General features: G+C 39.4%; 5 protein-coding genes and 1 pseudogene across 9 annotated transcripts; 4 read left to right on the forward strand and 2 right to left on the reverse strand.

Annotated features, from left to right (window-relative positions):
* The first annotated feature begins 15,926 nt into the window (after positions 1-15,926).
* On the forward strand, positions 15,927-25,623 carry LOC105059700 (uncharacterized). 5 transcript variants are annotated; one of them, XM_019855287.3, is made up of 5 exons: positions 15,927-16,093; positions 16,172-16,327; positions 24,073-24,803; positions 24,889-24,972; positions 25,188-25,623. In XM_019855287.3, exons 3-5 carry the CDS (start codon positions 24,101-24,103, stop codon positions 25,301-25,303), a joined length of 903 nt encoding a protein of 300 aa, XP_019710846.1. In that variant the 5' UTR covers positions 15,927-16,093; positions 16,172-16,327; positions 24,073-24,100; the 3' UTR covers positions 25,304-25,623. The 5 variants fall into 5 exon arrangements, 4 of the variants coding, with proteins under 4 accessions (XP_019710846.1, XP_010941420.1, XP_073106254.1 ...); XM_073250153.1 differs by lacking the exon at positions 16,172-16,327 and having other exon boundaries at positions 15,928-16,093; positions 25,192-25,623; XR_834318.4 differs by lacking the exon at positions 16,172-16,327 and having other exon boundaries at positions 15,929-16,093; positions 24,889-25,045.
* On the forward strand, positions 16,345-19,468 carry LOC105059733 (6-phosphogluconate dehydrogenase, decarboxylating 3, chloroplastic-like). The gene has a single exon (XM_073250154.1). The coding sequence runs from the start codon at positions 18,127-18,129 to the stop codon at positions 18,658-18,660; it is 534 nt and encodes a 177-aa protein (XP_073106255.1). The 5' UTR covers positions 16,345-18,126; the 3' UTR covers positions 18,661-19,468.
* A 1,704-nt stretch (positions 25,624-27,327) lies between the features above and the next one.
* LOC105059701 (catalase isozyme B) lies at positions 27,328-32,708 on the forward strand. Its single transcript, XM_010943120.4, has 8 exons — positions 27,328-27,485; positions 27,795-27,891; positions 29,357-29,634; positions 30,332-31,108; positions 31,226-31,315; positions 31,795-31,862; positions 31,971-32,064; positions 32,274-32,708. Exons 1-8 carry the CDS (start codon positions 27,471-27,473, stop codon positions 32,331-32,333), a joined length of 1,479 nt encoding a protein of 492 aa, XP_010941422.1. The 5' UTR covers positions 27,328-27,470; the 3' UTR covers positions 32,334-32,708.
* Positions 32,709-34,394: 1,686 nt separating this feature from the next.
* Positions 34,395-38,187, reverse strand: LOC105059702 (probable serine/threonine-protein kinase PIX13). The gene is made up of 6 exons (XM_010943121.4): positions 37,994-38,187; positions 37,056-37,405; positions 36,438-36,573; positions 35,687-35,829; positions 35,483-35,606; positions 34,395-35,073 (listed from the first exon to the last, which is right to left on the reverse strand). Exons 1-6 carry the CDS (start codon positions 38,058-38,060, stop codon positions 34,613-34,615), a joined length of 1,281 nt encoding a protein of 426 aa, XP_010941423.1. The 5' UTR covers positions 38,061-38,187; the 3' UTR covers positions 34,395-34,612.
* Positions 38,188-45,084: 6,897 nt separating this feature from the next.
* Positions 45,085-50,771, reverse strand: LOC105059703 (probable serine/threonine-protein kinase PBL21; annotated as a pseudogene).
* Positions 50,772-58,793: 8,022 nt separating this feature from the next.
* Positions 58,794-61,005, forward strand: LOC105059734 (glycosyltransferase family 92 protein RCOM_0530710). Its single transcript, XM_010943147.4, has one exon. It carries the CDS (start codon positions 58,905-58,907, stop codon positions 60,609-60,611), a length of 1,707 nt encoding a protein of 568 aa, XP_010941449.3. The 5' UTR covers positions 58,794-58,904; the 3' UTR covers positions 60,612-61,005.
* The last annotated feature ends 10,733 nt before the right edge of the window (positions 61,006-71,738 follow it).

Raw genomic sequence — 71,738 nt, forward strand, 5'->3', positions numbered from 1 at the left:
GGGTTAACTATTGTTGGGTGCCTTAGGCGTTAATGCTGCAGACGGAAGTCATCTGCTGTAAAAGTCCGAACGGAAACTTTCTGTTGAAAAAATTCAGCTGGAGTCTGATTGCTAGAGAAGTCCATCTGAAATTTATCTGATGTAGAAGCTTGTTTGAAGACTGTCCGCTGGAGAGGTCCGGTTGCATGAGGAATCCGACAGAAGGTCGATCGATAGCGAAATTCGGAAGGTGCTATAGAAGGTTGACCGAGAGAAGAGTCCGGAAGGCGTTGTGGAAGTTCATCCATTGGAGGAGTCTGGAGGACACTGTGGAAGGTCGACCGCTGGAGGAGTCAATTCTGTTGTAGAAGTTCGGATGGAGTCCGATTCTTATAGGAGTCCAGAAGGAGGCCGCTTACTGTAGAAGCTCGGATGGAGACCGATTGCCGTAGAAGCTCGGATAGAGATCGCTTATTGTAGAAGCTCGGATGGAGACCGATTGCCGTGGAAGCCCGGATGGACACCACTTATTGTAGAAGCTCGGACGAAGTCTGCTTACTGTAGAAACTCGGATGAAGTCCGCTTGCAATAGAAGTTCGGACGAAATTCGCTTACTGTAGAAGCTCGGATGAAATTCGAAAAGTGGTCGATCATTGTAGAAACTTGAATGGAGTCTGGTTACTGTAGAAGTCCTGCTGCTAAAGAAGTCCGGACATTGACAAAGTCCGAAAAAGCTCGGAGTAAAGTCGATCGTGACAGGAGGAAGTCTGGAAGAGATTCGAAGAGTATTTGATCACTGTAGAAAATCGGCTGATAGTGAAGCCCAGAGAGTATTTGGAGCAGTCCGATAGACAACTGAAGGAGCTCATTATTGGAGAAGTCCGGAGGGTACGATAGGAGTTCGTCCGTTGGAGGAATCTGGAGGACACTGTGGAAGGTCAACTGCTGGAGGAGCCCGGATGGTACTGTGGAAGCTCGGACGGCCGGGGAAAGTTCAGAAAGATGCCGCACAAGGTCGAAAGTCGGAAGAGTCCTGGGAGGGTTGGCCTCTTACGAACTTCGGTTGGGGTTATTTTATACCCAACACCAGTCCCTCTACTTCCGAGTTCGGGTTTCGAATGAAGGAAGTACAGAAAAAATTTTACAGCTGAAGTTGCCCTCATTGATTTTCGTACTCGATTGTTTTCAGATGTTTTGGCGTTTGGCGCGTCGATGCTGGAGTCTTTTCAAATCGAGGCAATCCGAAAAGATTTTTTTGGAATTTTCATTGGAGTGTCGCTCCAGGTATGGCGCAATGATGATTCTGTCAGTCGTCAGCCATCTGCCACGACGAGTGAGATACGCAGCGGTTGTAGATCGGCCAAAGGAGATCTGCAATTATTATTGTGCCGGACCCTGAGGTCTATTTAAACCCATCCCTCTCCTTCAGGGGTTTCACCTTGCCTGAGATTTTTCTTCGATCCCCTCTTCTTCTCCGAGAGCTTCGTCCTCCTCCAGCATCTCTCTCGATCTTAGGCACCCTTCAGGTCAACCTCCATCGCCTTCGCTGCCCTCCTGCACCTCTCGAACCAGCCTAGGTTAGTTTCGGAACTCTTCTTTTTCTTGCTGTTCCTCCATTTTTCCTCCTCTGCATTCCATCCGTTCGGTTTCTCCGCGAGCGCCTTGTTTCCTATTTTTCTCAATTTTTTTTGAATTTTTTGGAGTTTTCATTTGATTCAAAATGTCCTCCAACACTTCCTCCTCTGACAGTTCTAGAAGTTCATCAGAGCCCAAAAAAATAATCCTCCCAGCCGAAGTTCGTAAGAGGCCAACCCTCCCAGGACTCTTTCGGCTTTCGATCTTGTGCGGCATCTTTCTGAACTCCCCTGGCTGTCCGAGCTTTCACAGTACCATCAAGACTCCTCCAGTAGTTGACCTTCCACAGTGTCCTCTAGATTCCTCCAACAGACGAACTCCTATTGTACCCTCTGGACTTCTCCAATAATGAGCTCCTTCAGTCATCTATCAGACTGCTCCAAATGCTCTCTGGGCTTCACTATCAGCCGATTTTCTACAGTGATCGACTACTCTCCGAATCTCTTCCAGACTTCCTCCTGTCACAATCGACTTTACTCCGAGCTTCTTCCGAACTTCGTCAATGTCCAGGCTTCTCCAACAGCAGGACTTCTACAGTAACTAGACTCCATCCAAGTTTCTACAGTGGTCGACCGCTTTTCGAATTTCATCCGAGCTTCTACAGTAAGCGAATTCCATCCAAACTTCTATTGCAAGCGGACTTCATCCGAGTTTCTACGGTAAGCGGACTTCGTCCAAGCTTCTACAATAAGCGATCTCCATCTAGGCTTCCACTGCAACCGGTCTCCATCCGAGCTTCTACAATAAGCGGTCTCCATCCGGGCTTCCACGGCAATCGGTCTCCATCCGAGCTTCTACAGTAAGCGGCCTCCTTCCGGACTCCTACAAGAACCGGACTCCGTCCGAACTTCTACAATAGAATTGACCCCTCCAGCGGTCGACCTTCCATAGTATCCTCCAGACTCCTCCAACGGACGAACTTCCACAACGCCTTCCGGACTCTCCTCTCGGTCAATCTTCTATAGCACCTTCCGAATTTTGCTATCGGTCGATCTTCTGTCGGATTCCTCATGCAACCAGACCTCTCCAGCGGATAGTCTTCAGACAAGCTTCTATATCAGATAAATTCCAGAGGGACTTTTCTAGCAATCGGACTCCAGCCAGATTTTTCTAACAGAAAGTTTCCGTCCGGGCTTCTACAGCAGATGACTTCCGCCTGCAGCATTAACGCCTAAGGCACCCAACAACAGTTAACCCGTCAGCAACCTCGAAAACATCCGAGCTTCTCTTAGATTGCTGAGACAGAGAGCTATTTCGCTCCACCAGACATCCCAACCGAGCTTCAGTCGTCCGGCCTGAACTCTCCGGCAAGTCGTGACAACGGACACCACTCCATTCTCTATAACAAACTCCACATGGCCCCACTACTCTCCGACAAGTCGCGATAACGGACACCACTACTCTCCGTAACAAACTCCGCGTGGCCCCGAATGGCCCACTATCAGGCAATTACGAACGTCGCTATCAATCGGTTACACTCTCCCGTCTATAAAAGAGACCCCCCATATATGTTCTCCTCTAAGCTCTAAGCACTATCTTTAAACTTTGCTAAAATTCCATTCGAGTGCTCCATTTTTGTTGAAGCAGAGTACTGACTTGAGCATCGGAGGGTCTTACCGGAGCACCCCCAACTCTGATTTAGACTTTCCTTGTAGGTCCCGGCGGCGATCGTGATCTCCTCGACTCCAGCTTCTCCGACATCGGCGAAATTCTGCACCAACAGAATTGGCGCTAGAAGGAGGGTCTGTGTCTTCACAGGATCCTTGTTCTTCAAGGAGTACTCAACGGGACTATCTCCGATCATCTTCTTCGACATCTTCTTCTTCTTCTCCGACCAGATCCCAAACTGATGCCTCTCTGAAAGGCATCCATCAGGCGATCTACGGCCTCCATGGCCAGATCTCAGCAAGATCCACCAGCTCCGGCCTTGTCTCCAGTTTTCCAGGCTCTCCCTCCTCCGGCAACGACAGTCGGCATGGAGCAGTTCGACCTGCTGGTTCAGCAAGTCAGGGGCCTCATTGAAGCAGTGCAGACCATGCAGCAGCAGCAGCAGCAGCCGCAGACATCTGTGCGGTTGGAAAGAGCATCGTCGGAGTTTCCAAATTCGACGATTGGGCGGTCCACTTGGGCCAGTCACCCTGTATTCTCCGAAAAGGAGAAGCAGAGGATGGAGAGCCCTCTGTCTGATCATGATTCCACCCCCGGAGGGTCCCTACCTCCGTTCTGTCAGAAGATCCTCGAGATTCGCGATCAAGAGGATCTCCTGGATCAAAGATTCCAAGAGATGAATCGACGGATCAAAGAGCTCCGTCATGCTCCCCCTGCTTACGGTGAAGATATCTGTACTGATCCTCTTTTTTCTCAAAGGATTATGCAGGAACCGATCCCATCGAACTTCAAGTTCCTCCAATTTGAGAGCTACGATGGGATCTCGGATCCGGTTGACCGCTTGGAGGCTTTTCGGACAATGATGCTGCTCCATGACATGCCATACGCCATCCTGTGCCGAGCTTTCCCATCTACCTTGAACGGAGCAGCAAGAAATTGGTACTCGACATTGAAGTCGGGTACTATCTTCTCCTTTGATCAAATAAGCCACCAGTTTGCGGCTCATTTCATCAGCAGCCGACATCCTCGGAGAGGTTCGGAGTCCCTCATCAACATCAAGCAAAAGGAGGGAGAATCCGTCCGAACTTATGTCAACCGTTTTAACGCCTCCACATTAGATGTCCGAAACTTGGACCAATCAGTTGCAATGGCCGTCCTGAAGAGCGATCTTCAAAAGAATGACCTTCTATTTTTTCTGAAAAAGAAGTATTCCAGGGACTTCGCTGATTTGCTGACTCGGGCCGAAGGATATACCCGAGCAGAGAAAGCCTTCAAGCTGAAGGATGAGAAGGCCGCGAAGGAGCGGTAGGCGGGTGACTCTAACGAGCCCGCAGCTGAAAAAGGGCCGAGTGAAGCTCGACCACATTCTTGAACTCCACCCAGACACAAGCATGTTCGAACTCCCCTCCGAGCTTGTAGGCAGAGAAGCTCGGACCGTAGAGTTCGACAGAGCTCTCTCCCAGAAAGATTCCACAGCTACGTCCCTCTCAATGCTCCAAAAAGTCAAGTGCTGATGGAGATCATGGAGCAGCTGCCAAGGTCGAAAAAGTTGCGCACACACTTCGAAAAGTGCAACCCTAACAAGTTTTGCCTCTATCATCGTGACCACGGCCACGACACGGAGGAGTGTATTCAGCTCCGAGATGAGATCGAGGAGCTCATCAGATGAGGTCGGCTCAACAGATTCTTCCGACGCCGGCATGAAGGTAGGAAAGATCGACCGAGAGCCCTACCACAACCAGAGCCGCCAAGGAAGGAAGAACAGTCTGAAGATTGGCCTCCAATCAGGATCATCAACACTATCTCTGGAGGACCTCGACAGGGAGCAGCCAGTGGATCGGCCGGACCGCCCAAGCGGTAGAGGACTGAAGAATCTATAACCTTTACTGAAGAAGATGCCCAGGAGATTCAATTCTCCCATAATGATGCGGTTGTAGTTTCTTTAAATATTGCTGACTATGATGTACGCCGTATTCTTATTGATAATGGAAGCTCGATCGATATTTTATTTTACGATGCATTCTCAAAAATATCCATTTTGGATGATCGATTAGGGCCGATAAGCTCTCCATTGGTAGGGTTCATTGACGATGCTGTGCCAGTGAAAGGAGTAATAACTTTGATCGTAGTTACAGATCGGTACCCAAAATAATCTAGAGTGCAAGTGGATTTCCTGGTAGTAAAGACGCTGTCTGCCTACAACGCAATACTCGGTCAACCTGGTCTCAACGCCCTCTGAGCTGTGATATCGACCTACCATTTGAAGTTAAAATTTTCTACAGGCCAAGGGGTCGGAGAGGTCAGAGGAGATCAAGTCCTGGCAAGACACTGCTATAACATAGCCTTATAAAGAAATGGTCAGTCTGACCCCTGTTCGATTGATGGATTGGACACCCGTGACGACTTTGTTGAAGAACGGGGTGAGCCAATTGAAGATCTTGTCTCAATTTTTTTAAACGATGGGAATGAAGAGCACGTGGTGAAGATCGGCTCCAACCTGGGAGAAGAGGTACGGACACAGCTCATCAATTTTCTACAAAAGAATGTGAACATTTTTGCTTGGATTCCAACGGACATGCCGGAGATTTATGCGGAAGTTATGAAACACCGTCTAGCTGTTGATCCCAAACATCAGTCGATGAAGGAAAAAATCCGAGGCCATGCACCGAAAAGACAGAAGGCAATAGCTGAGAAAGTTGATAAACTCCTGAAAGTCGGATTCATCAGAGAAGTCAACTATCCGAACTGGGTCTCCAATGTGGTTCTCGTCAAGAAGACGAACGGCAAGTGGAGGATGTGTATAGACTTCAAAAAGCTGAACAAAATCTGTCCGAAGGATAGTTACCCTCTGCCCAGAATTGACCAATTAGTGGAGCAACCTCGAGCCACGAGCTTCTCACTTTCGTGGATGCATTCTTCGGCTACAATCAAATCAGGATGGCACCAGAGGATGAAGAAAAGACTGCTTTTATCACTGACCGTGGTCTTTACTGTTGCAGGGTCATGCCTTTTAGCCTCAAAAATGCAGAGGTGACCTATCAACGACTGGTGAACAAGATCTTCAAAGAGCAGATTGGCCGCAACATGGAGATCTACATGGATGACATGCTTGTAAAAAGTAAATCCTCAATGAACCACGTCGCCGATCTTGAGGAGACCTTCAGTGCCCTTCGAAAATACAAGATGAAGCTGAATCCAACCAAGTGCACTTTTGGAGTAACCTCAGAGAAATTCTTGGGCTTTATGATATCTAGGCGCGGGATCGAAGTAAATCCAAAAAAGATTCCTACCATCTAGGAAATGACCGCCCTGAAGTCAATAAAGAAAATTCAGCACCTTATTGGGAGAGTAGCAGCTCTGAATCGCTTCGTCTCAAGGTCGACCAAACGGTGCCTACCTTTCTTTCAGACTCTCAAGCAGCCGAAGAACTTCTGTTGGACCACTGAATGTCAGCGAGCGTTCGAACAATTGAAGAACTACCTCGGCTCACCTCCGCTATTGGTAAAGCTCAAACCTGGAAAGGAGTTGTTCCTGTACCTGGCGGTCTCCCCTATGGCTCTCGCAGCAGTTTTGGTTAAGGAAGAAGTAAAAATTTAACGGTCGATTTACTACATAAGTCGCATATTGAGAGACGTCAAAATCAGGTATACTAAGTTAGAAAAACTAACTTACATCCTGTTGATTGTAGCCCGAAAGCTCCGACCTTACTTTCAAGGGCACACCATAACACTGCTCACCAACCAGCCGATTAAGGCAGTTCTGCATCGAGGGGATACTTTCGAAAGGATAGCGAAATGGACGGTCGAGCTCACAAAATTCGATATCAACTATCGATCTCGACCGATGATAAAAGTTCAGATATTAGCAGACTTCATAGTGGAATGCACTATCCCGGAAGAAGCCGAACTTGAACGAGATGAAGCTGACAACCCAGGGCTCCAGCCGAACTCCCCCGAGGAAAGAACAGATCTCCCTGATGGTTTTTGGGCCCTCTATGTAGACAGTTCCTCCAACATGTCAAGCATGGGTGCGGGCCTGATCTTGGTCAATCCGGAAGGAATTATCACGGAGTACGCACTGCGCTTCGAATTTTCTGCGATAAATAACGGAGCAGAATATGAAGCTCTGATTGCAGGACTGAAGATCGCCAAAGAATTAGAAGTAGATCGGCTCCAAGTCTACAGTGACTCCCAATTGGTGGTGGGACAAGTCAGCGAAAACTATGAAGCTCGGGAGGACAGTATGGCCAAGTATCTCGAAAAGGTAAAAGAGATCATCCCTGCCTTTAGCAGCTTTGACATCAAGCAAATTCCAAGAGCAGAAAATACCATGACCGATCTTCTCTCCAAGTTGGCTACACTGGCTCCGGCTGAACTACCCAAGAAAATCATCTTCGAAGTTCTGAAATATCCAAGTACGGAAGAACCGCAGCTTGTAATGGAGATCAGCCATGAACCCAACTGGATTGACCCACTGGTTGCATACCTCAAAGACAGGGTTCTTCCTCGTGATGCAAAAGAAGCTCGGAAGCTTAGAAATCAGGCCTTCCGATATATCCTTTATGAGGGCAAGCTGTACAAGAGATCGTACTCTTTGTCCCTCCTGAAATGTCTCCGACCTTCTGAAGCCGACTTTGCCTTGTGGGAGGTACATGAAGGAGTCTGCGAAAGTCACCTGGGGGCCAGATCTTTATCCTACAAACTACTCTGACAAGATTATTACTGACCTACAATGTACCACGACTCTATTGAATATGTCAGAAAATGTGATCGGTGTCAAAGATATGCGAATATCCAAAGACAGCCCGCCTTCAAACTTACACCTTTGAGTGCCCCATGACCGTTTGCACAATGGGGGATGGATATCCTTGAACCTTTTTCCATGGCGTCTGGGCAGCGAAAGTTCCTCCTGGTGGCCATTGACTACTTCACCAAGTGGGTCGAAGCCGAATCTTTGGTAAAAATCACAGAAGCTAAAGTGCAGGACTTCGTCTGGAAGTCAATCGTTTATAGGTTCAGCTTACCCAGAACTCTCATTACTGATAATGGGCGACAATTTGCTGGAGCAAGATTTGCTGAATTTTGTGAGAACTTAAACATCTCCCATAACTTTATGTCAGTAGCCCATCCGCAGGCAAACGGCGAAGCCGAAGTGACCAACAGAACTCTGTTGCAAGGAATCAAGGCGAGACTTAAAAAAGCAAAGAAAACTTGGGCAGACGAGCTTTATCATGTGTTATGGACATACCAAACTACCCAAAGACTGCCCACGGGGGAGATCTCCTTTGCCTTAGCCTTCGAAACAGAAGCCGTTATCCTGATTGAACTCAAGCTTCCGTCGGCGCGAGTCGTGGCATTCGACAAGCAGCGCAACTCACAAGATCTCAAGGCCAACCTTGACTTGTTAGAAGAAAAGTGAAAGACCGCTCAAGTTCGGATGGCAGCCTACAAGCAGAAAGCAGCCCGCTACTATAACTCCCGGGTCAAAAGTAAAGCCTTCAGAGTAGGGGACTTAGTACTTCGATGAGCCACTGTTTCACAACCTCAAAACCAAGAAAAACTTGCCCCAAACTGGGAAGGCCCATATGAGGTCAAGGAGGTAGTCCGGCCCGGAACATACTATCTAAAAGAGCTCGGAGGAGCGGACCTTCCGCGACCATGAAATTCAAAAAATTTATGAATGTATTACCGATAACATTGCCTTAAATAAAAATTTTATATTCGTATATCTTTTCTTTTGGCATGAGCTTATAACAACAGGGAGTAGCTCCTTCAGACAATCGAAACTAAGCGTGTCAGGAACAAGAGGAGAACCTTATCCCGACACAAACGAAGATCCGATTATTTAGAGACCGGATGGGGGGAGAGGCCCTCGCAACGGCCCTTATGCGTCCCCACAGTCATGTTAGGAACAGGAGGAGAATCTCGTCCTAACATGAGCAAAATCGAAGACCCGATTATTTAGAGATCGGATGGGGGGAGAGGTCCTCGCAACGATCCTTATGCACCCCCACAGCCATATTAGGAACAGGAGGAGAACCTCATCCTAACATGAGCAAAATCGAAGATTCGATTATTAAAAGACCGGATGGGGGGAGAGGCCCTCGCAACGGCTCTTATGCGCCCCCACAGCCATGTTAGGAACAGGAGGAGAACCTCGTCCTAATATGAGCAAAGTCGAAGACCCGGTTATTTAGAGACCGGATGGAGGGAAAGACCCTCGTAATGGCCCTTATGCATCCCCACAGCCATATTAAGAACATGAGGAGAACCTTGTCCTAACATGAGCAAAGTCGAAGATCCGGTTATTAAGAAATTGGATGGAGGGAGAGACCCTTGCAACGGTCCTTATGCGTCCCCACAGCCATGTTAGGAACAGAAGGAGAATCTCATCCTAACATGAGCAAAATCGAAGATCCGATTATTAAGAGACCGGATGGAGGGAGAAGCCCTCGCAACGGCCCTTATGCGCCCCCACAGTCATGTTAGGAACAGGAGGAGAACTCCATCCTAACATGAGCAAAGTCAAAGATTTGATTATTAAGAGATCGAATGGAGAGAGAGGCCCTCGCAACGGCCCTTATGTGCCCCCATAGTCCTGTTAGAAACAGGAAGAAAATCTCATTCTAACGTGAACTGAAATTGACTATGTCGGAAACAGGAGGAGAACCTCATTCTGATACAAACGAAGACCTGATCGTTTAAGATCGGATGAAGAAAAAAGCTTCCTCAACGGCTCCTCAACGCCCCTACAACCTCGTTAGGAGTAGAGAAAAAATTCTCATCCAAACATAAAAAAAAAAGGGAGAGAAAAAGGAAAAACGACGAGCTATGCCAGAGATAAGGAAAAAATGAACTACATCTAAGACACAAGGGATCTCGTCTCAACGAGAAAAAAAACTCTTGTCAAAAATTCTCAGTCTCTAAGGGAGAACCCAACACTAGCAAGAGAAAATAAACTTCCTCAAAGTAACGAGAAGTTCGGACCCCAAGCTCGAACATCGAAAGAAAGTGTCAAATTCGAATGGCCTCAAAAAGACCTTCGATCATGAACAAAAAAGATGAATCAACGCGGCGATAAGCAGGAATTTTCAAACAACGTCGACATCGAATAAGACAAAATATAAGAGAAGCTCGATAAACGATAACTCAGAGCAAGAATAGACAAGGTAATGAAAAAATTTCTTTTCATTTCATTAGTAAAGAAAGTATTACAAAAGCCTTTGAAGATCAAAAAAAAAAACAACAAGAAAAAAAAAGAATATATGGAACAAAAGGTAAAAGAAGCTCTAAGGAAGCTCGGCTTCTTCTGACTTCGAACTCTCGATTCCAGCCATTATCAGGGATTGCTTTAAGTTCTCAACTTCTTCTTCTAGTTTTTTCTTTCTTAACAGCATCTCCCGATACATTTGGTGAAACCGCCGGCTTTCGCCCTTCGATTTTCGAAGCCTCTTCTTCAGAACTTCAGACTCCGCTTCTGCATCCTTGACTGCCTGCTGCTCATAGGCCAGCTAAATTTTCAGCTGCTGCAGTTTGGCCTTCTACTTTCCAAGGACTACGGACAGTTTTTCCATAGTTCTCCTCAAGGATCGGAGCTTGTCGGAGCCTTGAACCGAAACGACCTAGGCTCTTTTGGACAACTGCTTCTGAAGGCGAGCAACCTCGTCGATCGCCGTCTTGAGCCTCATTCTGTAGTTGTCTATTTGTCCACACCAACCGACTCGATAAGTGTTCTTCATCTCGATGTCCTGTAGCTACTTCTGGAGGTCGGAGAATTTCTTCGATCAGTCCCGACCGTGATCAGTCTGAGTTGGAAGTCAGGACGAGCTCCCTTCCAATTGATCGATCTTCTCCCGTGCGGCCGCCAACTCGACCTTGAGGGAGCTGATCTTAGAGGCCTGAGTCCAAGATCGGTCGCTGGCGCATCTCTAGAGTTCCTCAAGCTCCTTCTCGAAGTTGGCCTTCTTCCAGCTGTAGTCCATGAAGTCCTTTTTGTGGAGGTTTCGAAGGCGAGTAACCTCCACGGTGGCTTCCGAATGGCTCTTCCTCAGCCTGTGAAGTTTGTCGTCCATCTTCTTTGATTTCTTCGTTAGGTGACGAACTTTTCTTCTCAGATCTCGGATCATAGACTTCAAAGGAATCCCCTGCGGTAGGGAAAGAGCTTCGGTAGGGCATTATTGTTGGGAAATAAGAGCGTCACAACGCAAATTATTGCAAGAAAAGAAAAAAAAAAGGAAGAAAAAAGAAGTAGAAGGAGAAAAAGAAGCTCCCTGTAAAGAGGAATCCGATTTCATTGATTGAATAATTCTAAAGTATAAGAGAAAGAGAAAAAAAGTTGTAACAAAGAAAAAGTACAAAATTAGAGGTCTCGGATCTCTGGAGTAGAAGTAGAGGAGCTCGATGCCTCCGAAAGGTCGGTCACGACAGCTACGGCAGTTTAAGAGGTCCCGACTGGAGAGAGACCGGTAGCAGCTTCGGAAGGTCAGCTTCATCGTCGGATGCTTCATCCAGTAAGCTAAGGTCGAGTTCGAAAAACTTTCCGATCACCTTCTCCTGGCAAAACTCGAAGCCTTTGATAAAGGTGGCCTGGCTGAACTTGATATTCAAATCCCTCATCTCGGAGGAGGTCTTGAACTCCTCCACTTCTTGGGCCCTTGCCTCCGAGACTAGGGTCGGGATCTGCTCCTTCAGCTTGGAGACCTCGACCTCTGCCTTCCTTCGTTCCTCCTCCAAAGCAGCTTTCAGATCCATCGAAGTTTGTTCCTCCTTCTGAAGTGCCTCTTGAAGACTCGTGACTTCGGCGACCTTCTCCTTAAGACGGGCAGCCTCAGCCTGGCGACCTTCCTCCGTCTGGGCTGCTTTCTTCTTTGCATTTTTCATCACCTCGATGTTGGCAATGGGCTGGTATCCAATCTGCAAGAGCGGCCAGGAAGTCAATATGAAAGCTAAGAAATGAACTAAGTGAAATAGCGAAAGGAAAAAAAAAATAAATCGGCCTACCTCAAGAAAGGACCCTAGAGAGTCCCAAACCCACTGTTCAGGATCGGCATGGACGATCCTATGGACAATCTCGGGCAAAACGCACCCGTCGACCAACCTTTTTATTAAATCCCTGTTGTTGAAGGGATTCTCCCCCGGATCCTCTTCGAAGCCGTTGGACCTTTCGATGGCAGCCCTGCTGCTGCTAATCTTGCAGACCACCATCTTCTTCCTTCTCTTCCTTTCGGCCCCCGGTGCCTCCTCGAGATGAGACTTTAGAGCGAGAACCTCGATCGGAGGGCTTCTTGAAGAAGCTCGGAGGACTGCGGGCTCGACGTCAGAGGGGGCATCAACGATAATGGCTGCCTGGGCAAGCACGGTCGAGCTTGTCTCCTCTACCCTCGCCTTCTTCGCCGACCCAGAAGTTATAGCACTTTTCCTCTTGTGAGCCTTGAGACCCTTGGCTAGTACCTGAGCTGCGTCTGCATCCATGTCTGCAATGAAAAAAGATCGGCACAGCTTAGAAACAGAATAAGAGGAAGAGGAAGTCGCGAATGACTTGAGAAAGAAAAAATACCGGTAGGGTTGAGAGGGCTCAGGCCGACATTGAATAAAAGTTGCTCCTTCAAAAGGTCGGGGAGGAGAGGAGCTGGATAAGTTTTAAGTTTATTGGAGGCTGCAAGGTCGTCCTTTCCCAGGCTAGAAGTCTGACGGACGGAGTTCCTCAGGGAGCCCCAGAGGGGCAACCCCAGCATCAGGATCGGACATCAGACGTAGAAGTACCTCTCCTTCCAGTTGTGGATAGAAGAGGGGGCACCTTTTAGCAACCCCTTTCTACCAAACTGGAGAGAGAAGTACCACCAGTCCTTTGCCGAAGGGTGACGCTTAAAGGTATAAAAGTTTCTAAACAAGGAAAGAGTTGGTCGGACTTCAGCTAAATGACAGAGGAAAAACAATCCTATCAAAAACCTAAAGGAGTTCGGCGCTACAGAAAGTAGAGAAATATTTAAAAAGCGAAAAAGAGCAACAACAAAAGGTGAGAGTAGAAGTCGAAGCCCGGCGCGGAAGGCTTCCTGGTATAAACAAAAGCGGCCAGGGAGAGGGGCGCTAGCCCGGTCAGTTGGCCCGAAAGCTCAAGCTTAAGCTCAAGCTCAAGCCTAATCAGCGAGAGTTCGTTCGAGATCAAAAAATTGGGAATGGTGTCTGGTACAAAGATCGGATGAAGTCCGATCTTAGGTATGGATTCATCTACAGTACTAAGATTTTGGGAGGCTGGAGCTGACGAATTTCTAGAACTGCTAGAGGAGGAAGTGTTGGAGGATATTTTGAATCAAATGTAAACCCCAAAAAATCTTAAAAAAATTAAAAAAATAGGAAATAAGGCGCTCGCGGAGAAACCGAATGGGCGGAATGCAAAAGAGGAAAAATAGAAGAACAGTAAGAAAAAGAAGGATTTCGAAACTAACCTAGGCTAGTCCGAGAGGTGCAGGAGGGCAGCGAAGGCGATGGAGGTCGACCTGAAGGGTGCCTAAGACTGAGAGAGATGCTGGAGGAGGACGAAGCTCTCGGAGAAGAAGAGGGGACCGAAGAAAAATCTCAGACAAGGTGAAACCCCTGAAGGAGGGGGACGAATTTAAATAGACCTCAGGGTCTGATGCAATAATGATTGCAGATCTCCTTTGATCGATCTACAACCGTCGCATGTCTCACTCGTCGTGGCAGATGGCTGATGACTGACAGAATCATCATTGCACCGTACCTGGGGCGATGCTTCAGCGGAAATTCTGAAAAAATCTTTTCGGATTGCCTCGATTTGAAAAGACTCCAGCACCGGCGCGCCAAATGCCAAAACATCTGAAAACAATCGAGTACGAAAATCAAGGGGGACAACTTCGACTGTAAAATTTTTTTTGTACTTTCTTCATTCGAAATCCGAACTCAAAAGTAAGGGGATTGGTGTTGGGTATAAAATAACCCCAGTCGAAGTTCGTAAGAGGCCAATCCTCCCAGGACTCTTCCGGCTTTCGACCTTGTGCGGCGTCTTTCTGAACTCCCCCGGCCATCCGAGCTTCCACAGTAGCATCCGGATTCCTCCAGCAGTTGACCTTCCACAGTGTCCTCCAGATTCCTCCAACGGACGAACTCCTATCGTACCCTCCGGACTTCTCCAATAATGAGCTCCTTCAGTCATCTATCGGACTGCTCCAAATGCTCTCTAGGCTTTACTATCAGCCGATTTTCTACAGTGATCGACTACTCTCCGAATCTCTTCCAGACTTCTTCCTGTCACAATCGACTTTACTCCGAACTTCTTCCGGACTTCGTCAATGTCCGGACTTCTCCAGCAGCAGGACTTCTACAGTAACCAAACTCCATCCAAGTTTCTGTAGTGGTCGACCGCTTTTCGAATTTTATCCGAGCTTCTACAGTAAGCAAATTCCGTCCGAACTTCTATTGCAAGCGGACTTCATCCAAATTTCTACGGTAAGCAGACTTCGTCCGAGCTTCTACAATAAGCGGTCTCCATCCGGACTTCCACCGCAATCGGTCTCCATCCGAGCTTCTACAATAAGCGATCTCCATCCGGGCTTCCATGGCAATCGGTCTCCATCCGAACTTCTACAGTAAGCGGCCTCCTTCCGGACTCTTACAAGAATCGGACTCCGTCCGAACTTCTACAACAGAATTGACCCCTCCAGCAGTCGACCTTCCATAGTGTCCTCCAGACTCCTCCAGTGGACGAACTTCCACAATGCCTTTCGGACTCTCCTCTCGGTCAACCTTCTATAGTGCCTTCCGAATTTCGCTATCGGTCAACCTTCTGTCGGATTCCTCATGCAATCGGACCTCTCCAGCGGACAGTCTTCAGACAAACTTCTACATCAGATAAATTTCAGACGGACTTCTCTAGCAATCGGACTCCAGCCGGATTTTTTCAACAGAAAATTTTCGTCCGGACTTCTACAGTAGATGACTTCTGTCTGCAGCATCAACGCCTAAGGCACCCAACAACAGTTGACCCGTCAGCAACCTCGAAAACATCCGAGCTTCTTTTAGATTGCTGAGACAGAGAGCTATTCCGTTCCACTAGACATCCCAACCAAACTTCAGTCGTTCGACCCAAACTCTCCAGCAAGTCGCGACAACGGACACTACTCCACTCTCTATAACAAACTCCATATGGCCCCATCACTTTCCGGCAAGTCGCGACAACGGACACCACTACTCTCCGTAATAAACTCCGTGTGGCCTCGAACGGCCCACTATCAGGCAGTTACGGACGTCGCTGTCAATCGGTTATGCTCTTCCGTCTATAAAAGAGATCTTCCAGATACGTTTTTCTCTAAGTTCTAAGCACTATCTCTAAATTCTGCTAAAATCTTATTCGAGTGCTCCATTTCTATTGAAGCAGAGTACTGACTTGAGCGTCGGAGGATCTTGTCGGAGCACTCCTAACTCTGATTTAGATTTTTTTTGCAGATCTCGATGACGATCGTAATCCCTTCGATTTTAATTTTTTCAGCATCGATGAAATCATGCACCAACAATTTTCAAACAAAAAAAACTACCGTCCAGATCACCTTTCTCATCCACAGTTTGATTTTCTTCCAAAAGTACATCAAGACATCCGCCACGCATCGAGTCCATGAACGAGCAAGATTGCTCCACACTATAATGCGGACGAATGAGTCGACATCGTCATAAAGTTCTCTGTGCGAACCGTGTCTCGAGTAGCACCGTCCATTTTTTTTTCCTTTTTGGTAAATAGTGGCAGCGTCCTGTTCGAAATCAGCGAGCTAACCCTAAACACTCTCTCTCTTCTCAGCTGCGTTGCGACGAGAACGACCGCCTCGATTTTCTCGAACCGGCGATGATCGGCATTGCTGGTAGAGGTAATGATCGTCTGGATTCTCTGTTTCTTTCTGTGTTATGATTGGGTTTCTTTTTCTAATTGCTTGGTATTTCTTCAGTTCATTCTTCAATTTTATTGTCCTTTGTTTGTGGCACGAATGAGGGCGATTTCGTGTTCAAAATTTTTCTGCATGGGCGTCGAATTGTGTAAGATTGGATGCAAAACGTACGACAAATTGAAATTTTCACCGTGATCGAGCGCCATCGGGTCCCAGGTGCTTCCATTAAAATTCCAGAATGATATCCCATATGGTTCCATTATCTGCCTTCCCAAAAGTTCTAAATTTTTTTATTCCATTGCGTCCGAAAGTTCAAAGTTTTGGGTTTCTTTTTTTTTTTTTTCCTCTGAAAATTATGGGCTCAACTATGGCATTCTCTTTAATTCAGTAACTGGCTCAGTTGTGTTTTCTTGACCACAACTGAATCAGGTAGAATGCAAGCTCTGAAATGTATTTACAACCTTGCACGAGTTGGACTCTGCAACGATCTTTCTTTTGATCAGTTTCCATGTCTAGTGAGACCTTGGATCTTGACAGCCTTGTCCAAGTGTCTTCAAAGACCAAACTTGATGATCATATGGTGGTGTTCTTGGATATCATCTCTGAATTGTGCTGGCACAACAGTCTTTGTGTGTCTCAATCTCTGTCTTAGTTCAGTTTATATTGACATCCTAGCTATTAGAGAGAATTTCATCTGATACTGGAGATCCTATGGGCAAAATCTGTCTTTAAAATCCCCTGCAAAGAAAGGATGAATGCCATCATCACCAACTTAAGAGAAGAAGAATAAATTAAGACAGGCATCGAAAACCATATGTTTACAGAAATTACCACTCAAATGTCAGGGAACTCTCACCTAAGGACAACATGTCTTCATAACTCATATCATTGAGGATCTGCCTTTCAGTTAAATTTGTTTGTTGGGCATGTCAGGACTTGGTCAGGTGGTATTGATAATCAGTCACATTCTCACAAGGCTTCAGGCATATTCTCATCTCCTTACTGCCTTGGAATGCAGAATTAGAGCTAAGGAATGATAGCAAAGTTTTAACCCTGTTGTGACATACATGGAATTTGATCTTTGCTCCAAATTTTGAGCTGAGAAATGTTACATTCTTCAAGTACTCTTCCAAAAATGAGAAATTCAGTAGGTATTATTTATATCTGCCCATGATCTGTTGCTATGAGTACGTCTGTTTTTTATCTTAGAAGCTGGATGTTGAGCTTTTTGTGACCATATGCCCATGTTTTTCAGGTATGCAAGACTTTATTATTGCCAGTCCAAAAGTTAATTGCCCTCCACCAAATTATTGAAGACTTTGTTGTCCATTAGGTCCCATCTCAGATGCCCAACATCTCTTAGGAGTTGTTGACACGAAGAGGAGATCTTGGATAATAGTTTAGGAGCTGCCTTTATCCAAACCCTTTCCACTTTTTTTGGGGGGTGTTTGGTTCACAATTGGAATCGAAATCGGAATTGGAATGGGAATGGATTGGAATCAGAATCGGAATGGCCAAATCATCTGAAGTGTTTGGTTTGTGATTGGAATCGAAATCGGAATCGATGATTCCCATTGTTGTTGTTTGATTCATACAAAAATAGAAATCAGAATCAACTCAAATTTTTATTTTTATTCTTAACTAAAATTTTTAAAAATTAATTATTTTAAAAATTGATATGAAATAAAAATTAAACATAATAATAATATCTTTAATTTTTTTTTAAAAAATTATCATTAAAAAAAAATATAGATAGCAAATATTATTTTATCACGAATATATTATTTTAGAAAAATTAAAAAAAAAAATCCAGCTCCGAACCAACACCCTACACAACAGCCCCCCACCCCCCTGCCCTTCCCCGGCCCTGGCCCTGGTCCTACTGCCACTTGCACCCCGCAGTCCCTCCCCTACCCCGGTGCCGCGTCCGCCACCTTTCCACTCTTCTTTTCTTTGGCATCTCCTTCCTCTCCTCCTCCTCTAGTTGTCGAAATCCTTGCTCGATCTATCGATCGATGGAGGAGGCGGCGCTGTCGCTCATCGGGCTCGCCGGACTGGCGGTGATGGGTCCAAATCTAGCCCTCAACATCGTCGAGAAGGGCTTTCCGATCTCCGTCTACAACCGCACTGCCTCCAAGGTCGAAGACCGTCGGTCGTGCGACGGCGGAGGGCGGCTCCCCCTCCCCAGCCACCGCTCCCTCCGCGATTTCATCCTCTCCATCGCTCGCCCTCACTCCATCATCATCCTCGTCAAGGCCGGCGCCCCCGTCGACCAGACCATCGCCACCCTCTCCCAGTTCATGGACCTCGGTGACTCCATCATCGACGGCGGCAACGAGTGGTATGAGAATACCGAGTGCCACCTCCGTGATGCTGCCATCCGTGGCCTCCTCTACCTCGGCATGGGCATCTCTGGCAAGGAGGTTGCCGCCCCCACAATACCTTTTCAGAACGAGGGCCTCGGGGGAGGAAGGGGGGCGGACGAGGAAGACGATTTTGTTTTTTTAATCTCATTCCACTTGAATGAGATTTTGACTCTGTTCGGATGAGTCCGAATTGGATTATGAAAGAAATAGATCATTCCTATTCCTCTCTAGAATGAAAATCGGAATGAGACTCCTCCCAACCAAACAGTTGGAATGGTAGTCATCCATTCCGATTCTCATTTTAGGCTTTAATTACCCCATCCAAACACCTCCTTAAAGAATTGCAAATCTAATATATTCTAAAGCTAACTTAATTGCGGATTAGTAACTAACAAAAGAACAGTGTCCTAAAACACGTCTTTCTTGGCATGTAATCATGAAGGTTGATGTTGTTTTCAATTCTAGCTTGGGGAATGCAACTACTACAGCTTAGTTGGAAGGAGTCTAGATGTTTATTGAATGGTCAAGAAAGACAAGGGAAGGGCGAAAACGATATGTATGGAATCTATGTTTTTTTCTGAATGTATCTTTATATTTTTCAAGCTAACAATGACCATTGATGCAGCTCTCAATAGGAATAACTGTTTAGAAGAATTTGTAATGCAAACCCAAATATGACAGGGATTGTTGGTTATAAATATGATCTATGAATGTTTTATGTCCCAATGGGACAAGGGGTGTCCTAGCAGGATGGGGGGCGTTCTAACTGTCCCATTCCATTATCTGCGAGAAAACAGGACCGGGACAAGATCGGAACTCCAAAACCCATCCACGCGAGGAGAGAAAAGAAAGATGAAAGAAAGAAAGGAAGGAAAGATGAAGAAAAGAAAGAAAAATGAAGGGAAAGAAGAAGAAAAATAAAAGAAAGAAATGAAGGGACAAGAAGAAGAAAGACAGGAAAGAGAAAAAAACAAAGGAAAAAAGAAAGAAAGATAGGGATAAATAAAGGAAAGAAATGAATGTATAAGAAAGAAAGGAAAGAAAGCAATGTAGAAGAAGGAAAGGAAAGAAAAGAATGTAGAAGAAAGAAAGAAAAGAAAGAATGAAAGAAAGGAAAAGAGAAGGGGAGAGAGACAGAGGATATCTCCTAAGATGCATGACTAGGACTGCCACTGGGATGGGCCGGGATTGTGGGGCTTCCCGTTACATGGAGAAGCCGGGACACCTCTATCCTATGGGATTTAAAATCTTGTGATCTATGACTTCCTCCTTTTCTTTTTGAATTTTTTTTCTTAATTGTAAAGAGAACACAAAGAACTACCTCTAGGAGATCAATGAAGCTGAAATAACACCTTTGGCAACTTCTGTTCTGCATCACTGGAGTAACATGTGGTATCTTCAGTAGTGCTTATTTGGGTCATGTTGCTCCAGCTTTCTTCATTTGCATTGGCACATCCATTATTTGCTGGGATTCTATTGTTGTTGTATCATCTGGCTGATTTTTATTCTCACAAGTTTTTGCTTTTGAAATGAAAAGAAGGGGAGCTAGTAAAAATCTTAGATAGGATTAAGGCAATAGTAGTGATCACTCAACAACACTAACTTGTTAGCTATACACTGGCAGCAAGACAGGTTTAGATAATTATTTATGGTCAATTATGGGCTTTACATAGTTTATTGTCAACCCTATCAGGAATTAAAAAAACAAAAATATACGATCACTGTCGTAGATTCTTTTGTGTCTTTCTGCTTTACCGACCTTAGCACTCACACTGTTTTGTACATAGCATCTCCTATACCAAGTTCTTCCAAGCCAGAACAGGTAATGTAAAGACATCTCTCTGTGTTTGGCTGCTTATGTTTAATCAACATCTGACTGAACATTGTTCTATAAATAGTATAATAAACTTTGAAATTTTAGAACCTGTTAGCTTTAGATTCTTTGCAATTGCCAAATGGAATTTCTTTCATGGTTTTAATTGCAATCTTCTAACTGTAGTATGCGAAATTCATTATATCATTTCTGCAGTAATGTATGTATTTCATGCTCACCTCATTGTGACCTTTTATTTTTTCTTCACTGAGAAAAATGGGTTACCCTTATCAAGCAAATTTTCAATGAACGAGGAATACAGTTTGTGACCTGATTCAAAATGCAAAACCAATTAGCTTTTAAAGCTGAAATCCATATTCGTATAAGAATTCTTTTTTAATTTTGTTATAAACATGCTGTACTACATTTTATTGGTTGCTAATGTTTTTTTTGCTCAGTTGCTGTCTAGAACAAAAGCCATTACATATATATCAACACAGCATTTACTTCAGAACTTATCAACTCTTTAAATTAGTATGTTGCATACTCGTTGCTTATGTTTCACTAATTAAAGAAAATTTTTTACATATGAAGGAAGGATGTAACGTAAATCAATCACAATGAACAAAGAAAGACATTAATGAAAATTTGGCTTATGCTGTGATGGTGCATGCTGGTTAGAGGTGCAATTTGGTCAAGTTGCATTGGGTTAATGTTGATCACATCTGACTGAAACTGCCTTGATATATGATTTAAACACAAATATAGCCATTTATTAGGGTGATTGGTTCCTTTTCTGGTATGGTTTGTGTTGGCCTGAGTTTCATGTTGATACGACCTTTTGGACCAACTTCTGTTGGTTTTGATTAGTTCTAATCAGGTTTCTTTTGGTTGAGTCCAGTTCTCTAAGATCCATATCTGGATATGTTAGAATTTAGGTTGTAAATTGGGAAGCATATGCAGTCTTATCCAGTGTTTGGGTGTGGGTTGGATCCAAAGTTGCTTATGTATGGATCTACTTGATGCACTTATATCACAAGCATTGATTTAGAGGACACAGCACAAGTTGTAGACACATTACTATTTACTCCTAACCAGCAAGAATATTTAATAGACACTGATTGGTAAAATGAGTTCAATGTCTATAAAATGAAGGATCATTTTCCTGTATTACACAAACCTAAATGAGTTCAATTTCTATAAAATGAAGGATCGTTTTTCTGTATTACACAAACCTAAAATGAGGCTCAAAATCTCCTTGAAAGTCGTTTTTTCATAAACTGATTATTCTTATAGTTGGAGATTCTATGACATACCACATGCAGTTTATTTTCAAATTGTATGCTCTTGAGTCTTGGAATCATTGTACATTACCTTCCAGCAGCTCTATGTCTGCTCACTTTAGGTTGCTGGAGCATAACCAACTCCAGCTACTTCAATTATTAAACTTAGATTTGATCAAATCTTTTAGGCTGTCTGTGACTAGTGGTCCAAGTGGATTTGGCATTAAATCCAAAGACCCCCCATCTCTCTCTCTCTCTCACATGCACACGCGGCACGCCCGCATTCTCGCTTGCTCACTCGCATGCCTTCGCACATGCATGCACACACAGATGCATGGGTGTGCAGAACTCTTTGAAAGACATACACACCCCTCTCTATCAGTCCGAAGCAGCTTCATGAATCTGACACTGAGTGTACTTGCCACTGTGTCATTCCATGAAGCTCAGCTGCAAAGTTGACCACCCAATTGACCACTGACCAGACTGTTGGCCTCAAAATATGCATCAGTAATCTTCATCTCTGGCCTTTACCGATGGGGAACCAAAGATTTAAGAGGGATGGACTGTAGCACTTTTGGGTTAGGGCAGTGGTGTAGCCACCTGATCACTGTCTCTGGGTCACCCTCCAGCCAGATCTAGTAGCTAGGATAATTGTCTAAGGTGTAGCTCACCCCTCCAAAGATGCTTGCAGCTCCACAACTGGCATAGAAGCATCTAAGAACTGAATTGCATGAGCATGAAGAAGATGGCTTCTGGTGATCTTGTATGATACAGCCTGTCCTGCAGTTACCATTTGTCTGCTTGATGAAGCCATTGAAATTGATTTTAAATGTTCCAGCAGAGTTTCTTTTTGTGTGTGTGTGTGTTTTTTTTTTGGGGGGGGTTGGGGGTGGGGGGGTGGGTAGGGGTACTTGAGTGTTGATGTAGACAATGGAACTTTTGGTGCCCACTGGATGCCTAAAGATGAGGTCTCACCTGGAAGCTCGATGGCTTGGACACTAATATTGCTGAATCCTCTGTGCAATGGGATGTACTGGGAATTAAACATGCAATCTTTCTATGTTGCACCAGATCCACCATCCCACATACTCTGGGATATATGGCATACATTAATAGTCCTCCTTTTCTGCTTACTCGACCAAGCTCAGGTAGTCTTTTTGAGGGAATGTAAAGGAAGCTTGAAGGGGACGTGAGGGCCGGACAATAGCTGCTGCCGAGCATTGAAAGACATGTACAAATTCATTTTCTTTCTGGCACGTACAGAGTAGTATCTCTGTTTGTCTATACATATATGTATACTTGTATATACATATATTTGTGCATTATGCACATATGTATATACATGCACCCACAAATCACTGGGGGGCAGCATATGTGGAACATGTCTTTTAAATGGCAATGGAAATCAAAATAGTTTTTAACTCAAAATTGATGTTCGCAGATACCTTGAGGTGATTGATATCAATATTCTGTGTTTGTTTTACAATATAATAGAGAGATAGATGAAGATATGTTATATAATAAAGCCAGAGTTGCATGGGTGAAAAGGGGAGGTGCTTCTAGGGTGTTATATGATTAAAACATGTCTTCACAGTTGAAGGGAGAATTTGAATAACAGCAGTAAGTCTTCAATGTCATATAGTTTACAATGTTGTTTGTAAAAGAAGTTGGTCTAGCAAACAAAAAGAGCTTGGCATAAATGAGAATGTTAGATATGGTGTACCATAGAACTTTAAAGTGCAACACGTATATCAGAAATATAAGAGTTGTCTAATCGAGGACAAAGCAAAAGCAATCCAGATAATCATGACACAAAAATTGATAAAATTAGTCATAATGAATGGTGGAACTTTATAAAGGGGAGACTGGGGAATGAATATATGAAAGAAGGTGTATGTTTGCATCAATCAAAGACAAGACAATAGAGAATTGATTGAAATTGGATGGGCATGCAATATATAGATCTTTGAAGGCCTAGTAAAGGTGGGGGGTTGGGGGGAAGGGTTTGCTTAGGTCAGTCTTGAAGGTTCTAATATGAGTAGAAGTTGTGAGAGCGAAAAAATTGCAGTGACACCATATGTTGCCTTAGATATGAAGGCTTTTGGATTCTGACCAAATAGTTGGCACATGCATGAAGGTGCACAAAATTTATCTATTGTTTCAATTTTCTGTCTCCCTTCATTATTCTTTGCAATTCTTGCACAAAGGAGAAAAAGATTTAAGGGAACAATTGTTGACCCTGAATATTTACCACTTTGATCATGCTTTGAGTTATTAACTGTTTTTGAATGTTGTTTTCCTTGTTCAAGCTCGTCACCTCATGCCCGTTCTATACCATAAAAATTACGGCAATATATATTCATTTCTATTCATGTTTGCTCTTTGAGTTGTTTCTTCAAACTGGCATTTGGACATGAAATATTATTACTGCTAGATGATGCATGTTCTACATCCCATTCATAACCATTGAATTTTGTTTTTCTTCTGGTCGTTCTTCAGCTAATTCTGGTTGAGCTGCTATCCACCAATGGTTCAACAAATGGTAGATAATTTTAGTAAGTACAGAATGCTTAGCAGTGGAAGTGCCGTGCCTGCTGGAGACAAGCAACATTCAGTCTCAGTAAAAAAAGTGGCTTTAAGGGAGTTGCCAAATGAATCCAGGAACATCATGATTAAGCCAACCGGAACCTCTCCGCTTCCTAAAGAAAAAAGACTCATCCCAGATTCTGTGAAGGTAGTTGGTACCAAGAGGCCACAGCCTGCTGATCCATCAAGTCCCTCCGGTCATCAGAACCCAGGCAACATTGGTCCAAATGGACATCTTGTGTACGTACGTAGAAAACTTGAAACTGAGCAAGGCAAGATGAGCACTTTTGTCAGTACGGATAGTGCTGGTTCTCCTGACTCAAGGAAATCTGGCAACAATAGAACAAAAGAACAAAATGTGCAGCAGTGTCAGACCCAAGAGCCTAAGGCAGCTTCTCTTCCTGTCCCTGTAACAGGGGCATCTGCAGCTACCTCATCTGGGGAACAATTGCTTCCCCATTGTCCAGGAAAGATCATCACTGAGCTGGCAGCACCAGAACCACATGACTCGATGGTTACTTCCATCACACCTGTCCTAGCAGATCCTGAGAGACTGGGTAATCAAGATTGGAATGAAAGGTTTAATCGGTTGCAGATGTTTTTGAACAGCTGTGACCAGTCAAGCCAGGAGGAGTATGTTCGAAGTAAGTCATTTTGTTAAGTAATATGAACACAATGAATCCATGTCATTTGCATCCACTAATGTTATGCATAATAATGGTGCTTTAGTGCTTCGATCTTTATCGGCGGTTGGCCGTAGCAGGCATGCTGTTGAGTTGGAGAAAAGAGCAATATATCTTTTATTGGAGGAAGGTAGTCCTGCCTGTCTGGTTTAGCATTTCTAAAGCCAAATAGTTACTTCTGTGCAGAAACACTGTTTATGACGGTATACTATATAATCGAACTTACTCTGAATGGTTGATAGTTGTACCATCATATGAATTTGATGATCTCAAGCTAAGCCTCCTCTCCCGTTAGAATGATGATTCTACCAATGCAGACCTGTACTGATTCTTTTCTTTCTGCAGGTAGGGAGTTGCATCGTATGAAAGTTTTGAACGTTCTGGGAAAAGCTTTGCCTAGGGATCATACATCAATCTCCACTCAGACCCCTTCTCCTCCACAGGAGCAGTTTCGGAAATAGAAGACGGTAGATACCGTCAAGTCTGCTTTTAATTATGGATGGGGAAGCAAGGATTTTGTTGCTCTCGGTGGGAACAGGAGACTAGTGCTGTTTTGTAATTTTTTGGCATGTGGAATCAATTGCCTTCTTCTGGTACAAGTAGCTTCTGTAGCTTTAGTTTAAATCTGAGAAACTATGAGAAATATAATTTAACTGCTGAGACCGTACGATGTCACTAATTTTGGTATGATGCAGTCCGTGTGCATCAAACTTGTCGCTGATATGCAACACCGTGAATTTTGATCAGAAGCTTGATGCTGTCAAATTCACTTTTCATGTTACCTATCGGGGTTTCTTAAGTGTTACACCCCATTGACAGGTTACTGTATATTGCTTAAAATGCTTGGATCTAAGTGTTTTACCAGATTGGCAGGTTAGTGCTTAGTGTTACCATCACACATGGGCATCACATAGCTGTGGTGAAAAATTGTGTTCTTTGATTTCTTTTGGTGATGAAACAAATTCCTTGGTGGATTTATGCATTTCATATTTCTTGACTGTTTATTTGATAATTTTTTGGAAGAGAATTTTAGGGATCAGATATAAGAAAAAGAAAGGACTTGGAAGATAATTTTAGGGATCTGATTTTTTTTCAAAAATAAAAAAATTATCTTTCTTGTTACCTATCAAATTCTATATGCCATGCAATGGATACCTTGGAAAAAAAAAATAGGATATTTTGGTGCTTTAGATCTTATCCGGAGGAAGGCCAGGTTCCTATTTTTGCCAATGAAGCTGAGCCTCTTAAAGTCCCCTGGTACGGGCACGTTTAGGCCTCTTAAAGTCCAGGCTGCTCGTGCCAATGAATAAAGTACACAGCAAACTAGTAGGGAATTCCTATGTGGTTGGTGTGCTAGAATTGACCAGAATGGCATGTTGCTTTGTAGATTAGAAGGTGTCTCATCGTAACGATCGCAACCAATAGTGACCTAATATTTTATCAAAAATAGCCTTCGAACATATTCGTATTTGTCGTGTATCTGTTCTAGGTTCTTCGCTTTAGTTACCCAAATGTTTTGTTTCATTGAGTTGTCCGGCAGGAGAACGATAAACCAAAAAAAAAGCTGCAAGTTGAAAAGAATGTTTAATTAGAATTTCTATTTTTGAATTAGTATAATTTTAAAAATCTTGCAAGATATATACTTTGTGAATAAAGCTAAAATCAGATCATGGATTGATTTCCATATATTAATATTTATTTTAATAAATAATATATATATAAATATATGATATAGATATTAGTCAGATATAGATGTTTCTATATATATTTAATAATTAAAATTTATAATTATAAAATCAAAAATATTGTTAAATATATTTGATAAATATATATTTTTTAAATTTATAAATATTATAAAAAATTAAATAAAATTGTAAATAAGATTAGATATGGATTAAATAGTTATATATTCATTTTTATATTTTTTATTGATAGATATGCATATGAATTCAAATATTTGTGAATTGCTCAATTTTTTATCAATATTTGAATAGATTTAGATAAAAAAATAAATTTAAATAGATATTAATCCTTATGATTACACACGTTTTACCAACTCTAAATTTTTATTTTAATATTTAAAAAATATATCAAATCTATTATTTGATTTTGAATGAGGATATACCTATTAATCTAATAAAACAAAGATGCACAGAGACTTGCACATCATTTACGCCTTTTATTCTTTTAACCAGTGAATCTGCTATGCCTTTATCAACATATTTTGGTTGATACTAATATTATAATTTAGCCCACCAACTCATCAAGAAGATAATAGTATGACGATTAAATGTCATTTATCCTCCTTCCGTAGTGGATAAGCAACATGTTTTTTTTTTAATAAATAAATAAATAAATTTCACGACGCCAACCACTTCCTATCTTTCGCTTTGTATGGAGTTGTTGCTGAAGACAACCTCCGAGTCGCGACGGAAGGTGTAGATTAAGACTTTCGTGAAAGGGCGCCACGTACCCTGGTTTTCACGGCGGGGCCCAGCCGCATATAGAGCTGCGCCCGGTTGCCCATTGTTTTCCCCGTAAATAAAGAGATCCCTCCCGCTTCCGCAAGCTCGCCACGGGGCGTCGACTCTCTTCGTTCTTATCGCATCCCAGATCGAAAGGCTCGCCATGGATCCCTACAGGGTACCATCTTTTTCACAAAAAATCAAAAATTTTCGAGCTCTCGATCGGATTCTTGATGTTCTCGTATCCATTTTTACCCTAGATTCGAGAACTGGTTTGATTTTTTTTTTTTTTTTTTTCATTACGTTTTCCCTCTCTTTCCCTTCGTCATGATTTTTTTGATGGGGTTGTTTGATGCTTTGATGCGATCTTTCTGTTTGCGGATTGTAATCCCATTAGGTTTGATTATTACTGAGTGATGATTCTTTGCTGAGCTATTCCGATTCACCATTTGTATAGCTCTTTGATTTGAGTTTCTATTGGATGCAGCACCGCCCCTCTAGCACCCACAACGCCCCCTTCTGGACCACCAACTCTGGTGCCCCCGTTTGGAACAACAATTCCTCACTGACTGTCGGATCCCGAGGTAACGTTTCATCTGTGTTTAATCCATGAGGTTTTTGTGTAATCTTTGCATACTTATTCGAGATTATCCTAATTTCTCGTGGATGCAAACGGGCTTTTTAGCTTTTTATTTTTTTTACTTGGTTCATCATATCTTTCAGTTATTGCGGGTATCATTAAAATATCGGTACAAATCAATTTGTTGTTGGGGCAGCGTTTTGTGATCTCTTTCTGCAGTAAGCTATTTCGATTATTTGGTCACAAGTTTGCTTTTGCTGCGAAGAATGGGTGGAAAATTGTGTTAATTATGTGCAACTTGTACTTCGGAGTTTTCAAGGTGCTTGCGTCGAGAGACTGTCGGGGGAGTTTGGGGTAAGGACAAATGTTAGGTCCTCTCTCTGTCGGTATCTTATTTTATGGGACCATGGTTTGAAAATTATAGGTGGCCCTGATCTCTTTGTAGTCCTAATCAGTATATATATGTCTTGGTTCAAAATTTCTTATTCCTTGCTACAGAGTATGATAATTGTCAGTTATCATTAAAATGGATCCTCCTCAAAGTAGAAAAATTCAAGAAAGGGATTGTTTATCAGCACCTAAAGCAAATAGTTTTATGGTAAGTTTCCTTAAAGTTCTAAGCTTTATAACATGGTTAGATACTGATACATCTTCATCTTATTTTAACCGCATTCCAAGCTTGTTAGAAGTAATTATATTAGTAGAACAGTTCAGTTTTTGAACTGAAGGCAATACTTGTTCAGATATTAAGGTCAAAGTTATACAATTCCAAATGTCTGGCACCTTGTGAGTAACACATTTCACTTGTTCTGTCTTAATGGTAAAAGGAGTTAAATTAAAATACATCTAGGCAGCACGTCAAACATGCTTGTGTTCTTTTTTTTCTTTAAGGGATCATAGACCGTCAGATTCATGCTTGTAGTATCATTTGTGTAATTGGATAGGCTTATAGGCTATTGCTTTGGTTGCTTCAAACACTTCCACACAGCAAAATAAACCTGATCATAATGTATGTTATAAATCCATTGATTAAGACTAATAAGTATATATATGGCATAGTAGAAGAGGCATCAGAAAGATCATATATTCAGAGGCCTGCATCTGAGATGACATCCTAGACACATGGCATGTGGAATCATGGTTGAGAGATTATAAATGCCGGGAATTACCAAGGCAGCTGATGACAGTTGGCCACAAAAACTAAAGTAACCTTGGTTTATGTATTGATAGTTCTTTATTTTTCTTCATCAAGAAAATATATTGAATGGTTATTCCTAAAACCAGGCCCATATTCATCAAGTCTTATCCCAACTATTTGATTTGGCTTTATGGATCCTCACATTTGGCAAGCATGGTTATTCATAATTCTAAAACTTCTGGATTTGCTTTATCAAAATAAGGTGTGGATCTAATATGTCTATAATTGTGATCGAGGTCATATAATTCTCTAACCCATTTCCATTGGACAGGGCCTATTCTTCTTGAGGATTATCATGTGATTGAAAAGCTTGCTCAGTTTGATAGGGAGCGTATCCCTGAGCGGGTTGTTCATGCTAGGGGTGCTAGTGCCAAGGGCTTCTTTGAGGTCACTCATGACGTTTCTCACCTCACTTGTGCTGATTTCCTTCGAGCCCCTGGAGTCCAGACCCCAGTCATTGTTCGCTTCTCAACTGTGATTCATGAGCGTGGAAGTCCTGAAACCTTGAGAGACCCACGTGGTTTTGCAGTGAAGTTTTACACTAGAGAGGTAAGTGGGCTGTTCTGCTCATTTGCAGGTTGTGGTTTATCCTTCAAGAGTTTGTAATTTTATTGTGGAATGGTTTTGGTTGGTTGAGAGTTCTTTTTGCACTTTTATTTGTGCCATTAATGTGCTGTGGAATTAAATTGTCATTTTAGTAGTGTACAATTCCTGTTTGACCTTGGTGTGAGTTACTGATTCTGTATTATTTCATTTGTATTCTTTTTGTTTTGGTTAATGACTTGTCGGATCTTACTACCTGTTAGAGGATAAAATTTGAAAGACATGAGCATTTTTAAGTAGCAGCATTGTTATTCATGATGACTAGTTAACCAAGACCTGGTAAAATAAATCTATGTTTGAAGAATTATTGAAGAGTACATTTCATAAGTTTGTGTCCTGTTTGTAATTTGAAGTTATGAACTTTGGTTTTATACTGGCAAAAATGCTCACCTCTTGTTCATCAAAAGTTATCTACATTTTTTGGATGTATATGTGAATATAACCATGGAGTCAAGATACACGATTCCGCTTATTGCACTGATTTTCAATTTTTTAAGTTTGGGTCATACTTCTATCAAGCTACTGATGCAATCCCTAAGTAGAAGAAATCTTGCTTTAGAATGGTCAAAAAATTAATAACAGAATTGCAATTTCAAGCTTTCAGATTCACTATTATGACAGTTGTGGTATATATTGGCTTCAGGGTAATTTTGATCTTGTTGGAAACAACTTCCCGGTGTTTTTCGTTCGTGACGGAATAAAATTTCCTGACATGGTTCATGCCCTCAAACCGAACCCAAAGTCCCACATACAGGAGAACTGGAGGATCCTGGATTTCTTCTCGCACCACCCAGAGAGTTTGCACATGTTCTCCTTCCTATTTGATGATGTTGGTATTCCTTCAGACTACAGGCACATGGATGGTTTTGGTGTGAACACTTATTCTCTCATTAGTAAGGATGGGAAAGCTCATTATGTCAAGTTCCACTGGAAACCAACATGTGGTGTGAAGTGTTTATTGGATGATGAGGCTGTGACTGTTGGAGGCAGTAACCACAGCCATGCCACCAAGGATCTGTATGATTCAATTGCTGCTGGAAATTATCCAGAGTGGAAGCTTTTCATCCAGACAATTGATCCCGATCATGAAGATAAATTTGATTTTGACCCACTTGATGTTTCCAAGATCTGGCCAGAAGACATTGTTCCTCTCCAGCCTGTTGGACGTATGGTCTTGAACAAAAATATTGATAACTTCTTTGCAGAAAATGAACAGCTTGCATTTTGCCCAGCGATTGTGGTGCCTGGAATCCATTACTCAGATGACAAACTACTCCAGACTAGAGTTTTCTCCTATGCTGATACTCAGCGGCACCGTCTGGGGCCTAACTATTTGATGCTTCCAGTGAATGCTCCCAAATGTGCTCATCACAACAATCACCATGATGGCTTTATGAACTTCATGCACAGGGATGAGGAGGTAGTAGAATCACCTTTTCTATTTTCTGTTTAGTTTTCCCCCTTTTTTTTTGTGGGGGTGGTAGTGGGGGATGGGCAGAGCTCAGTTTCTGCCTTTTCATTTAATGTGGTGTTTCAGGTGAATTATTTTCCTTCAAGATATGATCCTGTTCGACATGCTGAGAGGTTCCCATTACCACCCCGTGTTCTCACAGGAAAGCGTGAGAAGGTGAGATCGCAGTGACTAATCTATCTGTGCCTGATGGTTTTGTCATTGATAACAGATTGCTTCTTTGCTATATAATTTTCACGCAGCTTTATGAATGTCTGGCCTAGCTATTTACATCAGTCTATTTAAACTATAAGATCGAATTGTTCTGCTGGAATTATCAAAAACTAGAGTACTGCAAACTTATGTTTTCCAAAGGGCAAAGAAAACTTACTACACAGCATGCTTGAATCTCTTCCTTTCAGATATTACCATGGTTCTCATCAAAAGTGGAAAGATAATCCCTTTCATTTTAACGTTCTTGTCAAAACCCAATTTCTTTTGTGGAACCACTTGTCTAGGAATTGAATACTTGAGGGAAAATTATCACACACAATATCTCCTGTTTCAACTATTCGGCAGTAAATAATGTACTCCAACATGCACTATCTTGCTGTGTCATTGAGAGACCTAATGTTTTTGTTTTGTGGTGAATGCAGTGTGTAATTGGTAAAGAGAACAATTTCAAGCAGCCTGGAGAAAGATACCGGTCCTTTGATCCAGCCAGGTCAGTTTTTGTACAGTCTAATGTATTTGATGTATGCATTAAAAAATTCACTCAATTTTCAGGAAAAAAAATTCACTCAATTTTCATATGTATCATCTACTTTTTCAGGCAAGAACGTTTTGTCCACCGGTGGGTTGAGGCATTGTCTGACACCCGGGTGACACATGAAATCCGCGGCATCTGGATCACATATTGGTCTCAGGTTGGAATCTTAATCTAAAATCTCAATCTTGTCATGCATATGCTACAGCTTTACACTAGATCGGGAGATATGCAAATGACAAAATTGTTATATTTCTTGTCTGTGCGGAATTTTTGAGTGGATAGGGAGATCTATCTACGCTGTGGAAGATTTAAGTTATATGCATTTATGTCCAGAGTTTTCTGATCCATGTTGTCTATGGGTTGCAGTGCGACAAGTCTCTTGGTCAGAAGCTTGCAACTCGGCTTAATATGAGGCCAAGCATGTAAAACGATTCAAAGTTTGGAAGCAGTTTGCTCCAACTGACTGATGCAGGAAAGAGGAATATCCTTATGTCTAAAGTGGAAGTCCTTGTTGTCCTAAAATTACGAGGAACATCCTAGTCTGGATACCACGTCTTATGTGGATGTATTAATGTAATAATACGCATACGCATATATATATATATATGTATATATATATGCATGCTTGTGACTTTAAACTATGAACTTACCTTGTGTACTTCTCTGATCACTGCACTTGCTGGGATCTGGAATGTTTCCATATTGTGTTCTGATACCATCTTCATTCTGGTTTGGTTGCCTCCACTTGGGGATGGAATCACAAAGAATATGAGAAAATTTTTGTTGATGCTTTCCTATGAATGCCTCTGCTCTTTAGCCTTTTAGCTTGTGATCTCCATTATCACTTTCCTTGCTTTTCTAGTCTCCCGTTCCAATTTCAACTCTAGCTGATGCCGTAATCTCTCAGGCTGCAAGTTGTTGTTTGTATCATATTCCTTTTTCCACATGGGGGTTCTACTGGCCAATCCAAGCTTGGATCTGGAGTTGGATGAGATAACACGATGAGGTGGGCCCTTCACCCCACTTTCCTACATGTGTTTTAGACTTCTTCATGGTTACTACCTTCTTACAATGAAGTAAATTGTTGGTTTGTGTTGTAATTTTGTCACATTTACTTTAGCCCATTGCTTTTAGCCAGGCAATCATTGGCCTCTTTTTGTATACAAGTCACATAAGATTGGCCAAATCTCCAACCATGGCCCAAACTAACGTGTAATTAATTAGATTGGCATGTCTTTCCGATCAACTAAGGTTCCAGCTTTACCTGATTATTACTGTTGACTGGACCACACCAGCTCAAGTTATCCCAAAAAGAAGTCTCGCACCACTAAACTGTTGCTGATTTTAAGCTGGTCTGAAACATAATTTACACTTTAAGCTGACATTAGTTTTGTGAATATATTTTTCGCAACCTTAATTTAGCGTTTGATCTATCAGTTTTGTTATTCTAATACATAGCCAGACTTTTAGTCTGCAATCATATCCTTCTTTTCACTTAAATATAAAAAATCAACATACCATATGCTGACTTAAATTTTTATGACCACTGATTACAGCATATGCATTGCTAAGTTTAGATTAGCATTAAGATGATTAAAGTGCGAATTAGAGGGGAAGGTATTAAGATGTGTGTAGTTTATCAAGGAACTAAGGTCTGTACATGAAGTGATAAAGTGATCAAGAGCTACACAAGCAGCTTGGATTAAGATGAAATCTTGAGGAAATACAGCAAAGGTTAAAGGCTTTAGAACTAGTCCTTTCCTAGTGCAAGTCACCTGTCCCCATCCTCCTGTGGCAGAAACAAGAGCCCCACCCCTATTCGATTCTAAACTGCAGCAGAACGATCAGGATTTCATCATTCCAAAATGGCATCACATGGACTCCTCTCTTTTCGTATCAAAATGGCATCATTCTAGTCAGTTTCACCGTATCCTTTTGAAGGACCTCAATATAGAAAGCAGCATTTGATTACATAGTCAAACTAATCCTAAAGCAGATCAATTCTTTGACCACCTTTTTGTCCACATTCTTATGTTAGAAATCTTCATGGAACCGAATCTTAGACAGGAAAATAATGGCAGCACGCACAGGCAGGAGCCTTTTCCAGTCTAAAGCTTGATGGAAAAATATCAAACCGGACATCGTTTGGAACTGAGAAAAAGGCATCCAGGATCTTGAGTCCATCCTAACCAGAATTGATAGGTAGTGCTTGAAAAGGATGGACCCAAATAAATAAGCACAAAAACCTGTTCCATACTTCTAAGGAAAAATAAGAAAGCTCTAATTTATGCAAATCAAACTCAGTGTTCATGTTTCCATAATTAATCATACTAAAACATTAAAGTCTCATTTCATTGCTCAGATTACTAGGGCCATCAGTACAAATCATGACATCATTGTAATGGAAGTAGATTACTCCATTTATGAAAACAAAAGTCACTCTTCATCATTTTTCTATATATTAATCTTATAAAAGTTGTTACAGTATAAAAAGATAAAATTTTCATTCCATTTAATCGGATTAAATTCATTTTTGTCAATACAAATCACCAGAACATCCTCAAACTGTTGCCCGGAGAAAAAAAGAAAAAAAAAGAAAAAAAAAAAAAAAAAGAAGAAGAGAAGAACAACAATGATTGAGATTACAACAAACAAAAATGGGGGTTGGTCGACGTGAACAATTGACAAGATCAAGTCTTATCATGTTATTGTACTCTAGGAGGGTGGTGCTTCACCGGCATGCCAGATCCACCACCATCACGCCTCGTCGGAAGTGGGGAACGGGGCTGTGCTGGAATTCGGCCATGGTCGCGAGCAGTGGGCTTCTGGGAGGCATCATTAGGCCCCCTTGACCTGCCTTTCATGGCCTCAATCTGCTCCAGTGTTTCCACCACTTCTTTCATAGATGGCCGGCTTTTAGGATCACCAGCAAGACACCGCAGGGTAAGCTGAGCAGCCTGAAGAGCTCCTTTGGAGGGGTACTGTCCCTCAAGCCGCGGATCCATCAACCGTGACAGCTTTCTACGATCAGCCAAGTATGGTCTAGCCCAATCGACCAAATTATGTTGCCCACTTGGACGATTAGTATCAAGCGCCCGCTGACCCGAGAGCATCTCCAGTAACACGACTCCAAAACCATAAACATCACTCTTCACATATAGATGGCCTAGTTGATGAAATGGATTCCAATTACTACACTGAAAAGAAAAAAGGGACTGATGCAGAGAAATAAACCGAGAGCAACCAGGCATGTGTATTGCTTGCTGGGTATATTAGGAAGGCTTAAAACATCTTCCATGAGATAAGAGCTCCTGAAGGCTACATGAAGTTTAATGTGGTTTGGCTCTAGTGACAGAGTAAGTGGAAGAGTGAAAAATGTGCAACAGTGTCGCCCCAACTCAAAAGCACAACAGCATTTGACCGCCATTGCTGATAAGCCACTTCGTAATAGAGTTGGTGAGGCATATGATGCTTCTCTCATCAAGGCCCACAATCCAAGTAGCGAAATGGCAGTTACTATGATTTGTGATGTTGTATATGATCACTTTTTAAAGTAAATTATATATGCTACGTACCAGTGGCAACATACTCTGGAGCTGCATATCCATAGGTGCCCATGACTCGTGTCGTGACATGTGAGTCTCCACCAGTTGGGCCATGCTTTGCCAATCCAAAGTCAGAAAGCTTGGCATTGTAGTTCTGCACAAGAAACATAGATAGGAACATGATGAGAAGACAAACTCTCAAGAAGAGTGCAACTCCGAAAGAAAGAAATTTACCGAGTCAAGGAGGATATTGGAAGCCTTGAAATCCCGGTAAATGACTTGCTTTTCTGATGTATGAAGGAATGCAAGGCCACGAGCTGCGCCTATGGCTATCTTCAGCCTTAGGCTCCAAGATAGTGGCTCAAAAGCTGCTCCTCCTGCCCATTATATACTGATTACATGAGTATGCAAGGTATGCCTCATGAAGCTGAAGGACATTATATCATTCCATGAATGACATACAGCAAAAATATGCAATCCACTAGTTCACAATTCTAAATACACTTTACAACATTATTTAGTTCTTTGTTAGAGTTAATACTCCAACATGATGAACAGCCAAAAAATGTGTACTTTTCTTTGATTGGATGACTATATTTTCTATAATTTCAGAGTTTTATGGCTTAAGGAATAACCACAGAGATAACTTTTCTAAGAGTGAAAAGCAAAATAAATAAGATGATAAAACCACCATGAAATATAATATAAATGGAGTAGAGGTTAATGCTGACTCCTGTGGTTAAAAATACCCCAGAGGATCCTCAGATTCCAGTACATTTCAATATTTTCATACCAAAATCATTAATCTAACCAGAGAATTTTGATAGAGAAGCAACTGTTCGATTTGATGTTACTTAACTAATCACAACTTAAGCAATCTGTAATTAGCATTATGTTAGTGCATTATCAGTAAAGTAGTGTTTCAGAGTGGTTAGCACTGGCATTATCCTTTTTCACAATAGACTGTATTTTCTGGAAGACTTACTTCGAAAGAGGTGATTCTCGAGGCTGCCCTTTGCCATGAATTCATACACAAGAAGGAGCTCCGTATCCTCCCAGCAATAGCCCAAGAGCTTAACAAGGTTGGGATGTGATAACCTCCCCAGAAAATTCACTTCAGACTGCAAATAAAAAGAAAAAAAATTATTAGAATAAGTAACAATTAGCAAAAACAAGCACTGTTACCAATTAAACTATGACTACCAGAAATCAACAAAGGTGCTGGAGTTTGGCTCCTCTCTAATTCGGGGTTGAACTGGAGATTTCCAATTCTACATCAGCATTCACCAGCCATCCATGTATTGTGGAACAGCTGGTGATTTGGGCTGGGACGTTATGCATTACACAGATGGCAAGTGATGTAGAACTAGTCTTCTCCAGTTCATAAGGAAGAAGAAACCTAGTATATATTCAAGAAAAGAACAACATTATTGCTTACACAATTTCCTACTCCTTGCAATGAGAAAGGAAAGAATACACACAAAAGTCATGACAAAGCAAAAAAAGAAAAAAAATCAATAGGAAAAGAACATAACAACAGATTCTCAATAAAAACAATAAATGGACATGAACCTCTTAAAATAAAAAAAATATGGATGATCACCTGCCACTCTTCCAAACCTTGCATGCTCTCAGGATTCAGTTTCTTTACAGCAACCACCATCCCAGCCCCACTCCTTGCTGGGTTCAGAGTCTTCTCATCCACCCATCCCTTGTATACTCTCCCAAATCCACCTTCCCCAAGAACTGTCTCGGGCTTGAAATTCCTTGTGGCATTCTTCAATTCAGCAAAAGTAAAGGTTCGAAGGTTCGGTGCCTCAAGGATCCGACCCTCTGGAAAAGCCTCATAAACACTTACACTACTGCCAGTAGACTGCCCAAAGGTATTACTGCTCATGCTTGAAAGCTTCCCGGTGGTGGTGGTGCTACTAGTGGTCTTTGATGTTGACGGTCCTACAGTTATAACAGATGGAAGAAGAAGAAAAAGAAATGGAGGAGAAGGGTAAGTGACCTTCAAATAGACCCATATGATACGGATCAGTCAAATCTAAATCAGAGAAATAGAGAATTATGGTCAAAACCCTGTTTATAATCGCACTGGAGCTGGGAATTTTTCGATTATAGATACTCGGAATTCTAAGCTGCCATTCAATTTCAAACCAAAAATTCCATTTTTCTTTAGATACGAAGGGAACCATCAGAGAGAGAGACGTATCCAAAATGTTAAAACAAAGATATATTTATATTGTTTTAAAAAGCTTTTGTTCTAAAACAGTGATCTTAATCAAATCAACCCAACATTAGAAAAAGAGAGTTTGAAAGCAAAGGAAATCCATATTAAAAAGGTGAAAAAAATCGAAGTTTTACAGGATTTCTAGCATGGGGAGAGCGAACTAGGAGATAAAAACGCAATCTTTGATCAGAAAAAGGAAAAGACTAAAAGAGGTAAAGACAACCAAAATCCGAATTGGATAAAATCTCATCCTTTTCCTTTTCAGAGACACATCTAAAACGTATAGATTCTTGTCGATCTTTTATTACCTGGACTGGACGGTCTGGCGGTTGTCGGACTTGGAGAGTTCACCGGAAAACCGAAGCAATTCCCCATCACCTATTCCCCCCTCCCCCCTCTATCTCTCCCTCCCTCTCTCTCTCTCTCTCTCTCTCTCGCTCTCCGAGGTTTCTCTTCGTCTCCCTTCTCTCTAGGGAGATGGAGAGCAGGGCATGGCTTGGAAGGGGTGAAGAAAGAGCGATGGAAGTGGAGGAGGGTTGATTTTATGCGCCCCTTTCCCTGAACTCGAAAAGCCTTCCATCCCCCTTCCTTGTCTTTGGTTCCAGTCGCCCAGTCAACAAAGTCTATGTTACTGTTGATACCATAGTTTGACCGATTCAGCTGGGAATTTTTTACGCAGAGGTAAAGCATGAAGGGAAATCCATTTTGGACCCATTTTTATGGGAAGCAACATGAAGACTATATGTAAACTACTTGACTTCTTTGATGAAATTGTTCAAATTTATCCCGAGATAATTATATTTGCATCATATTTCTTTAATTACGTAGGATTAAGATTACTATAGGATATGCTTGATTTTGTAAGATATTTTTTTGTATAGATGGTGCAAACAAAATACATCGCAATGCAGGGGAGATAAAAATAAATAAACATAAGGATATTTAAAAAATAAAATATAACTTGAATTTTATAGAAAAAAATTATATATTTTATCCATTTTAAACCCATTTTATGGGAGGCAACACGAAGACTATACGTAAACTACTTGACTTTGTTGATGAAATTGTTCTAGTTTGTCTCAAGATAATTATATTTGTATCATATTTTTTTAATTATGTAGGGTTCAGATTACTATAGAGTATGCTGGTTCTTGTGAGATATTTTTTTTCATATAGATGGTGCAAACAAAATACACCACAATGCAGGGGAGATAAAAATAAATAAATATAAAAATATTTAAAAAATAAAATATGACTGAAATTTTATAGAAAAGATTATATATTATATCGACTATGTGATGTAAACTTTAATATTTGTAAGGAAAAACATTGATGGACTATGATAAAGTAGGAGGTGGTTGGATTGCAAGCAATACAAATTTAAAATTTATGAATTAGGTATAGATACAAGATGACGAATTAGAACACACCAAGATTGCATTTGATTGTTTTTTTCATCTTTAATTAGAACCCTATGTTGTGCACTCAATATTCTAATCATACTTGAAACTAGTTGCTAGTATATGTTTTTCTAAAATCTAAATCAGGTTATTTAGGTTTTTCTAAAATCTCTAAGAGGAAAAGGCCTACTTGTTAAGATCTTTTGAATATTATTACGGCCATTGAAAGTGTTGCATTGATTATCATTCTGGAAGATTGCCAAGTTGAATGTTTAGTCCTTGCTAATATGATACTCATTAAATTTAATTTCTAAAAATTAATCAATTATTTAATATTGATGCAGTATCTCTTTTTTGCTTTTTGTTATTCTAGTGGCTATTTTATAAAGCTCGAGCATGCACATCCATTCGCAATGGTCATCATAATATCCCATAAATATCCGGATAAAATTAAGAAAAAAAAACTTCATACACACCACTATGGTGGCTATATAAATGGCAATCCAGTCAATAGCACTGTTAATTTTTTTATAACATATCTAATAACACATGTGCTATTGCTTCATAAATAACACAATTTTCATATGTGAGACAAATCCTTCACACCAATAATTAGGTGGTTCCATGTAGCATCCTTTCTAACTTATATGCTTTTTTATCTCCTTAATGTGGACCATTATATTGCAATGATGATAATAAAAAGACAAAAAAAAAGGCCACATGGTCCACATCTATTGTCCCATATTTCTGTCCCATGTTTTTATCTACCAAGAGCCTGCAGTGGTTATGGCTGAAAAATGTTGGAGGTTTGACAGCAAATTCAGACCGGTGAAAAATGTCGGGTGTTCCGAAGCAAATTTGTATTATAAATGAAGGGGTTGACCAATGAATGGTGATGCCTATTTTTATTAATATATAAAGTTGTAATGGAGAATCTTTAAGGGACAAGCCTGAGTAGTCGTTGAGAACTTGATAGAAAATCCAGCAACCCGATTGACAACTGGGATTTCAAGAAGATCAGCTGGAAAGTTTTTTTTTTTTTTTTTTTCCTTTATTTTGACTGAAACGGGAGGGTTGACCACGAGGTATTTATTATAGCTTAGCTTGGCAATGAATATTTCTGATCCAAGCACTTTTATTTTTAAAGCCAAGAAGCTCACCACCCGAAGGCATGGTTTGGACAAAATTTGTACCGTTAGCTTCTCCAGGGGTGACGGCTGAAGACAACGTGGTTGACAGCGAGGAGTTCTAGAAGTCAGTAACCTTAAGAAAAGTATGTGAGATACCGAAGAATTGGAAGTAGATCACTTTTGCCTTCTCATATTAAAATTTAAAAAAAAAAAAACAAAGAAGAAGCTTTGTTTAGTCAAATGCATGGATTAAAGATTTTTAATTTTAGTTATGTCGGTGTCAAACTTAGATACCATGATAACCATACGTAGAAATAAAAGAAATAATTTTTTTTAATTTAAAAATATTATCGAACATGATATGAATTACTTTGATTACTATCAAAAAAAAGTTGTATAGGATCAGAAGTGACATCTATCATTTTAAAAAGTCAAATAATGTATTGGATCTTTGATTTGATCATATGATGTGAAATTAAAATATTTTTTTATTTAAAATTAAATAATTTTTTGAGATCTAAAATAAAATATCACCTTCTAAAGATATGGTATATAGAATGATCAGAATTAAATTATTTTATAAATTATTAAAATAATCTGATTAAAGCAAAAATTTTTGTTGAAAAAGGCTTCGCATGAGCAGATCTCCCAATTCAAAAAGAATTAGACATAGCTGCCGAAAACAAAAGATGTATCTACTGTGGGATTTAACTTTTTTATATTTTTTTCACTCGGCATATCTATATGGAGAGTGTTATATATCCTTTTAATTAGCGGAGGAATTAGATTTGAATTATGAAAGAACAGACTTCGTCAGTGTAAATAAAAATTATTATAGTTCAATTTTGTAATTTATTACTGAAAAAAAAGAAGATCTAGATCCTACTTTCACTAATTTTTTTTTTCAAAAAAAATTATGAGATCCAAGTTAAGCATGATAAGAATTTTTTTTTTCTCTTTTTAAAAGAAAAAAATAAAGACCAAAAAAATGATACAGCATTATAGCTTATTGGCCTATAAGACCAAGCAAAAGTGGAGCCAATTTATTAAAATAATATCTAAGCAAACTAAATAAATAATTTTATTTTATGAAGGGTACCAAATAGTTGCTGAATGGAGACATATAGAACTGACCCATAACTGGGATAGGGGTTGATGGTTACATCATGGATAGTATGTACCATTTGGTACAAGGAAGTACTTTCATCTTTTGAGCCCCACCGCTCCTCAGCCTAATGCTCCAATTCCAGATCTAACTAGTGCAGGGGATTTGTTTTGTTCTTGAAATATTATAGAACATCTCTGCTAGCTCGTAAGATCCATTACTGTTGTATCGTATAAGAAAGAACATTATTATTCTTATATTAGTATATTTGATTCATAAATCTCATAATTTTGCTCTTCAAAAATCATCTTATAAAGAAATAGTGATCTCTTCCTATATAAGAAAGAGTATCTCTTGACTCACAACCAATGTCAATTTATCAGAGACTCCAATAAAGAAAGCTTCATGATTTTATCTTTCCAAAAGTATCTCACGTGAGATGAGTTATCTATTCTTATATAAAACAGAGTCTCCCTTAACTCGCAATGTAGGACTAATGATATCATCTTTTCTACATCATAACAATTACATAAAGCTTTGATATAGCCAAATAAATCATGCATCAAGTTGAGTTTTGGCACATCTTCCATCTATTTTTATGTCATACCTAATCTTTTTGATGGTCATATCCGAGGGTCTAATGCATGAATAGTATGGGGACGACCCATAGATCCTATAAAGCATTACCAAATCATTTTTGGAGCCTCTCCTTTTCACAACTACCAACTCAAAAGATTTGGTCAATCAAAAACAGTTCAGAAGAGTATTCATACTTAGATTAGAAGGAGACTGATAATGTTTCTGGAACATTTATGCAAAGACTCTTTCCACCTCTGAGATATCGGATTCTTTATACTATATATTGTGTCTTTCCTCCTTCAATCGATCTTTTTTTTTTTACCCCTTACTTCTGCAAGTAAGGCTTGCTTGGGACTAAAATCAAACAACTCCATTCAATAGGCCATTTTGGAGGACATAATTTGTGAACAAGAAATCTTTCTTCTGTCATGATTAGAAATTGTTTATGTTTTATCCCTTCGTTCCAATTTTCTTATGATGAAACAATAAAGCTCAATAAGCTCATATAGAAAAATCTTAGGCATATATTCTCGCTTACCATATGATCACCTAATAAAGAACCAGTGAGGTCTCCTTTCATGCTTTTCTCATACATGACTCTTAGCCTGATGTATAGTCCTATCCATTGTCATCAAAACTAGGAGGAAGGAAACAGAATGCCTTGGAGAACCTCCAAGATGGATACATGAATTCTGCTGTTGTTAAAGAATTTGACTTCAACCAGAGATGTCAACCTCCTTTGCTTGTCCGCCATTGCAAACTTCCAAGAGCTTGACCCAAAACCCCTTCACCCATTCTCTCTTTGACCTGACCGTTCTCAATAAGAGTAATTAATAAGACCAAAATTGCCCCACGTCTCCATATGGTACCATAACCATACACCTACTGACCCTTTTTGTGAAGACTACGGTCACTGTTCTCTACTTCCCCGTCCACCCACCAGGCCACCACAGCAACCACCTCAATTATTTTCTTGGTCGTCTCACTTCTAAATCCTCCAAAAAAAACAAGAGCATACTTTAAAGCACTTGTGATTAGGTCCAACATTTCACACAGCCTGTGCATTAGAGAAGGATTCTAGGTTCAATCCAGAAGGGGCATATTGTGTCTCCCGCATAAGTTTTATGCATAACCTGTGTCCATTGTTACTGTAGATAATTTTTAATTACAAGATTTTTATTTTATTCAATTGTTTCTACTGTAGGGCTGGGACTAAAGATGCCGTCCTCCCATAACAGTAACCCTCTTGGTCAAAAAAGACTCCGACTTACGTGGGATCAAAACCTTCTCTCCTCCCACTGAGGTATCTTTTAAAGGACAAAACTGTGAGATCCTGTGCCATGAATCGGTCGAAACGGATAATATCTCGTGTGAGTGAGTGTAGAGAACTGATCAATTTCATCCATCCGAGCCACGAGATTTTATCCGCAATATTGATGCTAGTTGGAAGAGGGGCTGTCTCCTACACACGCACACGGAGTTTCTGTTGACTCACAATTGATGTGAAACTAAAAATTCCATCCTTTCGTTATATTTTTCATGATATCTATAAGCCACAATATCCATATTGCCCATAATATTATCACTTAAAGCTGGAGAACAAACTGGGATGCTTGTAAATATGTGCTCCTCATCCCAATTGGATCTTGAGTGGATTCTGTTTTTAATTGATAAGTTCTAGAATCATGAAAGATAATAAATTTAGATTGATGTGGCATGAAAACTGAAAACTAAGCTTTTGTGGGTCAAATAAACAAATGGTCCCCATCACTTATGGTCAGAAAACGAGCCAGCTAAAGGTCACGGGTTAGAAAAAGCATGTACCAAAATTTTGTGCAAGGATTGATGTACCGCTTCTGTCGTGGAAACTGGGTCAACCATCCTTGAAGGTACGCACTCACACCTGGGTTTCTTATAGATGGGTCAAAAGGACCACCAGAAAAGTCGAATATCACGCAGTACTCTTTTCCTCTTGGTTTGTCCGAGTCTTATTGGTGATCACAAGATTAGATGACTAAATATGGACCCCAGCAAGAGAACTTTGAAAAAGGAACCCCTCCCTCCAGGATTATTACTCATAAGAACAAGAGTAAAAATTGTGACATAAATGCATTGCGTATGATGAACAAGACATACTGTCCAATGAAAAAGAATAGCTATGTCTAATCTTGTTGGTCTTATCAAAGAACCACCTTGGCATTTCCAATTCCAAGTGTTTTAAACATGGAAATAGCACTGGCCAATTATAAATGCCCATATTATATTATATACTATTTAATTTCGCAACATCATCATTGGTCTAAAGTAGTCCTCCGTTTGATCTTTCAATTTAAGAGAGAATGGAGAGGGGAGAAATGTGAGCACTTTGCTTGGGAGAAGATGTTGAAATATACGTTTCTTCTGTTATTCAGAAACTTCTTGTCTAGAAATACCTTTCCTACTTCGTGAATTTAATGAAACCTAGAGTCATGGGTGTCTGTCTAAATTGTTACGATTTCTTGAAAATTTTAGAGAATGGAGAGATTACTCTCTTCTCATCAGTTATGTACAAATGCATGTCTGCAGTCTTCAAACATATTGAAGGAAACAAAAGTAGACTCTGCAGTAGCTGTTGGAATTGACCATGCATTCCTTCGTTTGCAAATCATTTGGGATACCCTCACCAGATGCACTTAACATAAAAACCTTTCACCACCACCATCATTGTTCATTCTTCTCAATTCCTACCCAAACCGATCAACTAAATCACAAGTGCATCCAACTTCCAACTTTTATTGTGCAGGACCAAAACGAGTGCTTAGAGGGTACCTTACCCGAGAGATTAAGGATTCAACATTTAAAGAGGAAGAGCATACATATATCACTGCAAATCAAATCTAATGATGTGAATCTACAGAAGGAAACAAGTAAAAGATAGAGAGGACTGCAATGCTTCCATTCATTCCCGAACTGCGGTTCCTCCCACCATTTTTTTTCAAATTTCCTTTGAAGGAAAGAGCTCTGCTGCACATTAATTCAGAGGTCTCTCTCTCTCTCTCTCTCACACACACACACAAAGGAATAACAATAGAAACTTGAGCAGAAGCAGCACTTCAACATGTGATTCTGCACGCCATATCTGAGGACATTTTCATAGGATTTGACAAGGTCATGGTATACCACAGAAGAAGCATAAACCAGAAAACTTTACACACTCATCAAATTTGATGGCTAGAATAAAAACATCAGTCCAAAGTATAAAAAACCAATGCATCTATGAACAGCTACACATTTACTTTCTTCTGACGCATATGTCGATGCAATATTACATCTGATCTTTACATTTGTCTAGTGGATCCTGTGGTAGTCAATTCAATGCAACAAACGTCTGCTCACATTATACTTGCCACACTCCAGCTTTCAGTTAGGATAAACCAGTTTAGTATTGGTAAGCAAATAATTAACCTTTTAAACCATCACCTATTGTTGTAACAGGAGCACTGGCAGCCTTCTGTGGTGGTGATGCTGGAGGAGGGGAGCTGTCTTTTTGGCTGTTCTCTAAGATGTAGAGCTGAGATGCCACATGATTGAGGGCAACAGCTTCATCATGCATGGCAGAGCAAAATTGAGGCTGCTTATGAAGACACAATGAGGTGACAACAGCTAGCCGGGAAAAGGCACGGATCGGGAAGCACCCATGCAGCAGTGGATCAGCCAATTGAACAAACCTTCTCCTATCCTTGAGAAAAGGACGTGACAGGGGAAAAAAAAAAAGGAATGAAATGAAACTTCCTTCAGTTAAGAAGAATGGAGATAAATGGTAACTTGAAACAGTATCTAGCTTGAAATCTGCTTGGTCCACACATGGTCACAAAAGAAGGAAAATTATTTCAGGGACTCTGTTCATGATCTGATCTAGCCAGTAATGGCTGAATTACAAATTGAAGTCTTCGTACCACTAGACAATAGAAACTACGGAAATAAAGAATTATAGCAATATCATTGTGATTGTTTTCTAGAGATTAGACTAGCTTAACATATCTATATTTTACAAGCCATCACTGGCTTTATAATATTGATTGGGAAAATCTACATTATCGGAAAAGCAAAAAGGCAGAAAAGCATCCCTCTGTTATGTATTTTACTCAGATTTAATATGTTTCTGAGAAGAGCAATCATAATTTATCAATACACCAAAAATGTTAGAAATTTAGAATTGAAATCTATGATACCTTTCAAGATCAGCTGGTAGTCATCTGATGGAGTTTCCTAAATAATCAGAAAGTTAAAGGTTCTCTAAATTTCATGTGAAATGATATACCAACAATGAGTTGAAGCAGAAAAGAAAAGATCAAATGCTTTTTGCAGTAGAAATTAGAATAGATATAGAACTGAAACGTCAGTATTGCAATGACCTACCCATGAAATTAAATTGTGCTACCCCAACTTCTTGGAGAAGTCATATGCCCTTCTACCACTGATCAGCTCCAATAGAACCACACCAAAGCTATATACATCAGATTTCACAGTCAGCTTCCTACTCATAGCATAATCAGGCGCACAATAGCTGTAAGTTCACACCACCCTTGTCGAAACATGAGTTTCGTCACCAACAGGTCCAACCGTCATGAGTCCAAAATCAGAGAGCTTAGAGTTGAAATCATTATCTAACAATATGTTAGCAGATTTTAAGTCATTATAAATAACAGGTGGGTTGACCACATCATGAGCCCCTTTGCAGCACCAACAGCAACTTTTATCCGCATGTTCCAATCTAGTGCTTCTTTATTAGGTGGCAGATCTGAGAGAAGAAATAACTTATGGATCAATAACTCACACAATCAAATATGAAATTTAAAATCTAAGAGATGTCAGTACTTAAATCAGAAAAACTATGGCAATACAACTGTCAATCAAGTTGAATAAAGATAAGTCAAGATGCCACATGATTTGTTTCTTTATGATGTGTAAAGCTGCAGTTGTAATCAAATAATGTTGCAAAGGCCATTAGTCATATGGATGCATATAAAGCAAGAAAAGGGCAATTATATTCCGAGCATAAGTTTGAATCTAAAGAAGATTACTGGGTTGGATTAGTGTCAGTGAAACCTTGATGGAACTCTCTAATAAGGATGAGAGCACAAGGCTTTCCAAGAAGTGCAATACCAAAGATAATGAAATGCTAAGCACTGGCTTGGTTTGGTTAACTAGACTTTTCAATAAAACATGGGACAGGATAAAAAATAAGCATTTATACAGCATTTAAAGACATTTTAACCTCAAAATTATACCAACTTTCATCAAAGTAGGCTTGTAAGTCACAACTAGAAGTTTTGAGGATGGGCAATGGAACAAAAGATAATCAATAAATAACTAAAAGTCAGAACTCAAGAAATAAGATTGTTAAATAATTCTTCCTAGTAATGCAAATAATTAATATCCAAAACCACAACCATCAAGCTTTGTCCCAACTATTAGGGGCCAACTTTATAATTCTGCATTCACCAAGAATTCCTATTTAGGGCTGCATTTGATGTCATTTGATGCTTTTCCAGATAAGTCATACAGTGACACAACTAATGGATTAGAAGTTTTTTTTCTTTTTTTTTTTTTTCTTTTTTTTTTTTTTGTGTGTGTGTGTGGTTTGGGGGGGGGGGTGTAGGCATTAATTCAGACTGGTATCCAGGACAGAAGTATTTATAACTTTAAAGATTTACATGTGGAACCAGTTACAAAACCAAGATTGAATCATAAGATGAGTAACTTCTAAGTTTTGACACTGGCAAGATATTTACATCGACCCTCAACACACTACACATATTACAGATAAAGTAGCTACAAACATCAGTAGGAATCATGTTGGTGGACGATGTTTACAAGTTACAGTTACGTCAGCATTATTTGCTAATTTGCTATAATGAAGCGGGTGCTTTAGGAGATAAAGTTCTAAAATAAGTTCAATACCTGGAGCAACACAGAACTTGAGATGCAACTGCAAAGAGAACATAAATGGGGCCAAGTTTTGAGTCGGAGATAATGCCCAAAGACAGAGTGGAGTGACTATCTATCTTGCTACAATATTACAAATGATTGGAAATATAGATAAATTATTCTCAGTATAATCAAAACTTGGAGAACTCTTTGCAGCTGCTGAGCTGCACTTCCAGGTGGTGTAATTGGAGCAAGTCAATGAGATAGTTCGTTTATATGCAGTGAAGACCGTACTGTTCAAGAATGGCTTAGATTTTGGGTCAAGCAATCTGAAAGATAGAGGGTATGAAAGAGCAAGTAAACATAAAACAAATAGATAGATTTATAATTATCACTTATAGTCAAGTATATGACCATGAAGAAAATACAATGAAGCAACTAGCTGATGGAAGGTCAAAACAAGCCTTGTCTCTTGAGGTTCTCCTTGCGGTATCCTTCCTTGTGATATAGCAAACTTGTAGGCATTAAGTTATAGTTGAAAGCAATTAACATTGACATAAACTACATTTATGTTTCTACAAGCCCATAAGCTTTATCCCAATGCATAACAATACACCTCATTCCGTGCATGATGGAAACTGTTGCTCCTGATCTCCGTGCCTGAGGTCGGATTGCCAAGGAGAGGATGACCGAAGTGACGTTGTCGTTGGAGTTCCGCCCAAATACCTGCAAAAAGTAATCACTGGGTTGTTCTTCGATGAAGACCCTCCGACACTCAAGTTAGGAGATGGAGAATAATGAGAAGGAGAGAGTGGGAGTCGAGAGCTTACTTTGAAGGTCTCTATGCCCTTTTATTTATAGGGGAGGAATCGGAGTCGTATACGTCTCGGAGTCGGGATTGCTTTCCGAATTTGACGTGCAGATTAATTCGAAGAAGTTATTTTCTTTTGTGGGAGACTCGATCGCAAAGGAATCCTTTTCTATCTGAACTTTCTCAATTTAAGAGAGAGAGGTTTCTGTCAGAGAAGACCATAGTTCAGTCATGGATGAGCTAAAATAGATCGTCTGGAGCCGAGGTGAAATCCTCGATAAGGGCCGAGGACTGAGAACAACCACTGCTAGCTCGATGGGGTGTGTTCAGCAACCTTTGGGTCAATTGTATATACATGATCTGATCAGTGCCCATCTTCCATAATTCGGCGAGCGACGAGGATTCATCCAGTCGAGGCCGAGGTGGAGATCCGCAACAGAAACTATGAGAAATAAAAAGAAGTTTCATTGGATTTCTCATATAAAACCAAAAGGAACTTATATTGCAGCGAAATGATCATTTATAGCAATTAATACATCATTTCTGGTCAGCAAGGATCTTAAATTAGCAAGTCAACGTTCACAACCATGCAAAAAGTATATGGAAACCAGATCAGTAAAAGCAAAAGCCTGACAGAAATAGGATGATTTATTAAAGAAGCTTACCGAATAAGTGATCTTCAGAGCTACCATGTGGCAAGTACTCATAAACCAACAGTGTGGCAAGTACTCTCAGCTCCCTCAGCACAATATCCACAAAAGGTGACAAGATGTGGATGGTGCCACATAATCAACATTAGAACCTCGACCAAGGAATTCATTACTCCCCTGCAGCGCATTGTGATTCAGCTGCTTGATTGCTACAACCTGCCCATCAAATTGAAAATTTATATATCAAATGTAATCAAAATCAGAACTTCTCAACGAAAGATGCATCCAATCCTAAGCAAGTTTGCTACAGAAGAAGAAGAATATATGCTTGCCTGGCCTGATTCCAAGAACCTCTTCAAGACCCTCCCAAAACCCCCTTCCCAATCAAATTAGACAACTTGAAGTTCCCCGTGGCAGCCGCGAGCTCTTGCAAGGTGTAGCCATGAGCGTTGCAGCTTTTGTCTCCAGCTGGTGAAGGTGCCTTCCTCTCCAAATCTGCGCACAAAACAGAGGGGAAAATAAAAACTTTGCAAACAAATTTCCCAGAAAAGAACAAAAGTTTCAGAATAACATTCCAACTAAAAAGAAATTGGGATGCTAAAGGGGAAGGGGGATGTAATTTTTTTCCCAAAAAACATAAAATTCAAAATAATCTTACAAAAATAAAAGGAAGTGACGAATGCCGGCATAGCCAAAAAAAAACATCCTTAAAATTTAAAGAATTTGGCGTGCCAAAGAGGAAAACTTGGATTTTTTTGACAAGAAAAGGATTGGAAACAATTCGGCATACCTAAGGAATCAACGAGGACGGACAAGGACCGGGGAATCAAGCCATCACTGAGCCTCCTTCCAGATTCTTTTTGACGATAAGTAACGCAAGAAAAGCAGCTCATCGCTCCGCCCCAATCCAACCCTAATCAGGACCCACAACCACGACCCTAAAATCTATCTAAAATCTCCCCTCCTCAGAGAGAATCTAGCACCAACCACGGTCCTCCTCCACTCTTCATCTCTCCTCCTCACCCATATATATATATATATATATATATATATATATATATATATATATATATATAAAAGGAAAAAAAAAGAAGAAATGAACAAATGGTAGATGAAATCAGGAGCAGCCACGCAGCATCAATCCATACAATGATCAAATTCGAAGAAAAAAGAGGAGAAATGGGGGAATTCCAAGGGGGAGATGGAAACCCTAATGGGAAGGACGGAAATAGGGGAGATGTTTTTGGGGAGGAGAGCGGAGGAACAGAAAAGGAGCGGGTTTCTTGTTCACCCTCTATTTCCGTTGGCTTCTTTTAGGGTTCCGTTCAGAGGACGGGAATTTTCGCCGTCTCCGAGGTCGCCGACCGTTTCCTCCGTTTTTGCCGGGGGAGATGGAGAGGAGAATTAAGGAATCTGCCATGAAAGGGCGCGCGTTGCACGGAAGAGAGCGATGCGCGCCTCCTACGGGAAATAACGGTAAAGGAAGAACGGGGCCTTGCTTGCTCAGCTGCGTTAGTTCTGGGCAAAGTTATCGGCGAATAAAAACTTGACACGTGCCAATGGACAAACTACGTCAACACGTGTCACTTTCGTTCCGGGCACAGCTTGCCGAGGTGGGTCTAGAATTGCCTTCCGTCCAATAACTGATTTAGGCACTCTAAAATTAAAAGCAATTTATAAAAATCCAAATTAATCATTGTTGAATCTAAAGGATTCCAGTTTAATATTATTTTAACTGAATTTCTAACTATTTAAATTATAAAATCTCAGGCACAATTTAAATAGTTAAAAGATGCCCGCGTAAAGATATTTTTGATGGAGATGATTTCGCTATTTGAAGTGATAGTAGTCATTGATGGTACGGGAGAAATTGGTTTATGCCATGCAAACATTGAGGATGTCCCATACTTATTTATAAAAAGATTTTATGACAAATATTATTTATGGCTGTCAGATTTATAATTCACTGATATCACATCTTATCTCTTTCTGTAGAATTACTAACGATTGATGCACACATTGCTTTCGATTTAAGTTTCACACACATACACTATATATATAGAAAGAAAAATTAATGATATAATTGATTAGATGGTATCTTATACGGTCAATCACATTAGGATTATGTTATGGTATTTTTCGATAAATTTTTTTGTTCATTTGTTAAATATTTTATTTACAGATTTTCATGAATGTATAATAATCTAATTTATCAAGTTATCAAAAAAATATGATCTATAAAAAAAAATTGATAATTAAATGAATTTTTTTTATGCCCCTTTCTCGATGGAATTCTTATGTATTTTTTTTTTTTTTCCTTCTTCCGATAGGCTAAGGGCTACATTGATTTTTCATTAAGATAATAAAAGCAAAACAATGGGACTACCATGCTTAACACGAAAAGAAAAGGATGGAAGAAAATGACACCGATAGCCGCCTCAAAGCATTTTATTAATATTTAATTCATGACAGCTCCTTCCGACCGAAGAAACCAAGTTATCCGGGCTTTATCCTCATCTCTTATGCCCACTTGACCTTTGATTTGGATCCAAAGTTGTCCCCATATACTATTTTCTAATGGGAGGGAAGGTAAGGAATGTCTAGTCTTTTAACAAGAGAATAATTAGGTACCGACGGACCAGTTGTATAATACTACAATGTGATCGTTACAACATGTACCTCGGCGATGGGTATGTTAATCTATTAGTTTTTATTTCGTTAGCACGATAACTTACATGTTTAGCTTTAGAGCACATATTTGTATATATGCCTACTTTATCGTAAAATGCAAACTCTTTTGCCATGTTCATTCATGAGACTGTGTCTAACCATCCATGCTTCCCATCTATTCGAGGGTTCGGATTGTATCCATCACATAAAAAAATAATTGATTTTTTTTTATGATATCAGCCAATGTTTTATGTTTTGCACAGCTTTGAAAATCTTCTAATCTTTCCATTCCATCCGTCAGCACAAGTCAGAAAATAGATATCGTGCTGAGAAAAAGAAAGCTGTGCAAAGCATGATTCAATAGTTGACGCTATGAAAAAAAATCAACCATTCTTTGGCATCCAACATTTCTCTTTCTTATATTTCTCCTATTCGATCAAACTTGAATGGATAGCTTAAAATTTTAATTCTTAGCCATATGTCAAAGGTTCAAATCTTTCCTCCTATTGAATACTCATATGCCACGTTATGGTATTTATTATACACAAACTCTCGAAAACGCTTTCGTAAAGATTCGTTTGGTTCACGAAAATAAATTTATGAATCTTTTTTCTAAGAAGTTGATGCTTGAGTATACGATATCTGAAAAAATAATTTTTATGTGTTTGATTAATCATAAAAAAATTACATAAGAAACATATTTTTTAGAATAATTTATATTTGATTGGGCATCTATTTTTTCGAAAAAATTATATAGAATATTTTTTTAGCCCTTAATAAAGTAGTATAAAATATCTATAAAACAGCACATACATAATTTTTAATAACTAATTTTAAATATTTCAAATCTAAGAATATTTTTAAATAATTTTATATATTTAAAAATAGGTATTAAAAATATTTATTAGGTTGAGTCTTTTTTTAATAGTTAAACAAGATAATTTTTAATAGTTATTAATATATTTTTACATTAAAATTACCATATCTTCTTTATATTGTGGTAATTGTAGTAATATACTTTTAGTAATTTAATATTTATTATTAAAAATAGCTATTAAGAAGCTAATGATAGCTTAAGAAAAATAGAAAAAAATTATCATAATTACTAGTCCATGAGAAAATGGCTTTTCCATGTCCCATAAAAATTTTTTTCTTTCAAATAAAATATAGAAAAATTATTTCCATGAGAAGGATATTTTTCTATCTCTTTTTTTTAAACCTCCAATCAAATATAAGATATCTTTTTTTTATTTTTTTTTTATGAGAATCCTTAGCCCAAATTATCAATTCTAAGATATCGAACTCCTTGAGAGTTGTTGATCTTCTTCGTATCGATGGCAGAGGGTGGAATCGAGCACCAATGGCCCATCTATTTGGGGAGCAGCTAGGAAAGTAAGTGTTGTCCCTTGCGACTTCCATCTATAACAATCCGAATATTAAGATTTGGGGATACTTCTGTACTTCGAGGATTGTAAGGACTGACTTCTACCAGCTTTATAAGAGAGAGGCCACTAGGCATAGTGATGTCGGATGGATCTAGAAGATTGGAGTACATCTAAGAGCGAGTCTATTCCTCTAAAAGTTAGGTTGGGGCTGGTTTCTCACTAGATCTCTTCTATGATAGAGCTCGAGATATGAATATTTAGCTGGCTTGCACTTGCTGTAATTTTCAGGAGGAGATCATGGAGCACATTCTTTTTCAGTGCCCGAGAGCGAGATATATTTGGTCCTTTGCGGGGATGCACCTACAGATAGCCCAGGTAGAAAACCCAACTCAGACCTTTCTGGAGCTCTTAGAGCATAGTTTTGGAGGTGACATTCCTAGGGCAGTAGGCATCCATGCGGCCTATGTCGCCCTCAACATTTTGGCTAGCCAGGAATAGCTTAATACTTGAGTCTATGTGGTCTTCAACGAGGCTTATTATGAAAAGGGTCTTGACTATGGCAGCAGAGATGACTGATGTGACATCCAGACCATCGAAGATCTGGAGTTTCCATCCTATTCATGCAGTGACCCGTCAAGTGTTCATTACTTGGGAGCCCCATCTCTACTGTACTTGATGGTTAATTCGATTAGAGTGTCAGACACAGATACGATGGGGCTAGTTTTATGATTCGTATGGCTAACTCCAAGCTTGTGGCGGTTGGGGGGAGTTACTTATGGGAGCCTATGGTTTCTAATGCGGAGCTTTGCGTGGCTTGGGTGGGGATCGTATTTGTCAAGAGGATACTACGAGTTGGTCAGCTCATTGTTGAGGGTAGCTCTGCCACGATGATGTCCTGGCTGTAGAGCTACATCCGTGGCGAAGTCACTCATCCCCTACTGCATGATATCTCGATTTTGCTGGAAGGATGTACTATTCTGATTATTAGATATATCTTTCGAGAGGCAAACACTGTGGCAAATTGGGTGACAGCCTTTGTAGCTAAGTATGACACCTTAAGGATCGGGGTAAGCAGCATTTTCTAATTTTCTTGATTGTATTTGTGCAAGAATTGTTTGAATAAATCTATCTTATCAAAAAAAAAAAAATAGAGAAGAGAAAACCCACCTTGTAAGAGAAGAGGAGGTACCTCAAAGAGATGAAACCATGAATCCAAAATATTTGCTCGAAAATTTTCCAAAAAGATTAAATATCTTGAGAGATGACACCACTTATTTTTCTTAACCCATGCTTCGGGTATGATTGGTGTGCTAATGCTCACATTACAACAGATATAATCATGTTATTTTTCCAATTTTTTGCAATAGATAGAATAATATTATTTTGCTAACTTTTAAACTTAGATTGTCTCCATAACGAGTTCATCCTTATCAAGAGTGGTTGAGCAGCAGTCATTCCAAATTGACATTAGTTGACAATATTGAACATTACTGTACGGTGAAAGATTGGGTTAGATTGTCTCCATAACGAGTTCATCCTTGTCAAGAGTGATTGAGTAGCAGTCATTCTAAATTGACATTAGTTGACAATATTGAACAAAACTATGTTGTGATAGATTGGGTTAGATTCAATAGATCCTATACTTTTCCTTGTTAGGAAAGAATATTGAATAGATGGTTGTGATCATTCTTTTGTTTTCCTAATAGAAAATTGTGACCCCCACCACAAGGGGGAGGGAGAAAACAGGAGAGGGAGATTATGATCACATCTAAATGCTAGATTATTTGATTATTTTAGGATCTATTTGGATGATTAGGTTGAAAATTCTATAAGATTTATAAATTTAATTGGTACAACTAACAAAATCATTAGATTATTAGCTGAACTAAATTTTTATTTATAAATATCTAAATTTTTTTTTGAAATGAACTGATCTGGATCCCATAAGAAAAAAAAAGCATCTAATGATTATACTTATAATCCAGATTAGCTTACTCTAAAGCTACTTCTGGCATTCATGAATGTAAGTCTAATACTACGTATCATCTTATAATTTAGCTTATGATATCGACTTAAATAAAAAAATATATAAAATTATTAGTCAAATCATTCAAATAGATTTTTGAAAAGTAAAATAACATCGGCACCACCATGGTCTCACAAAGATTAGGAAAAAAAGAAAGGTGTTTAATTTTTTTTTTAATATTCTAGTGATGTTTAATCTAAAACATGACTTCACCAAAACAATGCTTTGCATCGAGAGTTCTTTTCCAGCGTCACGAAGGTAGCATAGCCCAATAATTTAGCCCCCCATGTGGGACACGCGAGTCAAAAGCATCCACGTGGATACTAAATGTCAAACTAGCGACTGGTCGTTTCGCCCTCTAACACGTCCCCCCTTTTGGGACCCCTCTCCACCTCAAGACTCGTGTCCCTTTCCTTCCAGACCCCACGCAAAACCCCCACGTTGTGGTTCTCTCCCATCCTCTCTCCATCTTCCGGGTACCCGTCAAAGGTTGCGTTATTATAAATCCATTATAACAAGCTTCGCTTTCCCATTTTATATTTAATTATGTACCTGCTTTGCGTATAAAGTTCAAATCCATTAAATTTTTCGGACATTGACGTTGCCTAATTCCCATTCTTAGATAAGACATCTGACGTGCTCCGTTTGGACACTTAAAAAAATCGTTATTGGGGAATAACGAGCTTTGATCACAGCGATGAGATCCTGTCACGTGTGAGCATCGCTACCATTTGATGGATGTTGGATGGTTGGTCGACTTGGTTATATGATTTGATTATGGATGGGGTTCGAGAATCCATTAGGCCCGATCATGGCAATCATGTAACATATTTAATTAATACCATAAAGATGTTGCCTACCTTGTTGGTTTGCTTGATTTCGACTTGAAGCTTATAGATTGTGGGTTCGCTCTTGTTAGTGAGTTCCATCTTCTTAAGACCAGCTGAAAAATTGAAGCGCTAAGGCGGCTAGCACCAAACTCTCTTTAAGACAGTTTTTAACGTTTTATCCTGGCTATTGTGCACATATTGATGGAATAATAGATCCTAAATTAAAGAATATCTGAGGTGTGTGGCATATTTTATGTATAATTTGTAATTAGATCAAATTTACTATTGAGTCGATCGGCCAATCCAATCGTGAAGCGCAACAAACAAACATGTATATTATGCTCTTATTTTTTTCGTTCGTTATTGTGTATATTACTTTATAGTTAGACCGATCTATCAGCTAAGTAATAAATCTAATTCTATCAATTATCACTCATAATTTAACCAATTATCACTCATAATTTACCAGAGACTTCTACCCACTTATGAGCTAGATGTGTGACTTTAAATTCATAGATTATTTTAAGTAGATAGAGTATTGTTAGTTGTTGCAAATTGCTTTGATCTATGACAAACTACAATTTTTTTTTCTTAAAAAGAATTGTTCATAAGTTATTGATTTGACTAATTAATGATTTACACATTTTTTATTGTTATTATTTTATTTTGATATTTTTTGATAAAAAATATTTATTTGTTATCAAAAGAATCAAAACTTACAATCATTGCACTTTAGCAATTTTGTTTTGAGTGTGAATTAAAAAAGTGATCAAATGTCACTGGAGGGTGAGGAACCCCGTTGTTATGCGGTCAATTTTCACATATATATCACATTGTAACGGAATTCATACCATGAAACTTAGGCTTGAGCTCAAAGTATAGCATAATTTATAAGGACTCCACCGAAAAATTTGCTAATAAGATGGTTTACGGTTTCCTGACCCACCCTACCCATCATTATTCTATGATTTTTCTTGAAGAAGAGAAAAAAAAAAGGTCAAAAGAAAAGTTTCAGAATGCCTTCTCTCATTCTTAAATGAAAGCCTCAGATTTCATCTCCAATGGATGGTCAGCATTTTGAAAAAAAAAAAAACAAAGCTGACCATAGTTAAAAAGTTGCTGTTATAATCTTCTAACTACATTATAATAATTTCAAACAATTTTTTAACAATCATATGATACTCAAGAATTTCAATCTATTAATTATATTCAAGTAAACGGTCGATGGGTTTGCTACCTTATTGTAATGATTATTATTTAAAATTTTATTATTCATTTTTCTTTAGAAAATGTTTATGCTATTCAAAAAAAAATTATTTTGTAAACAAACAAATAATCAAATAATATTGTTATTATACACTTTTTCTTTCTTTTTAATAATCAAAAATATTAGTTTATTCTAAAAAATTTCATTTAAAATTTAAGTATTAAAATTTTACTGGCTGAAAAATAAATATTAGTTCTACTATAATCAGAGGGGATAAGTTGCTTGGGGATCCCGACACTATAAGCTAGTGAAAATTAAAGACTCCAATGCTTGCCCTAATTAAAGGTGCACATGGGTTGGATAAATTTGGATCCAACAAATTCTATCCACAAATTATGCTTGAAATTCCAATCCAAGAGACAAGTATGGATTCCAAACTAGGTTCGCACCGTATCCGAATGGAAGAAATTAATGTTTCAAAATAGACTTTCCTGGATAGGATGGTCATCATACTTGGTGGATATTAGTTTTAGACAATAGGTTTAGCCCCGTTAAACTCATCTGGCTTGGATAGACCCAAACTTCTTGCAAGTTGATATCCTAATTTTGTTTTTTCGTGATTAAGATAGAGGATAACTATTATCATCTGCTGCAGTTCTTGTTCCCTACACTTTTCTTTTTTCCAAGAAAGTAATAGTACAATGGATGCCACAACAGTTGCTTGTTAGAAAAGGTATATAACTCATATAACTCCATAAATTTATGTAAGTCCAAAAATTATCTTCAAGTAAAGAAAAGAAAGGTGGACCCACAGATAATTAAACAAGGGCATACATAATTATGCATAATTTTAATAGTCTATTTTGGAACATCTTCCCACTCCAACCATCCCTCGCATACTTTTCTTTCTCATTCGGTCGTAATCAGCATCAAAATTTTTTAATTAATATCTTAAGTGTGAAAAAATAATTCACTTTCTTCTACAACACCAAATATTAGATTGCGTCAAAATCATTCTAAACTTTATATAGATAAATAAAAGAAAGAGATTAAAATATTTTAAGACTTATGTAAAATATGATCTAATAATTAATACAATAAAAGAAGACCTATCATTCTTTGTGGAAGATACAACCCCAACCTCCGAACCACCGCTACCTTATAAAGTCATCCGAAATAGCACTCCCTAATTAATCTCCCCCCAAGTCCAACTCCAAAAATAACCATCGAGGATAGGTCCAATCTATAATAAAAATAAGAATAAGAATAATATAATAATGTTGATTAATCTTCCTCAATAGTCCCTTCCCAGCGTTATCGTATTATTCTCCCCGCATATATTTGAGCTTTCATAGCTCAATAATTACGTTACTTGTTTAATTATTATATTATTATTATTTCCATAGAAAACTTCCGCCCTCCTCCTCTTCCTCCCCATTCGTCGTCTTCGTTTCAAACTCTTCCACCGTCTCTCTCTCTCTCTTTTCCTCCCTGTTTCTCTCTCCCCAACGGAAAGATGCGACGGAGTTTGAGGACGTTTCTTTTTCCCGCCGCCATCTCCGTCGCTCTCCTCTGCTCCTTCTACGTCCACCTCTTCCGCGACCTCATCCCCTTCGCCGACGACGACGGCGCTCCGGCAACGGCCTTCTCCCACGACGCCGCCTTCAACGCCACGCTCACCCACCCCCTCGTCCACCACCACCACCTCGCCGTCCGCGAGCTCCCCCGCTACCATCCCCGCCGCCTCCCCCCTTCCCCGCCGGAGTCCATCCTCTTCCCCGACTGGGAGACCCTCCTCCTCCTCCCCCTCCCCCTCCCCTCCGCCTTCGCCGATCATCGCAACCTCTCCTGCCTCTTCCACAACCGCGCCGTCTCCCCTGCCGGCTTCGTCGGAACCCTCCCCACCTCCCCCGCCCGTGCCGCCTTCCGCTGCCCGATTCCCAACAGCATCCGCCGCCTCCGCCCCTTCTACACACCCCGCCTCACCGACCCCACCACCGACTCCGAATCCGACGGCTACGATCCCCCATCCGAGATGCTCCGGTGGACCCGCCTCGCCTACGAGGCCGTCTCCACCCCCACCGACGTCGTCGTCTTCGCCAAGGGCGTCAACATCCGCCGGGACGTCAACCGCCCCGCCTCTGACCTCCGCTGCCTCTTCTCCTCCTCCGTCGCCGCCGCCGCCGCCGCCCCCTTCGCCGCCACCCCCGTTACCAGCTCCGCCCAGGAGGTGTTCCGCTGCCCCCACCCCCCGGCCGCGATCACAAGTACCGACGAGGTCCTCCGCGTCTCCCTCGAGATCGCGGCCAAGGGCACCCAAATCCCCTCTCTGGCCAATTACCACCGGCCACGTGCCCCCCCGCGCACAACCCATGACCGCTCGCTAATCTGCGCCTGCACCATGGTCCACAACGTCGCCAAATTCCTCGCCGAGTGGGTCGTCTATCACTCGGCGATCGGCGTCGAGCGCTTCTTCCTCTACGACAACGGCAGCGATGATGACCTGAACTCGGTGGTGAACCGGCTCGGCTCGGACGGGTTCAACGTCTCGACCCGCTTCTGGCCATGGCCCAAGACCCAGGAGGCCGGCTTCTCCCACTGCGCCGCCATGAACCGGGACACCTGCACCTGGATGGCCTTCATCGACGTGGACGAGTTCATCTTCTCCCAGTCCTGGGCCGGTTCGGATGCCCCAAACCTGACCATGTTGGGTTCGCTCGTGGCGGTCCGACCGGACGTGGGGCAGGTCTCAATGCGGTGCTTTGAGTTCGGGCCGTCAGGCCGGCGGGCGCACCCGAGAGAGGGCGTGACGCAGGGTTACACCTGTCGGCGGAGGACGGAGGAGCGGCACAAGTCGATGGTCCGACTCGACGCGGTGCACGACTCGCTGTTTAACTCGGTCCACCATTTCGGATTGAAAACCGGATTCAATACGAGGTGGACCAAAGGTTCGGGGGCCAGGGTGTACCACTATAAGTACCAGGCGTGGGAGGAGTTTAAAGTGAAGTTTAGAAGGAGAGTATCGGCTTACGTGGTGGACTGGAAGGAATCGGTGAACCCGAGTTCCAAGGACCGGACCCCCGGTCTGGGGTTCGAGCCGGTCGAACCGAAGGGGTGGGCCCATAGGTTCTGTGAGGTGAATGATACCCGGCTCAGGGAGGTGAATCGGAGGTGGTTCGGACTGGAGGGGCCGGACGGAGAGTATAGGATGGCGTGGGAGTAGGGAAGGATGAGAGAGAAGAGAGATGGTTTTTTGGTTTTTTAGTGGGTGGGAGGGGGGGTGTCCGGAAAGAGGGAAAGATAGACTTATTTTTTTCAAAAAATAATAATGATTGGATAAATTAAATTAGGGAGACAACAAAAAAGATAGGTGTTATACAGAATTTTTTTGTTTTGTTTTGTTTTACACGATTACACTTGATGTTTGTAAAAAGAATTATTCATTGTTGTAAAAAGCGTGCACGGATATTAGTTTTATTTACTTCTCATTTTCTCTGGGCTTAATGGCTGATGTATGTCATGGAAGGGTAATTATACAAAACACATGAACGATTTGTCCATGGAGGATATTCTATGTATGTCGCTACAATGTTTATGAAATGCTTGGCTGACGTTGTAGCCTCCGTTCAATGAAATTTGTTTAAGTACTTAACTGTTATCTTAATGAGTTGTAAAAATCATAGGTTGCATTTGGCATTATAATCATTTAAAAAAAAAAGTTAAATATAATTTTTTAAATTAAATTTAAATAATAAAAAATATGTTTAGTTTGCTTTATATATATATATAATAATAAGAACTGAAAATATGGCTGACAATGAGAGAGATCAATGGCAACGGATCTTTTGCGGTACTTAAAAAGTATCGTAGGATGCTGCGCATATTTTGAAGATATTCATCAAAAGATGGGAGGTCATGCATACGTTAAAATACTAAGAAAATAGAAATGAATAAGCGATATTTGAATAGTTTAGATAAACATCACATAACTATCTATTTTTTGATGAATGTCTCAAATCATGCACAATACCCTGCAGAATTTTTTGAGTACCGTAGAAGATCTCGTTTCGAGATGAAAAAGGGATAGAGCTAATAATGTGGTCAAAGATGAAGAAGAGCTTGACAACTGATAGAAAGGCAATCGAGAAAGTGACAAAGAAAATAATAAGGATGGGGCTAACATAATTAATGGCCAAGGATAAGAAATAGTTCAGCATGATATGGAGAAATGGCTGGCAAGATCTAAAAAATTAGTTTTACTAGACAGGGGTGGTAGAATTGAGAGTGAGATTAAGCAAAAGAGGAGCAGTAGTTAGGAGGAGAAGGACAAAAATCCACATTCAAAAAAATAGAAGTAAAAATTTTTTACATTTTTTTTCAAAAAATAATAGAATTTATTTGAAATAATAAAAATAGAAACATGATAACTAAATATATTTTCTGCAATAAGTTCTATATTTTTTTTAAAAAAAAATAATCAAATAGACCAAGCTTTCTATTTTCATTTTCTCTTTGACCCTTTTATGGACCAAAAAAAAAGATTATCACCCTGCTTTTCTTGAATAAGTCCTACATATATACAAGACAAGCAGGTAAAACCGTGTCTATATTGGACTTGAGAAATAATATTCCTAGGTATGAATTTCAAACCGCAACCCAGCTAGGTCAGATACACCGTGCGCTCGTTAAAATTAAATGTGCAAACTCGACAAATATATATATATATATATATATATATTCCTCATCATGTTATAGAAGACGTTGGCCCAGGACATCCATAGGAAAGTCAAGTCACATACGCCCCAAATAGTGCGAGGACCCATTAAACCACAAAACTATTGGACCTGCTTGACCTGATCGTCATCTTGCATGCAAGCATGGTTTCAACACATGATCCAAACTTGCCTTGTCCATTGCCACCCTCACTGACAATAATTACTTGAGGAAAATATGACAATGGGATAATGACATAGCGCGGCTGCACGAGTAACGTACTGCATGACTCGGTCTAGCTACGAATAATGAAACTAAAGAAGGGAAAATACATGCATGCATGCATGGGATTTAGACATAACGTCTAATCTTATCTACAGTTACCTTCTCCTTTCACCAATCACCACCCTGTGTCAGTGGGACATGGATAGTTTTTCTCAATTCGTTTATTTAATTTGATATATGGGATTCTCTCGTCTCTGAAGCTGAAGGTGCTTCCTTTGCTAGCTTTGCAAATTATTACATTCCTTTCTTAGCAGTGCAGTCAAAAACATGTGATAAGAGGAAGGCGGTGGCTTTGAGAAGCAGTTTAGTAGCGTATGGTATTAAAAACCCAGAACGATTCGTGGATGCGTGTATCGAGCAGCAAAAAAAGCAAACAGCTGGGCGATACGTTTGTTTCTCCATGAAAAATTAATGAAGTCATTGATTTTTTTCTGAACGTTTAAGGCAGTTTTCAAATCTACCTCAAATGTATTTTATTAATTCTCAGTTACCAAATAAGACTGAGGAACTGAGTTGTAACTTGATGGATGATCTGTAACAGTACATTAATTTCCTTACTCAATATCAAGGTATATAATTACTTATCTATACAAGCATTCCTTGTAACATTTCTTGATTTTGTCACAGGAACAACTGTAGAAGAGTTTGTCTTCCAAAGTTAAGGTGGGTGCCTGAGTCCTTCACGGAGCGCATGGTTGGAGAGAGGGTGAAAACCAACGAATCTCCTGGTTTATCTTGGCAAGTTCTATATATGCAAGTTATACTTAGTTTAAAATTAAAAAAGAAAAAAGAAAAAAGCAAAAAAATGTTGAAGTTAAAGAGAGAGAGAGAGAGAGAGAGAGAGAAAGCAGTCGCGTGAAAGCTTTTGCATGGCCATGGAGTCTCCTATGCATCAATACTTGCTTGTCACATGGGATTGATGAATCTCTGAGCGACTCAACAGGTGATGCTGTGGTAGTACGAACGTTTTCTTCGTTCCAAGGTGATGCCTATGCAAGCATTCCTTTTGACTATTTTAAAACATTCTTTTTCCAAGATAAGCCACCTTTCCAAAACGGGAGCATGTGGTCCAGCGGAGAGGATGCCAACTAATCTATCTCTTTTTTCTTACCACCGGGACAGAAACTTTGGCACTTACCATGCATGCACGTACCGACTAAAGCAAAAAAAAAAAAAAAACTTGGGTAAAGCTCTTTTGCTTAAGATCCTTCCTGAGAAATTATTGGTTGGATATGTAAATGAGACATGATTTATTAGTTAGAAGGTGTTGAATTTATCATGGTGCAGAAATGTTAAATACATGATAACATGTACATACGTTGTTAAGAAATAAGAAGGAAAATGATATTAATTATCTCTGATATCATCCACGGTCAATCAGGTCCAAACAATAATTGGTCATTCCCATGGCCATTGAGTCTTCCATGGCATAATCCCCAAGCACCACGCGTTAAAGGGAGAGGACAATGGAAGACATCTCACAAGCTCTGGGCTCTCTCCAATTTTCTTACTGAAGAGAATTCGAGTTATCTTCATTCTAATTTATATTTTTTATTCTCTACTTTATTATTTTTTACTATCTGTTCTCAAAGTCCTGACTAACTTAGGTATCGGAGGATCCTAAAACAGAGAATATCTCACTGATTTTAGGACTTCCTTGCAGGATTGTTTGTGATCTTCATCGATGTGACCCTTAACAGCTCTCCAGTTCGGTTCGAGACCAATCTCATTGTTTTTTCTCTAGAGCCTTACAGCAACAGAGATTCACGATGTCTGTTATGCAATGCCATATCTGGGTAGGGTAGGCACATAGAGTTTTTTTAGGTACTCTAAATCTTGCATGCTTGTAACATGTTGTAATGCATGTTTGACAAGCACACTTCTGATGTTGTGGCCAGTGTAATAAACATAAATTGCTACAAATAGACATAACAGTACTAATGTTATTTAGTGTCCGATAAACTATATTTAATAAGAAACATAGCATAGGACAGAAAAGGGAAATCCAAAAATGACCTAGCCGCCAAGCTTTTCCACCCTCTCCTTCTTAGTTGGGTTGGGGTTGTATATGAATGGTTGATCTTTTTCAGTGACATCAACCGATGATGACTCACACAGCTCTCAAAATAAACACCCCGAACTCGCTTTTTTGTTTATCTGCACATATCCCGAAATGACTATTATATCATCCGACGGTGCATATCATGAAAAATGGAGAATCATTCTTTCGCATGAAAGATACAATCTGAACCCTTCTTAATTCTCATTTATTATTAATATATGCAACTTTCTTAATCTGCTTTTTCCTCCATAGAAAAAAATAGAAGTAGAACAACGTAAAACATGATTGTATTTATTAATTTACATAAATAGTAGAAAAAATACTATAAGTGAAAAATCAAAGCCATCCATGCTCCTTCTATGTCATTAAACATGCCCAACAATGAGTCAGAGGACTTTGAGAGGGAAAAAAATCTTGGACAAATTAACTTTTTTTTTTTTATTAAGATGGAGTATTCAAACAAATCTTATATGAATACATTCAGAAAGATCAAAGAATAAAACATCCCTAAATTGTCTTGGGGTTATCTCCAAGGAAGACCATAAAAAGTCTCCACTGTGCTCTGCAACATAAGCCGCCATCCAATCAACTGCAATGTTGGCCTCTCAGAAGATATGTCTAACTATAAGCCCAGTACATCCCGAGAGGAAAATAGATATGTCACGCAGGAGAGGATAATCAACCACTCCTTGTATACACCTCTGAATTCAGGAAACCACGACCGCTGAGTCATCCTCAATAACTATATGGCCTGCACCCAAAACCAACCGAGCATATCCAACTCTCATCTAGGCTACCCAAAGCTCGGCTCTCGGGACCATTGGCTCAATCAGGAATTGGCCCCCTACTGCCACCAATCTAGAATCGAGCTCTCGAATAACAAAGCCTGCTCCACCTCTTCCGTTCTGAACACTTCCAACAAAATTAATCTTCAGGTATCTTGGAGGTGGGAGCTCTCAAACTATGAACACCCATCGGATCACTACGTGAGCAGGATGCACGTCCAAGGTCTCCAAAGGCCTAGAGATCACATCCAGGATCTCTCATGCCAGGATCATGGCTCTCTCGAGAATGAACCTTGCCGAGTATCTCCTGGACTCAAAGACAACGCTGTTCCTAACCAACCGAATATGCTAGATAATATAGGCAGCCTGAATAGCAACCTCCCTGGATACATCACCTCCATCCCTCTGCCCTAGTAGATCAATGAAGGCTCCAACCGGATCCTCAGCCTGAACAAGCCGATAATGTAGCCCCATTAAAAACCAAACCTGTCTAGCTGAAGAATATAGAAAGAGCATGTGCTCCACTGTCTCCTCCCATCACAATTGGGGCACATACCTAGAATATCCATACCATGCTTCCTCAGAATAGTCTTGGTCGGAAGCCTTTCCTAGGCGATCTTCCAAATGAATAGACTCACTCTTGGGTGCACTCTCAGGCGCCAAATCCAATCACCATCTAGATACCTAGTGACCTCTAGTTGATACAGTCGATTGAGATCTGATGATGGGTCTCACCATAATAGAAAAACCCCATACCCTAATATCCAGACAAGGGTAAAGGAGAGCAGCCAAGGATGTCACATGCCTGCCCGACCAACTGCTCATCGAAGAAACAATGCACTGCAACTAGGTCCCATCCTATACCATCAGTGTGGAGAAGATCAGATACCCTCATCAAGTCAATCAACTCGAAGCTGACAAAAGCCGGTCACCGATCAGGGGCATGTCCTTAATCCAAGTGTCATAGAGAATACTAATAGAGCGACCCTATCCAATCATCCATTTCATCTGGAGAATAATATTCGAGGCCTGTGCACAGATCACCCTCCACAGGATAGAGGCCCTCCGACCAGTCTAGATTTCACCGCCCACAGGTTATGAGCCATACTTAGCCCTCATCATCATACTCCATATGGGTCTGAATAAAGAAGGAACCTGGTAGCATGCCGGGCGATCAAAGCCTCTCGCCTGATGGCCAAGGATTGGATCTCTAGTCCACCCTCATACTGTGACTGGCATATCACATCCAAGCCACGAAGTGCACACCCCCACCTCCACCAAGCCTTGATCCCCACAAAAAGTTCTAGAATAGTTGCTCAATCCTCCGAATAGTGGTCTTGGGCATGATTATATTCCAAAGAAGGTAGAGAGATATGGAGCTAAGTACTAACCTGATCAAGATAACCCTACCCATCATCGATAGGGTCCGAGCCTATCAACCCTCAATCCGCTTCCAAACAGCATACTCCGCCTCCACAACCTCGGTCATCCTCAATCTATGTTCGAAGATAAGCACTCTCAGGTACTATAGTATCCCGCTGTGCTCAGCAACCCCCAGTCTCTCCATAATCAAGTTACCAAGCTGTGTCGGTATCCTCGGACTGAAGTGCACTTAGGACTTGAGAAAATTCACCTTCTATCCTGAAGCAACACAATAATCTTCTATGATCGTTCTGAATCTAGTGGCGCTCTAAACTGTGAACCGACCTACCAACAAACAATTGCCTACAAAAAGGATATGCACCATAAGAAAACAAAGTTTTCATGACGTAATTATTCACGACAAAAATATTTTCATCGCAACTATCATTATTTATGACATAAAAAATTTTACATCGTAAATAATTAACTATTTACAACGTAAAACTCTTTTAGTCACAAATAACATATTATTTACGACACATATCAAATTTTGCATTGCAAATAGTTGTTATTTGCGATGCGAATTTTACATCACAAATAATGGATGAAAAATTAAAAATTTTAAAAAAATAATAAATAGCATATTATTTATGATAAAAAATTTATGTCACAAATAAGAGTATTTGTGACTGTAAAATTATTTGTGTTGTAAATAGTAAATTATTTGCAACCAAAATTTTACATTGCTAATAATTGAAAAAAAAAATAATTTTTTTAAAAAATAAATAGTAGATTTTTTATGATAAAAAATTTATGTTGCAAATAAAGATATTTACGACATAAAAAAAATTTACATCATAAATATATAATTATTTATGCCATAAAATTTATATCATAAATAATCAATGAAAAGTTAAAAATTTTTAAAAATAAATAAATAAAATATTATTTATGATAAAAAATTTATGTCGCAAACAAATAATATTTATGACATAAATTTTATTTACATCGTAAATATAAACTTATTTGCAATGCAAACTTTCTATCATAAATAATCAATAAAAAAATAATTTTTTTAAAAAAAATAAATAATAGATTATTTATGATGGAAAGTTTTCATTGCAAACAAAAAAATTTGTGACACAACATAAATTTACATCATAAATATTTAATTATTTATGATATAAATTTTTTATCATAAATAATTGATGAAAAATTAAAAAAAATAAAAAAATAAATAGTAGAACTATATGCGATGAAATATTTGCATTGCAAACAAAGATATTTATGATGAAAATTTAATTTTCATCACAAATATTACATTATTTACGATATAAATTTTACATCAAAAATAATTGAAAAAAAAATCAAAATTTTTTTAAAAAATAAAAAGTAGATTATTTGTGATAAAAAATTTACATCGTAAATAACCATTTTTATGACTAAATAAAATTTGCATCACAAATATTATATTATTTATGATGCAGATTTTGCATCATAAATAATCGATGAAAAATCAAAAATTTTTAAAAAAATAATAAATAATTTATGATGAAAATATTTTATAAATTAAAAAAATAATTTAAATATTTTATGATTAATTTTTTATCATAAATTTTTTTAATATTTTACAATCAAAAAATTAATCATAAATATATTTTACAACTGAATATAATTTTTTTTCTTTGTTTCTCTGAATATGATATAATTTTGAAATTTAAAGATCATCTTCATTGTTCATTATCTAAATAATTATCGTTAGAGTATCGTCACAAAAGATCATCTCGATTTGATAGTCTTAGCTATGTCGATCAATAAAATTTAATTTTGATGGTCATGAATGATCACATGATGATCTGATAGATAGAAACCATCGATGAGTCCAAAATTTATAATAATGATCTCGATGATATTTTTAGTATGCAATCAAAATTTTACTTCAATCGAACATCATTATCATGGTCACTTTAGTACGAAATTATTTAGATCGTTAAATAAAAAATGAGTGATCAAATGACCAAATGATGTCCGATTATAAGATAATTTTTTAGATAAATGATCTTTACTACTACTTTAATCGTCTGTATAGTGATGATCGTAAAATCCAAACTGTGTATATATGAACTATCTATATTAAGTAGATCTTACAAAAGCATAACTACAATTACTTTAAGATATTAAGAATGAGTATTAAGAGACAGAGAGTTTTAGATGATTCATATATATGTAGTTTGAATTTTACAATCATCACTGTACAAATGATCAAAGTAGTAGCAAAGATCATTATCTAAAAAATCGCCTTATAATTGGACACCGTTTGACCATTTGATCACTCATTTTTTATTTAACAACTCAAATAATTTTATACTAAATTAACTATGATAATAATATCTGATTGAAGTAAAATTTTGATAGTATGTCAAAAATATCATCAAAATCATCATTGTAAGCTTTCGGATCCATCGATAGCCTCTATCTATCAGATCATTATGCGATCGTTTATCACAATCGAAATCGAATTTTATTAATCGATATAGCTAGGGCTATCAGATCGAGATGATCTTTTGTGACGATACTCTAACAATAATTATTTAGATCATGAATGATGAAGATAGATTTTAAATTTTAAAATTATACCATATTCAGAGAAAAATAAAAAAATATATACTACAAGAATATAGAATTTTTACGATGTACAATATTTTTCATCATAAATAATTTATTAGTTGTGATGAAATTTTTAGTTACATTATAAATATTAAATTATTTATGATAAAAAAATTTTATCATAACTAATCGATAAAAAAAATTAAAAAATAAATAATTTATGATGATAAATTTGCATCTCAAATAATTTGATATTTATGATGTAAAAGAATTTTACATCACAAATATTAGTTATTTGCAACACAATATTTTAGTCACAAATAATCGATAAAAATTTAAATTTTTTTTAAAAAATAAATAGTAAATTATTTATAATGAAAAATAAGAGTCACAAATAATTGAAATTAGTGCTGTAATTTTTTTAGAATTTTTTTGTTAAAATTTTTTGGAGTGAAAAATTTTTATAGAAAAATTTTTTTAGTAAAAATTATTAACGATAAAAATTTTATTTTTATCAATAATAATAGTTATTAGTGATGTATATTTCATTTTTATCGCAAATTAGTTTCTTTGAAAATTTTTTTGGTTAAATTTTTTTTAGAGGAAAAATTTTCAGGAGAAAAAATTTGATAAGAATTATTACGACAAAAATTTTATTTTCGTCGCTAATAATAATTTATAGCGATGTGAATTTTCCATCGCTAAAAATCAGATAAAAATCCCAGGTTACTTCCTTGGTTCCCACAAAATCCTCCCGACTCTCAGTCCCCACCCTCCCGGCTCTCTCCCTCTCTCCGTCCCTCTCACTCATCGAAACCCTCCCGGGCTTGTTCACCGGTGAGCGCCCCCCCTCCACTGCCGTCGCTACTGTCGCCACCAACTTTTAAGGTAAACAGTTTTTTTTTTTGGCTCTGTAGGGAAGGAAAAAGCAGTGGGTGTGTGCCCAGTACCAAAGCACAGTGAGTTACTTGCAAGTCATTGAGGCGATCTCAGATCTAAGGGACACTTATACCTATATCCCATCAGAGACATTCTCGACAACAGAATGCTCTGGAGTTGGTCATGTTCAATGATGATGTATCCTTACATCTCACCTATATACCATACCAGTGTCTCCACACTCTTTGGTTAAGAGAACAACCAACCCATATGGCCTACAGCGACCTATGCTCGATAGAAGCTGTCGTCCTTATTAACAGCCTATCATTTGATCGTGAACAGTTTTAAGGACTAATCGATAAATCCTCTCTTTATCGAACTTAAATAGTCCTAAGGACTTCATCACAACAACGGAGTTCATTAGAAGATGAAAACTTATGATCAAATTATCAAAAATATATTTTATTTATTAATAAATCAATTACAATACAAGGTTGCTCAACTGTCAACAAGTTGACGATTGGCTTTCGGGACATCTTCCTCTAACCCTCGAACATATTTTCTTCTCTACGGTAGCTTTGATTTGGGAGCCATTTTGGACAGAAAAGACTTGCAAATAGCTTAGGAGACTTGATGAGTGGTAGAATGGAAGGAATTTTTAGAAGAAAAGCAAAGATTTTGGGGAGATAGACTGTCGGTTTGAAGAAAAGGGTTTGAAGCTAGGTTAAGCTCGAACCACCCAAATGAAGAAGAAAGAGAAGAGAGATTTAAATCCTAAAGGGGCGATTTAAAGGGGAAAATCTGATGGGAAGAGGGATTTTGAGATGAGAGTGGAGAGGGAGATAATCTTGTTTGGTGGAATGGGAAAGACGAACGGCAAAAGGATCGGCTCTTTGCAATCGGTGAAATCTCAATAAAACATAGCCTGATTGGTTTTAATAAAAAAATTATAAGTTTACCTTAGGGTCGACCCTAGAGGTTGACTCATGGTAAGAAAATTTTAAAAAATGATGGAGAAATTTTGAAAAAGCTTGAAACTTGAAGGAAGGGTGTTTATTTGAGAGATTGATCATTTGAAGGATAGTTTTGAGCTTTTAAGAAAGGAGAGATGTGAAATTAGCTCAAAAATAAATTGGTTCAATAAATTTTTGGCAAATTGAACTTGAAATTAGAAAGATACTCAAGCTAAAGGATCAAGGATTCTTAATTCTCTCTTAATTTCATAAAATCTATCTTCACTTAAGGCCTTGGTAAATATATCAGTCAATTATTTTTCAGTACATACATAATCAAGAATGATATCTTTATTTTGGATATGTTCACTTATGAAATGATATCTAATTTTAATATGTTTTAATCTAGAATGCTGAATTAGATTTTTAGTTAGATTAATAGCACTAGTGTTATCACATCTTATAAGAGTTTCATTGAGTTTGATGCCAAAGTCCTCAAGTTATTACTTAATCTACAGGATTTGAGTACAGCAACTTCCGGCTGCAATGTATTCAGCCTTGGCCGTAGACAGTGCTACCAAATTTTACTTCTTGCTAAATCAAGAAATTAAGTTAACTCCAAAAAATTGATAAGTTCCACTGGTACTTTTTCTATCTAATTTACATCCAGCAAAATTGACATCTGAATATCCTATTAAGTCAAT

This window comes from Elaeis guineensis, chromosome 16 (genome assembly GCF_000442705.2).
Source record: "Elaeis guineensis isolate ETL-2024a chromosome 16, EG11, whole genome shotgun sequence".
In the NCBI taxonomy this organism is placed as follows: domain Eukaryota; kingdom Viridiplantae; phylum Streptophyta; class Magnoliopsida; order Arecales; family Arecaceae; genus Elaeis; species Elaeis guineensis.

Excerpts from the sequence above, each read along its gene's own strand:
- LOC105059733 (XM_073250154.1), top strand. The coding sequence starts at position 18,127 with ATGGAGGAGGCGGCGCTGTCGCTCATCGGGCTCGCCGGACTGGCGGTG.
- LOC105059700 (XM_019855287.3), top strand. The coding sequence starts at position 24,101 with ATGGTTCAACAAATGGTAGATAATTTTAGTAAGTACAGAATGCTTAGC. Across the intron at positions 24,804-24,888 it reads CCAGGAGGAGTATGTTCGAA|TGCTTCGATCTTTATCGGCG; the intron begins GTAAGTCATTTT and ends ATGGTGCTTTAG. Across the intron at positions 24,973-25,187 it reads ATATCTTTTATTGGAGGAAG|GTAGGGAGTTGCATCGTATG; the intron begins GTAGTCCTGCCT and ends TTCTTTCTGCAG.
- LOC105059701 (XM_010943120.4), top strand. Across the intron at positions 29,635-30,331 it reads TGAAGTTTTACACTAGAGAG|GGTAATTTTGATCTTGTTGG; the intron begins GTAAGTGGGCTG and ends TATTGGCTTCAG. Across the intron at positions 32,065-32,273 it reads GGATCACATATTGGTCTCAG|TGCGACAAGTCTCTTGGTCA; the intron begins GTTGGAATCTTA and ends TATGGGTTGCAG.
- LOC105059702 (XM_010943121.4), bottom strand. The coding sequence starts at position 38,060 with ATGGGGAATTGCTTCGGTTTTCCGGTGAACTCTCCAAGTCCGACAACC. Across the intron at positions 35,830-36,437 it reads CGAGAATCACCTCTTTCGAA|GAGGAGCAGCTTTTGAGCCA; the intron begins GTAAGTCTTCCA and ends TATAATGGGCAG. Across the intron at positions 35,074-35,482 it reads TCCAGAGTATGTTGCCACTG|GCCATCTATATGTGAAGAGT; the intron begins GTACGTAGCATA and ends TTCATCAACTAG.
- LOC105059734 (XM_010943147.4), top strand. The coding sequence starts at position 58,905 with ATGCGACGGAGTTTGAGGACGTTTCTTTTTCCCGCCGCCATCTCCGTC.